Below are 72089 nucleotides of genomic sequence, written 5' to 3' on the forward strand. Positions count from 1 at the left end.
GCAGATTAATACAAATTCTGTTTTTACGGTCACCGGCTTAGATTACTTGAGGCCGATGCATGATTTTACATTTGCATATCATCTCAATCTGACTGCAGATGATCCTATTTATCATATTTTCAGCCTTAAGTAAAGCCTTGTTCTTTCACAAAACATTTATCACTTCCACTGTACTGAAATGCAGATATTAAGTAGATTTCTTGGTTGGTAACTACAGTAAAGAAACATGACACGTGCTTATGACACCTTGGAGGTGAGACGTCATCATGAGTTTGATGAATGTATTCCTGAAGTTTGACTGACCCCCTCTGGGCCTTTGACCTTTAATGGCGCTCAAGGATTTCTAGTTGGATGGATGGAGTACTGTATAGACATTAGGCAAGAGGAAAGGTCATTGGCTTAATACAACCATTCATCTAGCTACAATCATGTAATAATGTCACATGTGTACTTGAATTATGTGGCTCATCATAGGCCTGACAGTATTTGACAATGTTTGGTTATATTTTCAATATGTTTCTCAATAGTTTGTTTAGTTGTAATTAGTGATCATTCTGTCTATTGCTTTATTATTATTATTATTATTATTATTATTGTTATCACACAAAATATAGAAAACTGTTTTTGTTTACTCATGTTGTAAATGCATAGAAACCTATCATGTTTACTTTTCAGGCGCTGTTTTTTATAACAAAATGTCTTAGAATCAATGTGTTTAAAAAAAATCTTAAATGTGATGAATCATTCAAAATTGTGGCGACAGCTTTTCAACAAAAAGCATTGTGTCCTCATTTAGAGATGTGCTGAGCAGATCTTAAATATGACTATTGAGTAGGATGTGCTTTACTTGCCTGGCTCATGCTCAATTTGTCTTGAGCATTTAGAGATGCCAGTGGGCAGAGAAATGACCCTGTCCAATTCAGATTGACACATTGGTTTTCATGCAGCTCTGAGTCAAGTCCAAACTGAGAACTCAACTCTCAAACATACAGCACATCCCTTCTTTCAGATGGTAACATTACATGAGGAAGCAGCTTCATACAGCTTCACCCAGCATATTGCTTCAGTTCTACAGTATGTGTGCGTGTGCATGTGTTTGTCCGTGTCTATATCTTAACCACTATACAAACCAGATGAGTGTGTGTGTGTGTGTGTATGTGTGTGTGTGTGTGTCAGTTTGTTAGGTCACGGTTGGCGAGCTCAGAACATTCAAATGTCGCTGTTCATTCATCACCCTTTCTGCTTTGATTATGTTCTATGATAAAATCAGAGAACAACTTTTAATCTTCATCTATTCAATTGTTTCTTTGCTTGTGCAGCCGCACACAATACTTGTGCTAACCCATCAGTCAGGATCAGGATGGTTTCTTTGGGCAAACGAAAAACCATGTCCTCACTGCCGTATATTTCCAACAGTTTACTGTGCTCTCTGTAAACTCTTTCCTCTCTCATTGCTTGCTCCACAACATGTCAGCAAACACAACTTATGAGCCATGTTTTGCTCTTTTGTCATTTGGTTCCACTGATCAGCAGGTGTCCCTGATTGTTACCATGGAAACATGGGTCTTAGTTCTGAGTTAGGCTGGGAGGTAGGGCCGCCTTTGCCTCATTTACTTAGATGTGGTGCTTTTAGTCACAATGACCCCTGCTCCCCTCAGTTAACTGATTGGTCAAACTTCCACCTACCGGTTCAGTGTTTTTCAGACTTAAATCTAACCTGTTGAGATTTAAACAGGCTGTGTGAGACTAACTCAGTGTAAAAAGCTCTGATAACATGGAATAAAAAATGCCTTGTTTTTTAAACAAAAACACTAAATATTGTACACAGCGGCCATATGCTCGGCTAGAAAATAGAGCAATAAGATTGCCTCGAAAGGAGTTTGTTGGTGCTGAATAGCTGCAGGGCAAGACAATGTTAGTGTATCCCTGTTTGTTTCCCAATGGAGATGGTGCAACTCTGGGGGGTTGTGCTTTAGTAAAGACTGTAAAGTGCTGCTAGTTTAGACTGGCCAAGGGCTGTCTAATGACACACACACACACACACACACACACACACACACACACACACACACACACACACACACACACAGTGATGTGGTATGATGGGCTTTAGGGTGATTTAACTTCTTTAAAAGCCTTTATGATCTCCCGGTTTGTGTGTCGGTGCAAGTGAATGCGTTTACATCTGTGCTTGTGCTTTTGTGTGTGGACACATGGCTGCATGTTGTCTGTATGTGTGTGGGTTTCATCAGACAACTTAATGCCAACTTTCACAATTCCCCAGGACCTTGCTGAGTCTTAGAGCAGTCCTAGTTATCTAATCTTGCAGGAGCTAACTGTGTGCAGGTACCATACTGTACAGCGCTGCAGCCAGCTGGCTCGTGGATAAATCCCAAATTGTCTGAGAGACTGAACCACTTATTTGGGTCATGTTGGTTTGGGTAGAATGGAGCTGTTCAAATGCTGAACTTCCAATGATGTACTGTGCTCATTCTAGCCTTTTGTGTGCTAAAAAAATACTTGTTTTTTGCCACGATTTGACATTCGGTTTGCATTCCTTCTGCATGTGGAGTGTTTGTTACAGTAACTGTGCCACACAACTCCTCTGCGAATGGTTTACTCTCCAAAACCAGGTTGCTGTGCACTGAATAATTCAATGTTCAAGAAGGAAATGTTAAGAAACATTTTTCATGATAATATGAAATTGCAAACAGTTGCATCATGCCACAACACTTTTTTTTACTCCTTTTATCCTTACAATACAACATGATCTATATCTGAGAAATGTGTGTCCTTGCAACTGTCTTTTCAGCAGTTCTTACAGAAGCTAACTCATTTCAACAATGTCTTAAAAGGAGTCATGGATTTATAAATATATAAAAATAAGCAATTAGTGTGTGGTTTAATTAGTTAAAAGGTGCCTGCCTTGGTTAAAAACATTTAGTGAGGACTGGTGGAATACAAGATAAACTAAAAAGCACAAAAATTCTGTCACAAAGCATTTTTCACCACAAGTTTTTAGGTCAGCCATGTGTATGCTTGCTTGGCTTGTGAGAATTAATGCTTGAGAAAACTGCCAAGGGGACAAATGTAATTGTGATGTAGGTGAAAAAAGCAAGTAAACATAGATGCATTTAAGCACTTTCTAAAGCCACCAAATGTGTGTGTTATTATCTTTGAACTGCCTATTTTGTGTAAGTAATGACATACAATGATTGCATGTCATGCTTGGAATTTCATCATTAATCTTAGAAAAATTCAGCAGCTAATGAAAATGAAATTGAAATGAGAAAACGTTCCCTGTAGGACTTCTGCTTAGCAGGTTTGTGTCATTACAGAACAAAGAGCTTGTGCAACAAAGGGCAGAAGAAGTGCCGCAAAAAGCTCACAGTAGATTTGGTGGAGCGACAATGATGAGCAGTGTCTTCCCTGTATAAGGAGAATACAAGGATTGCATACTGTTTGCAGGCATAAGGAGAAAATGCAATGGGTGCTTTTTGAGAAAGGCGGATTCTCGCTTAATAATTTATGTTCCAATTTTTTGTTCTACAAAAACCTTGGTCTCTAGCGTGTTTATCATCCAGAGCAAGTGAGAGACACAGGACCCTAGAACCGAATGGAAAATGCACTTACTGTTAATAACAATGCCTGGAGGTTCTGCTGCCTCAGGCCAGGACAAGCATTACTGTAATGCATTCTTAACATACACTGGCCTTTTTTGTATATGCTGAGCACTTTAGACAATGGTACACTGTACATCTGTTTGGGAGATTAGTCTGAATGCTCCAGCTGTGATAAAGAATGAGGCAGATAAACACATAAAGAACACCCAATGTTGTTTTTTGCATCTAACATAGAGTAGGCCTACAACATACTTTTCACATTGTACACCAGTGACTGAAGGAAAGTACACCCAAATCATTATTTCGTAAAATTTGCAGACGATACAGCAATTCTGAGCCTTCTCCAGAAGTACATAAACCCTTCTGTGTACCACGATGAGATCGACACCTTTATCAAGTATGTGTGACACCAACCGTCTTATCTTAAATGTCACAAAAACACAGGAGATGGTCCTTGAATCAAGGCAAGTGATTGACCATAAGCGTCATCGTCATCAAAAATCAGGAAATCACCCAGGTATTGTCTTACAAAAACTTAGGTGTCCATATAGACAATCTTCTCTGCTGGAAAACACACATTGACCACCTGCGTAATAGACTACAGCAGAGATTATACTTTCTAAGGCGACTGAGACTGTATGGAGTAAGCAGCCAGATCAAGCTTGTGTTCTACCGGGCAATTCTGGAGAGCATTATTAGAACAGAATAGAATGCCTTTTATTGTCACTATACACATGTACAACAAGATTAAAAGCAACTCCTTTTTCCAGTGCCAACATGTATGTAACCGGGGGGGGGGGAAGGTAAGGTGCACAGTTCAAAGACGCTATATACTATGGTTTTATATACAGTGTGATATGCAGTGTGGAGTAATGATATTGCACGGTATACAGATATTGTACATTAATGAAATTGCACAGTATTATCAATATTATCGAAAGTATTAAATATTACATATTGCACAGTAGGTGGATAGAAGAAAGTCCGGGGGTTGGGGGGTTAGACTGTGAAGTCAGTGCATGTGTGAGTTCAAAGTGGTTATGGCTTTCGGAAAGAAACTGTTCTTGACTATGTTAATCCTTGTTCTGATGCACCTGTAGCGCCTCCCTGAGGGCAACAGGTTAAACAGATCAAAGCCAGGGTGGGAGCTGTCCTTGGTGATGTTTTCTGCTCTGCTGAGGCAGCGGGAGGTGTAAAAGTCCATCAGGGAGGGGAGAGGACAGCCAATGATCTTCTGTGCTGCTTTTACTACTCTCTGAAGCCTCTCCCTGTGTGCCACGGTGCAGCTGCCGTACCATACTGTGATACAGTATGTCAGCGGGCTTTCGATGGACGAGCAGTAGAAGGTCAGCATTAGCTTAGAGTCCAGGTTGTGCTTCCTGAGGACCCTCAAGCCGCTGTTTAGCCTTCTTGATGACCGCTGTGATGTTGTCTGTCCAGGAGATGTCAGCGGAGATAAGGACGCCGAGAAATCGGAAGGTGTGGACCCTCTCCACACACTCACCGTTGATGAACAGGGGGGCTAGGTTGGTGCTGTTTTTCCTGAAGTTGACAATGATCTCTTTAGTTTTCTTCGTGTTCAGAGCCAGGTTGTTCTCTGAACACCAGGCTGCCAAATTCAGGACCTCCTCTCTGTAGGCTGCCTCGTCTCCCTTTGAGATGAGTCCAACCACTGTGGTGTCGTCAGCAAACTTGACGACGAGGTTGTTGTTGTGGGCCAGACTGCAGTTGTGGGTGTAGAGACAGTACAGGAGGGGGCTCAGCACACAGCCCTGTGGGGAGCCAGTGCTCAGCGTGCGAGTGGAGGAGAGGTGGAGGCCGAGTCTCACCGACTGGGGCCTTTTGGTGAGAAGTTCCTTTATCCAGGAACATGCGAGAGGTGGGAGGCCGAGAGTGACCAGTTTGGTGAGGAGAATGTCCAGAATGATTGTATTGAAAGTAGGGCTGTCAGCGTTAACGCGTTAAACGCGATGCGATTAGGGGCCAACGTGATGCGATTCATTTTTTTTTAATCGCATTAATCAAATGCCGGCATTTTTTAATTTATTTTACACTTCACTTGGCTTTGCGTCGTGCCTAACATGCTACTATTTTGACCCTTTGCAGCACCGTTACTTATCATCAAGCTGCCACTTCCTCGTAACACATCCTGCTGCTGCAGGCTGCAGGCATGATGGAGAAAGACAGCAGCAATGAAATCCTGAATGGCGCTTTTTATTTTCCAAAACTCCCGGACGGCTCGTAGACAAGTCGAAAGCCATATGCACATTGTGTAAAGCCGAATTAAAATATCACCGAAGCACGTCAAGATTTAGCTACCACCTACGGAGCTAAGCATAGTAGTACAGTTAATGTGGAGCTAAGCATAGTAGTACAGTTAACGTGATGCTAGACCACCGGCCCTCGGGGGGCGGGGGAGAGATGAATGTTCGGAAATAAGAGGTTGCTGTGGTCCGCCGTACAGGTTAGTTTGACCAGCGGGCAGCAGTGGTGGCCAGAGCGGGCAGCAGCGGTGGCCGGAGCGAGCAGCAGCAGCTGCAGCGGCCGTAGCGGGCAGTGGCCGGAGCGGGCGATCACGGGGGTACATCCTCAGCGGTGAAACGCAAACGGGGGCTGGAGTATAACCTAGCTAGCTGGAAAGCTAACGCTAACCGGCCACCTGTTCCATCAATCCTGCTTGCAAGTGTCCGCTCATTAGACAAAAACTGGACTACATCCAACTTCAACGAAACTCTCAACGCGAGTTCAGAGACTGCTGTGTTTTTGTTGTTGTGGAAACAACAGCGTACCGGACTATCCAGCCTGTTTCTCTGTCGCTGTGTAAGAGTGGAGATGGGCTGTGTTAACACAGACTGAGCTGCTCATTAACCGGTGATCACTGGACATCAGTGAGTAATCAACATTATTTAGGAGTTACTAAATCTCTCTTACTCTGGTAAGGATAGGGATTTTTAGTTTTTAGTTAGGTACTTGGAGGAATTGTGCAACAATGACAGATTAACACATTTTTCTTTTGTTTACAGTAAATAAATAATTACAAATCTTAAAATCAAGTTCATAAAGTAACTTTCTTTGCATTCATTTGATTACCAATCAAGATACACTGGTAAGAATTGCTTTCAATTGTTAATATGTACTTAGAAACTGTTCTGAAATGCAAAATAATAGAATTTTAATCATGTGATAAAATATGCAATTAATCGCAATTAACTATAGAAATTCAGCGATTAATCACGATTAGAAAAAATGTATCGTTTGACAGCCCTAATTGAAAGCTGAGCTGTAATCTAATATTAGATATGGAATCACAGCATGGTTTGGCAACTTAACAGTGCAGCTAAAATGCAGGCTGGTCAGAACACACAAGACAGCCATGAGGATAATAGGGAGGAAAGAGTACAAGCCCATACAGAGTCTGTATGAGCAAGCTGTTAGAAAACAAGCCGAAAGTATCACTGCAGACTCTCTATACCCTCTCTTTTCTGAACATGAACTTCTGCCATCAGGAAGAAGATTCCGTGTGCCGAGATGTAAAACAAACAGACTAAAGTTATTGTTTATCCCAACGTCCATCAAGCTGCTGAACTCAAATAGTAAATCTTAGCACAGCAGAGCAGGTGTGCAATAAATACACCAGCACTTTTTGTACTTCACACTTTAATTATTACAGTTAATTCTTAGGATGTTGTGTTGTCTGTGCTGTCATGTGTGTCCTCCTTTTGTGTCCTAGGACACTTTGTTGATGTTATGTTTATGTTGATTTTATTTTATGTTGATTTTAGAATGTTTTTTTCTGTTACATGTTTATGTCGTGAAACAACAGGTTGTAGCACTATGTCCAAGACAAATTTCCCCTCGGGAACAATAAAGTGTATTCTATAACATCTGAGTTTTTCCAACAATATGTAAATGGTGCTGTATTACCTTTACCGCTGAATCAATCCCAGAACCATATGAGCCGTGTGCTTACAATTGTATAGAAAGTCTTAAATCACATGGATTATGATCTTAAACATTGTCAGGAGACAACCTATACCCTATAATTAAACAATGCCATATTTTATCTAATTCATTGTTTGGTCAATAATACATTAAAAAAATAGTGAAAAAGGCCATCACAATTTCATAGCCTGAGGTGATGTCATCAGTCTTTTTTTTTGTGCGACCAACAGTTGAAAATCTAAATATATTCCATTTACAGTATAATGTTATGACAAGGTAAAACAGTGAAAAGTATCAAAGTAGTTTCCCGTTAATTTTCTGTTGATCAACTGATCAATTAATCACCTATTCATTACAGCTTTAAATTCCAGTAAATTCGATTTTATTAAACTGTATTATATAATTTATAATAATATAATCATTTTTACATGTATTGGATTGTTTTACAATTTCATGATCACACATTATATTTAGGCCTGTATTCATTCGTATGATTATTTATTTCACAATGTCTCATTGATTGAATTACATTTGAACATTTTGGGTCTCCATATACAACACTTTGTAGATTTTAGATTACAGAATCTGAACACCTTACTCATCTTATAACATGAAGTGGAAAACTTGCACATTTAACATGCAGTAATCATTTTGAATACATGTTACTTATCTGTGTAATCTTTATCCAGAGTTGGCCAGAACAGAGAGAACAGAGGATTTATATTTTAAATGTGTCTGGTGGCCTTATAGCTTCTTTGAGCTTTCTCTCATCCTCTCTCTGTTAATGTCATACCCACACACACAAGTTTATCTTCCATCCCTCCTTTATATTTTAGTGTCCTCCTCTTTCTCCACCCCATCTTCTGTCCCTCTCTCTCACAGACAATTTCTCCCTGCCTCTTTTTATATTAACTTCCTCCTCTTCTTGACCCCATCTCCAACCTCCCTTCTTTTCTCCCTCTTCCTCCATTCATCTCTCTCTCTCTCTCTCTCTCTCTCTCTCTCTCTCTCCCTCTGTCGTTTTGACTGGCTCTCTCTGGAGGCGGATGTGTCTCTGTGGCTCTCTGCAGATCTGGAAAGGACATCCTCTCAGTTTAATTCAAGTCAACCCCGGTCTCCTGGTGCTCCAAGGCGCAGCATGTGTGACAGCTCTACAGAGACAGCCAGAAGGAACAGACAAGGCTCATCTGCATATACGTGTGAGTGTTAGTGTGTGTGTGTGTGTGTGTGTGTGTGTGTGTGTTTGTGTGTGAGAGGGACACTGTGTTTCAGCCAGGCATCTTTCAACATTCCCCTGCAGACTGAAACCGTTACTTTCACCCTGGCAGCAATCAGAGCCGTCTATAAATCTATGATGAGAGGCTGCTATGTTGATTAGTCAGTGCTAATTCAGCTCACACCAATTAAGAGGGTTGGATGTGCTATCTAAATTATTACATAACATATGATATGTGCTCTAAGCCTGTTGGAGAGACTGTAAATAAAACTATGATCATAAAACTGTTATGGAATTGTGCCTTTTTTCACATGTGGGCGAACAGTTTGCCTAGCAGCCGCATATCGTGTGGCCGCCAGCAGGAATATTGCATACAAGAACATTTTATTGCCATCCAATACATACTGTAATAAAGCCCAATAAAACAACACAAACTATATCCTCAAATATGACCACGCATTTGAATCAATACCTACCTGCCAGTCTCAACAAAAACAAACACAAATGTAGGATTTATTACAGGGCTGTTCTATTGGATTGCATTAACCTGTGAGGTATTGCTTATATTTTGTCAATACTGTATACTCACAATGACAAAGCAAAAATGCTGATGTTCATGTTAACATTTTTAGTTAGTTTTTCAAATATTCAGTCATAACTCAAAGACAAATAAAAATTGACCTGATGATGGCACTAGATGAAAAGTCATCAGGATACATCCGCTTTGAACCATCAATGTCTGTACAAACTTTTGTGCCAATCCATCACGTAGATGTTGAGATATTTCACGGGTTAAGTGATGTTGAACTACTGCTTGCACCAGAGGAAAAGTCATTAGGATTCATCCTCTGTGGATCATAAATATCTGTACTAAAACCAATGGCAATTTACTCTCTTGTTGTCAAGACGTTCCACTAGAAGCCAAAATTGTCAACCTCATGGTGGCGTTAGAGGAAAAGTCAGGAGGATTCATCTTCTGGTGATCCATGAATGTCTGTACAAAGTGCTGCATGATTATGGTTTGTCAAAGCATATCCAAGAACTATATACTGTATATGCTCTTCCTTTTACGCAAGGCAAGGTAGCTTTATATATAGCACATTTCAGCAACAAGGCAATTCAAAGTAATTTATTATAACAAAAGCATCATTTAAATTGTGCTGTTATGCTTTTTTTTATCATTGTCTGAGAGCAGTTGGTGTAACATAGCCTACAAAAGTTTAATATTTGGTGCAGTGTGAAACATTGGTATCGACCAATGGTGTGATCCCAGGGCATTTGTGGTTTATGTAAGTCATATAGATCTGTGTGCTAACCTGTCCTATTTTAGCCAAGTTTGTTGGCAATATGAGAGTATGAGGTTTCAATTCATCTTACCTTAGGCTTGCCAATAAGGAATCATGAAATTTTCTCTGGTGGTGAGAAGACAACAGAGCCTACAAGCGATGTAACAGCCAAGCCTCTCTCACTCCTTCTCTCTCCCTCACCTCACTATCTCATCATTTGCTGCCTTTTGCCACCTTAAGATTATTTCCTCGGATTTGTCATCAGCAGCATCAGCTCTTGAGCTCTTTTACACCTCCCCCCTTCCTGTCTTCCTCACCTCCCAACCTTCTCCCCCATGCCCCCATGCACTATGCCCACATATATATATCAACCTCTAATAATATCAGCGGCCAGGGGGATTGTATGATTATTTTGCCCCTGTCCTCCACCTAATTCCCCTACTGGACTTACCAGGGGAAAACTGAACATGAATTGGACAGGAAGCGAGACAGAAAGTAGGAAGACAGCCATGATAAAGTGAGACAGAGAGTGAGAGAGATAGTGGGTGGTGGTAGGCTATTATCACCTGCATCCCTCTATACCTTTAACCACGTCCTTTGATGCTCAGAGAGATTTTATTTTAGCTGCCGTGTAGAATAAAATAAATAAATAAGGAAGTGACAGTAAAAAAAACTGTATTTGAAAAACATATCTGGTTAGAAATGCCCTGCACCTAACAAAAGGGATCAATCTCTTGCAATGATTCTTAGATGGAATACTGGTTATGAACTTGTCTATACTGTACTGGAACAAAAACATCAAATGCATGGGAATGTGTAGCACAGTCCTGGTCAGTTGTATGAACATTTGTTCCCCCATAACAATGAGAACAATAGGATACTCACAAGCAGTCCTCTGCCCGTCTGCAGCAAGCACAGGCCCCTCCTCCAGTGTATTCCTCTCCTCCTTGTGTCGTAGGATACTGCCACAACTCTTTGTCTCAAGCCTGCCTTTGGTGCTGTCTGGAGAGCAGATATGTCTGCAGTTGCAGGTGGTGAAACGCAGTGGAAAGCTGTGTCACCGGTGCTATCCAAACTCTCCCAACAGTTTCACGTCCTCAGGGCTGGCCTCTGGAAAAACAAGAGCACGAGAGAGACGTGAATAAGAATGAGCCCCCTCTTTCCAATACAATGATGGGCATTGAAGAAAGGGAATGAGCAGGATGGCAGCTGGCAGGAGACGCTGCCATACTATAACAGCCACTGGGTCATTCTCAGTGTCTCGGTGGCCGGGATTTCTGTTTGCATCTGGACAGCTGTCAGGAGAGTTAATCTTTATGTGTGTGTATTCTTCTTAAGACTCTGATGAGGTACAGTTACAAGCTGCTTGACATACAGGAAATTGATGAGTTTTTTGTTTTTGCCTTCATGGGGTGTGCCTTTTAGGACTACACCCATGTAGCTGACTTCATTTCTGCATATGGGTATTTCACATTTTTATCATACAGTATGAAAACCAGTTGTATGGCCTTATATTTCTATTTTTTCCCATGGAATAAATGAGTTTCTTTGTCCTACGCCCTTGGGAAATGATAACAGAACAGCAAAGAAATAAATTGCTGAAATATGGCCAGATGCGTATCAAAACACAAATTTCACAATTTATTTAGCCCATCAGCTATTAATAGCCTCCCTCCTCTAAGGCATGGCCTCTGGGGAGCATCATTTCAAAATGTCCATTTGGAAGAAATAAAACAACACACCAGCTGCACTTCTCACTCACTCCACCACAATTCCTCTCCCCCAGCTACCGCTCTGCATTATTGATGATACTTCCTCTGTCGGCCTCATCTGCAACAGTGTTGGTTGTCCTCGCCTGTGGGCAGCCGCTGTGGTTACAGAGGGGGACCAGCTGATGCCACGCAAGGAGAAATGAGACACATTACTCGCCTATTGACAAGATGCGATGCAGAGGGCAAGCAGTGTCGCAGGTTTGTTATTGGCCTAATCTACATTCAATAGGGTTGTCATAAGGGAAGAAAGTAATTATCTCAAAACCATGGGGAATACCCCTTCTGTAGATCCAGCTGACTCGACGATTCTCGACCTGAGCCACATGATTTAAAACATACTCTGTGGAGCCACATTACTGGGGATGGAGGAATGAAGCTTTCTGAAGCACTAAATCACTATGAAGCAATTGTGTTGAAGATGATTCACTGTTTCGAAGCATTTGATACAGTCAAAAATGGCAACATCTGCTGGCCAAACCCTTGGTATTGCATTGGTGGGGGTGGATGAAATCTGAGACCACAATGAAACAGTTGGTCAGAATACTAGTGACAGAGTCTACTGCTCAGTGCTCAAATACTAGGCAGATCACCTTACATCCTATATTCACAACATAACGAGGCATCGTTTGGGGTGTTTCGTGAGTTCTGGTTTGGTGAAGCGAGGCATTAAAACATCTATCAAAGCTCGATACTGTGTTGAGTAATCACTACAAAGTACAACAAAAAAAGCACCAAGGTAGAAACATGGATGCAGAGCTAAGTGACAAAAAACAAGCTACAGTCGGCTACCAGGGTTATAGCTTCCCATACAAACAACATCTTCAGGCTAGTATGTCATTGTGATTTGTGATCATGCATTTCACTGCAACTGCTGCTGGAAGTCTAAAAACCTACGGTCAGAATTCTCTGTAAAGAAAACATGTTCATAATAAGAGGGAGTATGAAAAAGAAAGCATCACTGGTATGTGAAGTCCTCTACATGTAAAATGTATTAAATGTACTTAAAGAAAAAGAAAACTCTTACAACATACACTACATTTATATATACAGTAATATATTATTTTGGAACGTTGTCCACATTAAATTGAAAAAACAAGGGTTGTGCGCAGAAAGATCCGCATTGGTCGGCATGATAGTGACCACCATTACTTCCGGGGATGCTGTACCAAATGGCACCACCTTAGCTACAATGATAATGTTAATAGCAGTTGAACGCTACGTTTCCGAGACTCAAACTGATTTTTTGTAACAAACCGCGTAGCTACATCGGCATGCTGATATTTTGCTGAGCGAAGTTCTTTTTTTTCTTCAGAAACAAGTAATTTGTTCTTTGTCCCATCAGTGCAAAAAATGATTAAAAGCTCACCCTTTTGGGCCCTCTTTTGACCCAGGGCCTGGTGTCAAGTCCACATTGTTTTTTCGGCCCCTACACCATCACATACAGAGACATACGCTCTGCCTCCAAAACACCATATATTCTGTTTTGACATGATGGAGATTGAAAGACCTGTTCAAATATACACCTCCTGCATGGCAGGGAACAATACATCACTGCACTACCCCTAGAGGCTCAAAGCCCATAACTGTAGCAATGTCAGGTTTAATGAAAAGAAAATCATCATATCATGTGTAATATCAATAACAATGTGAATGAAAATCAATGTAAAAGAAATCAGAAACAAAAGTGAGCATGACATTATTTAAACAACACACAACAACACAGACTATAATTTAAACAGACCAGATTATAAGTCAAAGAAACTCTCAGCAGTTGCTTAGCAGGTCATTTCAGCGCCAAGGGACTCTGATGGAAAAAGCTCAAACAGCAATAATTGTCATCTTAGCCTGTGGAGTGGCCAAAGGGGGCCAAGGATCTGAAGTTCAGGCTTTTGTGCCATGCGTAGCTATGGTTACAACACTGAATATAAATTGGCTGCTGTCTGATAGGAGGTGTAATATAGTGAAAGCAAAAGATAGTGATAGTTTCAAGATAAGCTGATGTGATTTTAAAATGAGGATGGCTATTCAGTCATTTAAATGTTACTCCAAAACCTCCACACCTGCCTATCTGCCTAGGGCTGTTTGGGGCTTATTTATATAATAACATCATTATTCATGACCTACAACTGGGGTTGACCCCCTCTGTTTACAAAGACAATGGCTGCTTAAAACAGAAATCTCTATAGACGATAGACCCTAAAAGGAACACAAAAAAAACATGTGTGACCTAAGATACTTGCAACACATTTTTTTTTCATGTTCCGATACAGTATTATAAATATAGGTAGTCCCTGTGTTTCACTTCTCTCCAGGTTATTGGGGTATGTTAGAGATTTTTACCCAGCAAAAGGGTTCTGCATTTCATGTGATATTAACATCTGTACTCAGAAACTCCTTCAGGACTTGATGGACTCACAGCACAAACCCCGGACTGAAGAGTGTGTGGACTGCAGCAGGCGGCTCATGTTCTGCTCTATGACCAGACACCAAAAACACACACACACACACACACACACACACACACACACACACACACACACACACACACACACACACACACAGTGTATGTGCGTGGGAGCCCGCAGACATTCACACTCTTTCAGACAAGCTCATACTGTGCAGAAAGCTGTGGCTCTAACGTGGGCTGACCAATACGACCACGGTCAGTCTGTGCATCTGACAGTGACGGATGGAGGACAAAACATTAAGACGGAGGATTGGATTGGATTAATGTAACCCATCAGAAGAGAGATGGACCGGTGTACTGTGTATACACACAAATGTATCATGAATCAATGCTTCCTTTTGCAAAGGTTGTCTTGCAGGAAGAAATCCAACTCACTAAGTGTATTAATATGACACTTCTCTTCCTTTATGCAGTTTCAATTGTGATTTATGTTTCTATATGTACTGACTCCAGCATGACTTTTAATATATTTTCTAATCTAACACAGAGTCTGTAGGAGCAGCTGTGAGAGCCCTGCAGGGACAATCCTTTCTAATTCTGCTTCCACCACTCACCGGGAGCCATGTGCAGGACATCAGAATAAAACGTACACACACACACACACACACACACACACACACACACACACAGGTTTGTGGCCCTATCTTTGTGGGGACCCGTCATTGACATAATGCATTCCCTAGCCCCTTACCATAACCTTAACCATCACAACTAAATGCCTAACCTTAACCCTTACCCTCACCCTAACCATAACCTAATTCTAACCCTAATCCTAAAACCAAGTCTTAACCCTCAAACAGCTCTTTAAACTTGGGGGTTCCAGCATTTTGGCCCTACAAAGCTGTCGGTACCCCACAAATATACTGGATTCCCGGTTTTTGGACCCCACGATTATAGATAAACAAGCCTACACACACACACACACACACACACACACACACACACACACACACACACACACACACACACACACACACACACACACACACACACACACACACACACACACACTTGCCCATAGCAAGAAAAGCAACCACTGCACTATGGCAAGGGAGAAGCACATGCTTACTTCGGCAGAATTCACTATACTTTTATATGTATCTTTGCATCCTTGGAGAGTCAGACCTTTGCTACATTCCACTGCAGAAATTCCCCTGACATACAATAATACCACCAAGGTATGTGTGATCACCATTGAATAATGTTATTGTCGAGTGGAAAATACCCCGCTTTGAAAAAAAAACAAAGCCTGTCCTCTGCTGAATCTTTGATGGTGCGTCAGATAATGCCAGAGATAATGACAGACCTTGTGGCCTTTTTCATTCTGAACACATCTGTCATTTAAATGAAAATTGCCAGGTTTGTCATGAAAGAGAATTCATAATGCCTTTGAGTATGGCTCTATGATTAATTCAGGCATGTCAGTTGGTAAGTAAATGCTTCTTTATTCTCGTGTAAGTGGTCAATATTAATAATGCACATGCGGGTCTAAGTTCAGCATCCGTCTTGGCAAAGTTCAATATGGGAGGTTTCACCAGCCGCACATGCTTGTCACCACATTCTTACTCTTTCTTTCTCTCTCTGCCTCTCTCTTTTCCAATGCAAGTGCACCACTCCATCCTTTCTCTCTCTTTCTGTCCCTGGCCATGAAAGGCGCCGTATACCTCTGACGCCTATTCTGATAGAAAGATGTGGCCCATCAGCAGTAATTGGAGGAGCTGTGGTGGTTGGGTTTCTCTAGGAGGCAGCAGAGTGATCGATTCCATGGATCGTGGAGGTGGGCAGGCTGGCTGACAGCACTGCATCCCCCACAGCTCCTGACAGCTCAATGAAGGCCAAGCCGCAGAGCACAGGATGTCCTTATACAAGAACAATCATCAAGCCTGCAGGTCATCTTCGAGCCCCCAGAACTCACAGACATCCAGTTAAATCATAATTATCCATTTAGTCAATTATCAGCTGGGTAAAAGCACGTTGCACCTGTCATTGCACTCACATTAAAGAATAAAGGAAATGTCAGAGGCCTAATAGCGATGATGTGATGTAATTATCTCCAAGGTGATTTATTTGAAAGATTTTACAGCGATAATCTCTCGACGCCTTCATACATTCTCTGAGGTATACAAATTTAATTGCAGAGTGTGTGCGATGACACAATGAAATAGCACAAGATGTGGATGATGGATGCGACAGAGACTTCACACAGGCAAGCTAATTTGCATAAAAAAATTGTCAATACAGCGCGGCATTTTCTAATCACAGCTTTGTAGAGCAGTCTTTGTTTGTCCTCCTGTTTATGGTTTTGCTCAAGACCAAAACTGTGCTGTGCTGAGCTCAGCCTGATCATTGGTTGCCATGGCGACACATGGTAGCTGGGACTGATGGCGTAGTACAAAAGCGTATCACAGGTTACCTCAAAAGCACTATTTATTTACCTTATCCTTACACTGTTAGACAACATGTTACCTTTTGTGTCAAGAGAAACCTGGTGACTCTGCTTTGAACCTGCCGGCAACTACAACAACATTGTACGAAAATATGAAAAGCCTGTGGCTTTCAAAGATCATTTTATTGATTCTGTTGAATAAATGAGGAAATGCCCTACAGAAGATTGGCCAGTATACTGTGACCTACATATTTCTTGTGGTAAGGCCTCAAATCCTACTCTCAACAAAGTCCAGTGAATTCCAACACACTCCACATCCACCAGTCAACGCAGAGGTTGTTCCACTGATAACACACAATATGTCAATTAATTGCTCCAGTAGCTGCCATATCTTTGATAATATTAGGCCTTGTTGCAGGGTTTCAACCCTGTGACCAGTAATATTATAGCGGCAATGATTCATGTGGCTCTGACCACGCCAAAAAAACTCCATGTCCTGGCTTAGAGCCAGAGCTAGTAAACCTTGCCAGCTATGGCCACGTGCCGACTGCTACATTAGAACCACACAGAATGTGTATGTGTTAATGTAATAATATAGTCTTCAAAATGTTTTTGTTAGTAAGTTGTCATATTCTATGTACTTAGTTTAATGGTTTGATTATTATTTTGATTTAGTTCTATAATGGTCTAAATGCAGTTTTATAGCCTTTTCTACAACAGGAATAAGATTGTTGTGCACAAATACTGATATTTTATTCATTAATTGTTGATTGAACTTCAATTGGCATTGTAGGTAATTCTTTTTTCTAAATATTGAGAAATCAGCCTATAATAAACCCATCATATGTTCATTTAAAATGTAAGGATGTAATACCCATTGATTACAACCACCAAGTGTATACAAATATACATAATACAAAGGATATAATCTCCTATATAATCTATAGTGTCCTCACTAATAGCTACAACCCTGAAATTTGGCCATGCCAACAAATGACAGCTAAAATGAACTAGCATTTTTTTTTAACCCCACTGACAGTTTCATTTTGATACTATTTAAGAATTAGATTACTTGTTCAAATTTCCTTTTTTGCATTGCAGCAGGAGTTAAGAGCAACCCTTATCCTCTAGGAATACTTTTTAACAGCCTCCTCTTAATGCTACCTGCTGATCCCCTTCAGGAAGAACTTTTGACAGAGACAGAGGACAGGAGAAGGTTGTGGCTTTACAGGCAACCCCCCTATAATATTACCTCTCTTCCCTCTGCCACACACACTCATACACAGGCAAACACACACACACACACACACACACACACACACACACACACACACACACACACACACACACACACACACACACACACACACATACACCACCGCTCCCACCATTTCTGGAGTATACTGATCACTGTGAAGAATTCCCAGCCTCAGCCAGAGCTGCAGAGCTATACAGGAATAACATCAGCAGCCTGAAGGTGCTGCTGGGTGAAACAGCCAGAATCTCAGTTGGTCTCTGGGGTATAACTAGATAATTGCTCAATGTTGTGTCCTATTGGAATGGAACACTACTCTGAAATATTGTTTCCAGGACTAACAAGAGCTACTCTTTTTATATATATATATATATATATATATATATATATATATATATATATATATATATATATATATATATTTATATATATATTAGTGCTGTCAGTTAAACGCGTTATTAACAGCATTAACGCAAACCCATTTTAACGGCGTCAATCATTTTATCGCGAGATTAAAGTTCTTTTTGGCCAAGCAACGTTTTTTTCACATGCTGTTGCAACAACTAGTAACGTTAGAAAAACTACAACACCACACCGGATCTAGCTAGACCAAAAACAAAATAACACTTGTTTGGGCTTGCGAGCCGGCCAAAGAGTAGTAGGCTAACGTTACATTTTTAGTGGATGGCGAGCGCGAGACGCAGAAATGGATGCCAATAAGATTCTGAATGGAAAGTTTACTTTTAAAAAGTTGTCAAGGGGGACAGTAGTTTCACACATACACAGCCTGTCTGACACAGAGAAAGCAGCCCAACTGGAACTGCTGCAAAGTGCTGCAAACGCTGTCATTAACCGGTGATCACTGGACGTCAGTGAGTATTCAAAATTATTTAGGAGTTACTGCACACTATATTGTCTATGTATATCAGCATAGGGTTTTAGGACTGTGTTGTTTGTATTGTTTTTTTGACTGTTTTTGTCATTTGGGACATTGTCCACCCCCTTTTCTGTCCAGGAGAATTGTTACATTCCTTATTAGAAAAACGTAAAGGTTACAAATGTCCTGCTGTGGCATCTGGCTTTTGGACCATTTTGTTTGTATAAGCAAAGTGTTAGTGTTACATCTCAGTTAGGTTAGGTACTTGGAGGAATTGTGCAATAATGACAGATTCACACATTTCTTTTGTTTACAGTGAATAAATAATAAACAAATACAAATCTTAAAGTCAAGTTCTTTACACACACACACACACACACACACACACACACACACACACACACACACGCGCACAAGTACTTTCTTTGCATTAATTTGATTCCCAATTAAGATACACTGGTAAGAATTTCTTTCCATTGTTAATATTTACTTAAAAACAGTTCTGAAATGCAAAATAATACAATTCTATTCATGTGATAAAACATGCGATTAATCGTGATTAACTATAGGAATTTGGCGATTAATCGCGATTAAAAAAATTATCGTTTGACAGCCCTAATACATATATATATATATATTTATTTACTTTAAAAAAAGAAGAAGAAATATGTATTACTTTTAATCACAAGAAAACATTTAAACCACCTTCCTGAATGTTTGTGAATCAATACTGTTGGTTCATGGCTGCTGGGTACTTCACTGCATCCCTATAGTACCGTTACCCTTGGAGTGGCCAATTTGACAGGCTGGTGTTGATGTTTCGAGGACCATCACTTAAGGATCATCCTTAAGTGAAGAAGCAACCGCACCCTTTCAGTAGATGCCTTTCATCTTCACAGCTGTCGCTCAACCAGCCAAGGTCATTTTCAACTTCTGCAGAAATTCAATTGACCCCAGGAAGATAGTCGAGGGGCTGAGAGAGTAGGTAACTGCTGTTGCTTCCACTTGGCTGCTTTACCTCTCATGTTTGGTTCGAGGCGTTACACCTGCAGAGTGGTAGGAGTGGCCACCAGACACTATGGGAAACTTTGGAGGCGATGACATGCTCCAGGCTTGAAGTTTAGTCGCCATTCCTGTAATGAATGTTTATGAGCTGCTATTATCACAACTGTGGTGGTCGCTGTAGAAAGACAAGAAGCCTGTGCTGCTTGAAATATTTATCACTTTATCTCACCTGGTTTTCAAAACATCATAATCTATTTATGTGATTATTGTTCACAACACCTCTGCTGACCTCAGCGCTTTAGTGAGCATCATAAGGATTGTAACTGTATGACTGTGGGTCACTTAAAGATCTATGTTGTTGATGATGCATATAAAAAGAAGGCAGCCATTATGACTGAATCACTCCTTATTCACACTCTTGACTATAACACTTGAGTTTACACTTGAGTAGGATATTGTGGATATGTCATATTTCATTTTCAAATAAGTTGTCCTATTTGCTGAAACAAGAAGAGTCTACAGCCATGGTAGCAGCTCTGTGAGACTGTACTTACTGTAGGCACAGTGGTGCTTTGAGCTTTATGCTTACATCAGCATGCTAACATGCTCACAGTGACAATTAGGGATGTCTCGCGTGAAGTGTCTCTAGCCCGGTCAAAGACCTTTAATAACGGGTTTCTGTTAATACAGAGTCCGATTTGATAATAATTATCTAAATGATACAGCTGCCAAGTGCACACTTAAGCTACAACCTGAAAATGAGACAAGAGAGAATTTCTCCCAAAATATTTTGTTTTCATTTGCCGAAGACGCTCAGTATACATAAAAACTTGCTTAAAATAAAAAATTGGTCAGTGCCGGCTAAAAATGAAAATCTGCTACCTGAATGTTTTGCACACTGCTCATTGCTAATTAGGAAAACCAATAAGGCTTAGATAATCTGTGTATCTTGCCAGCCTGTAGTTCAGAACTCACACCAGAGTCACTTAACACTCAAATTTGTACTTGCATTTCTAGTGAAATGCACACTGTAGTGCCTGGCTGCCGTAAAATAGAGCTTTGCAATTTACCAAAAGGCTGAGTTAGACAAAACACAGTACAGTATAGAAAGGATCGCTAGTGACAATGCTAACATACCAATGTTTAGTCCATCCCATAGTTATTCCGACATATTTCAGTCTGGAACACAATGGTTGACCCAACAGTCATTGCCAACCATACAGCCATGCCACTAGTAAGGCATTTCGATGTAATGACTGTAAGACTAATAACCTTTCACATGCAATCTTTACCACAGATTTCTGTAAAGTGCAGCTTAAATTCTGCCTAAATATATTGGCTACTGTTGGGGCAGTTACTGTAATAGTGTTTTACTGCACTGCAATGATTGCCTCTGCATTAGAGCTGACCTCTAATCATATATCATATTACCTACATGTTTGACTCCACAGCTGCACACTGGCAGTCTGAACAGTGCATTCAAGCAAACAATAAGAAATCCCTCTAACATGCTTTAACAATTGAATCCTGTGCTGGCTGCAATTATAAGTTTCTCCCCGAGGTACTCTCCTTGACACCTTAAAAAGGTAATATACCTTCTGCCGTAGAACACAATCATATGGTTCATACTCCTAGTCTGCATAATAACAGGGGCTTGGGGTAATTGAAGGGCTCTGCTACCCATAAAACCGGGGGCTCAAGTAATCTTAGTTAGAGGGGAAAACATGGATGTCCTTGTTGGATCACTGCTACTGCATAGCTTGGACAACCTGCCTCGTTTGGATAAAGACGTGGTTAACAGTTCCCTCACGGCATCTTCTGACAAGCAGAGGTGTGAACAGCATGCTGACTCCTTCCTCAGGTCTATCTCTGTATCTATCTCTGTATCTATCTATCTATCTATCTATCTATCTATCTATCTATCTATCTATCTATCTATCTATCTATCTATCTATCTATCTATCTATCTATCTATCTATCTACCTACCTATCTAGCTATCATTATTAAGTCAAAGTTTTGAGACAGAAGGAGTACTTGTGACAGAAACTGCATGAGCGGACAAACGTATTGCTCACGAGATGAATCTCTACTGACAGCTCCGATCAGAAGAGAGACAAATGACGAGGCATCTGCCCTGATCTGCCGTCAGCAGGCCTGAAGAGCACTGTCTTGTTCACTCAGGGCTTCGTCAGGCACTACTTCACATTTGATCAGGGGATTTTGACCTCTGCATTTTCTATTACATGATGCTTCCTCCATAGTCACAACATCACAGTGCCATTGCTGGTGACTGGTGTAAAAGTTGCAGAGGCATTTCATCTTGATTTGATACAGTAGTGTGGTCACTTGGCAAAGCACACATTTGCTATCCCTTGACTGAGTAGCAGGAAAAACATACTGTGCAGAAAGGACGTGGTTGAATCCATACTGATAGATTTTGAAGGCACAGTACGAGATAATTTTTCTGATATCTGATTTGACAGGTCTGGGAGAGGCTACAGTGCCTATTTCACCCCAAAACCTTTATAAATGTGGAGTCCAGCACATTTTATGTTCCTCCCAGGCTCCAATTGCTGAAAGTCTTATATTATATGTCTTCTGCCAATCTCTCAAATACATTTTATCATTTTATAATGAGGCTTGTACTCAATATAATCTTGAAACAAATCATAAAAAAAAATACTTTGTGATGACTGTTGAAAGATCTCTAAATTGATTTGATACACTTTGGTGGCTGCCAGTCCAGACCTCTGCTCTTGGCTAAAACATAAAGGATTTTGTCAGATGGGAGATCTCTGGAGCCATTACAGCCAGACAGAGCGATGAAACCCAGGCGACACACCAGTATTTGGGCCTAAAGATGCCTTTACTTTGCCAGTTTCCCGAGGAGCCTGCATGGGAAAATGTATTGGTTTCTTTTTTCCTTCCACTTAATTGCTGCAGACCTGCAATATGTCATCTCGGTCCACGGGAAGAAACAGCCTCTGTCTCACTTGCAGGATAAGTTTTCCTGCCATTAAGAAGAACCTCATTCTAATTGCAAGTATTTTGTGAGACAGCCGCTCTAATGAAAGTAGGGATATGCCGACATAGCAGATCACATTACAAACATAGGAGGTAGAAGTGTGGTCTAATTGCTGACTGGGTCAAAAAAATAAAAGAAACGGAGCTCGTTGGATGCATTTCAGACGTATAAAATCTATTTGCAAACTGTCGATGTAAGATAAGATAAATTCTCTGATCTGCATATTTCACTGAATAGATTACTGTAATGGCAGGTGAGATTCTAATTTTGATGATCTTGCTGATTTCAATTACCTATCCACTGTGCAATTCACACGTTTTCAAACATTTACCTTCATCTGAGTGGCTATTTCTGGCACTTGGCATACAGAACGTGTGCATACAGTACATGTACACGCAGTATATATTCTTAAGTCTGCTGTGTTAACATAGGTAAATACAGATATGTCTTTAGTGGTTAAGTGTTGTAGGAGTAACCTCTATATGGGAACTGACCTGTCACACAAAGACTGCATATTCACTGAGGCTCCCTGTGGACACTCAACCATGCGTAACACTCGCTCAAGGCAGAAAAACTAAAAAAAGTGGCTTTATGAAGTGACTGATAGGACGTGCTGTAGCAACGGGTAGGAGACCTAGAATTCTCCACAGTGTTACCACAGAAAAACTGGCCTCAGTGTGAGTGACTGACATTAAATTGAAGGGCATGAAGGTCTAAAGCTTACTCTTTTATCTGATCTCAAAGGGGCAACTGTGGTGTATGGCCTGCATTTCCAACATTTGTGTGCCTGCAGCACACAGTGTAGAGTACTGCCTCTCTTATTACACACACAGTTAAGCTAGGGAAGCACATGTACTTTAAATGTCTTGCAACAAAAGTACTCTTCTATCCAATTCACGCTTCAAGGGTCAAGATTTTTTTTTACTTTGAATACATTGCTGACTGACAGGCTGCAGATGCAGGAGAGTGGAGTGTGATAGAAAATTGCATATCTAACTACTAACTTGTTTTTAAGTTTTTGGCTGCTTGAATCTTTCACAGTTTCTACCTTTAGTACAAAGGTTCCAAATGTCATGATGCGCTGACTCTCACATTCCATGTTTATATTCTTAGAGTTTCCACCACAGGAGTTGATTTCAAAACTGTCTCTGCAAAGTGTGATCAGACTGAATGTAGTATAGTACATATTAGAGGCAACAAGAAAGCACACAAAGTGTTTGTAAGGATGTGAGACAACAAGAGTAAAAATGAGAGGGTCTGCAAGTAAATAAGCAAAACTACTAGAGTTTTAGGCAAGTTTAAAATCCCTCTGTATCTGAACTGTAGCACACACGTACACAGGCATGCTCCACAGTCCAAATTGTCTATAGCTAATTTACAGTCTCATCCATTGGCTGTTTGTGGCTTTTATCAAAACATGGTTACAATGAAGTTACACAGACAGTGTATTTTTGCAACTTGAAAATGTGTACGGTCACTAATAACAAAACTGCAATGTTTCCAAAACAGAGTCTTTAAAATATTATGTATTGTAGACTACAGGGGCTTAGGTTGCAGTTTACTGAGAATCTAAAGTGCACCATTGTGGTCAGAGAGGTTGTATAATGTAAATGAAGTGCAATGCATTGTTAATGATATTGCAGTTTCTTAAAAAATCTTTTTCAAATAATGCAAATTAAACTGAACATATTTCTCAAATCTCAATATGAAGCTGCGCTGCTTTGAGCACTAAGCGCAAAGTGCAATTAAACAGCCCCTCCTTGGTAAACAAAGCTAAACTTGCATCGAAGGCAATATATCCACTGTGATTACCACCCTGAGCACTCAGCAAAAAATCAATAACATGTGCAAACATCAAACCAAATCAGTATTCATAAAACAAATGCAGAGGGTAAAAAAAAAAAACAATCCTCTAAACTACACAGAGCCACTGGTGATAATAATTATCCTGGGAAGTTTAAGACATTTATGGATTCCTTTGCATTTGGGACATGGATGGTTTAAGCTCCAAAGTGATAGTCAAAGTCAGTTCATAATTAAGCCAACACAAAGTGTGTATGCTAGCGTACATCCTTGTATGTGTGTGAGACATAGAGAGTCTGTGTTCCTCTCTCTCTTGATGTGTAAATGGAGAAACTGTCAAGTTTTACCCCTCACATTTAAATTTAAACCTGCATTAATGAATACAATCTATCTATAAATTGCAGGAATGTCTGTCTGTGTGTTATGCGCATATCTCTCGAACCGTTAGTCCGGAGTAAGTGCAGTGCCAAGTTTGACGTTGTTTGGATTAGAAATGCTAACGATATCGTCGGTAAAAGAAGCACACATTGGCTTTTGCTCTAGCCGCTGGCTACTCCCCCTCTCACACTGCACACTGACTGAGCTCAGCACAGGACCAGAGACAGAGACAGAAGAAAGCAGCGGAGCTTTGGCAGCTAAAATGTGAAATACACCAGAGACCCACAAAAATGTGCAAAGTAGCATTACTTTGGACTGTCTTTGACTTTGAATAAACAAACGACAATTCCCGAATTTAAGGACGATTCAGAATCCCAAACATGCAAAGCACAACCACAGACAACAAGTGGCAGACAGAGCGTGATGCCACTTATAGGCAGGCTATCTATCTAATAAAGCGAGACGTATCTGTATGTATGTATGTCTGTGTTTGGGGGGAAGGTAACCTGCACATCACATGCAGACACCACATTCAGAACGCTTTACAACAGCGGAGGGTGGGGGGTGTTACAGCCTTTGACTCTTTTCCTGCATTTATCATGCATTTATATCTATTAAGTTGCTGTGAGCTGGCAGAACATAACGTAATCTCGGAGATTATTCTTTCACAGCGTTGTGCAATGCGAGAACATCTCAGAGTTGAACCGGGCAGACACAGCAGTTTTCATCAGACTCACCCTGGGTTGGGTTAATTAAGTCTACTGCTAATTTACAACACTAATAACATTACCATCGCCAAAATACCCTAGCGAATCAAATCCCCTACTTCACTGTTAACCGTCAAGCCACTAAACCTGTATGGAAATGAGTACCTCTGCTGAAGTATTAAATTTGTTAACGATCATACGACACGAGACAACACCGTCTCTCTCTCTCTCTCTCTCGCACACACACACACACACACACACACACACACACACACACACACACACACACAAACGGCCCGGTTCTGGTGGTTGATGAACGCAGATATGTGCTGATTAGCTCTGATAATGGGCCAGTTGGGTAGCGCACTGCCATGAGTCCATGATGCTAATGTCTGATTACTCCACTTTTTCATTGTGATATTTTGTGATTACATTCTGAATCTGCCCCATTCTCTGTCAGGTAAATACAGTAGTAGGTAGGTCTACAATATCTTCCTCTGATGTAGATGTAGCCTACACTGTAAGTCAGTAGTAGGCTATAGGCTACAGTGGAGTAAGTGGTTTGGGGTCCTTCTGTAAGTAATGTTGGGATACAATTTGGTTTTGATGAATTCTACAAGCAGCAATACCACAGGCCAAGTAATCGCCCATTCCAAACAGGCACATTTTCAACGGGCTCTGAAAGGGTCGCTCATTGTGCCAAAATAACTAAGAATTATAAGTAAGGTGACCAGATTTCTGAGACAAAATCCGGGGACATTTTCAGCTCAGAAGCGTAAATACCTCCAAAACAGGTAATGTTTTTATCTTTGTAAACTTAAGGGGCCTTAAAAGACCTAGAGCTGCACTGGGGCACAAGCCATGGGCATGCTCCCCTGTAAGAAAATGTTGTTTCTGGCTCAGCTCTCTTTTCGTCACAACGGTGCGATAAATTGAATGTAATACCGCACCTGCTGTGCCGATTCTCCGACCAATCTCCCGCTCCATTGTCCCCTCACTCGCGAACAAGACCCCAAGGTACTTGAACTCCTTCACTTGGGGTAAGGACTCATTCCCTACCTGGAGAAGGCACTCCATCGGTTTCCTGCTGAGAACCATGGCCTCCGATTTAGAGGTGCTGATCCTCATCCCAGCCGCTTCACACTCGGCTGCGAACCGATCCAGTGAGTGCTGAAGGTCACAGGCCGATGATGCCATCAGGACCACATCATCTGCAAAAAGCAGCGACGAGATCCCCAGCCCACCGAACTGCAACCCCTCTCCACCCCGACTACGCCTCGATATCCTGTCCATAAATACTACAAACAGGATTGGTGACAAAGCGCAGCGTAGTTTGCGCTTATGGCAAAAAGTATTCCCCAAAATTAGCATATGCCTATTTCTGAAAAGTAAGTGATGTAGTACAACCAGCAGACCACTACTTATATGTGAGGTAAGTTTAGAGACACACCTCTATTTAATTATTAAAATATGAAATGTTTTTGGCAAAAGATATTCTCCAAAGTTATGAATATGCTTATTTTTTTTTAAGTGCTGTAGTACAACTAGCAGGAGACAAGTTATAATTGAGGTAAGTTTGGAGACAGTACCATATTTAATCATTAAATTAATAAATATTTTTGTTGTAGGCCTATCTCTTTTCGGTGTTAGACGGTCACTTGTAAGCACTCGTCTTACTGCCGTCTCACTGCCGGCTGCTTGTAGAGACCAATGTTATTTTTCCAGGTTGGAGGACGGCTCGTTTTGATGAAAATGAGTTTGTAGCTCGTTGTTTACCTTACTGCGGTAGGTAAGATGCGTCGTTTGTGATTTAATAACATTTCGCTGTAGAGTAATTGATCGCGGAAGTTCGAATCTGTGAATATCTTTCTAACTTTACCGAAGTTAAGCTCTGAGCAGCGCTTGCTCTGGCTGTCTTGAGCCTGCGCGTGTAGGGTGCGCGACTATACGTTTGGTCAATGTTTTCTTTCTTTCAGTCCAATTTTGGGTCTGTCAGTCACAGTGAAAACTGGGGACATTTCCGGGGACAGCTCCAGCCGGGGACAGGTCACCAAAACCGGGGACTGTCCCCGGAAACCGGGTCACCGGTTAGGTCACCCTAATTATAAGCCAGCAGCTCCTTGGAGATTATTAGTCTCTTTTATCACATTATTTAGGTTTTAACTGTTTGTGTGGCTCAGTTCTCATAACACCTGTTGAAAACCAGAAAATAATTCCAGAAAAATATTTCAGATAAACCTACTGTACAGTAATTGCCTGCCCAGTGACAATGTGACAAGTTGCTAACAATGTTTCTTTGACTATCTACGTCAGACAGACAAGGTTAGCAACTAGCGTTAGCTGGTGATCATAGTTGAGTATCTAACAAGCTAAATACTGAGACAGCTAAAAATAAAGTGAATGATGGACTTACATTTCTCAGATAATCAGGGGGGAAAACAAAACAAATGATGTGTCTACTGAATACGAAAGAAGGCATGTTTTCTAAAGCAGTAGCTGTAACACATTCTAAGCTAACAATATGTGGTGGTTGTGTACCTGTTAGCTTGTTTTGATGTTTTCCTACCCGCTAGTAGCCAAATGATGCCACACATTGATTAATGCAGCTTTAAGATAACTACCGATATGAAAGCCACTAAATATATGAACAGATAAAATAAAATAGTCAGATAAGCAATTAACTGTCAAGAAGCATCATGGAGATGCTATTACAAGATACTGCTCTGGGGAAGCCTGCCAAGCAACAAGACAGCACGTTAAGTATTGTATAAACCATAAACCTTCAGTTTAAATGTTTTAATGTACAAGGATGAATATACACACATATACAAAATGTGACTGAAACATGACTGATGAGAAGAATCCTTACAGTAGCTGTAATGATAATGGTGAGGAAGACAAATAAACGGACTCTGCTCCCTCATCAATCACAGCCAAGGTGCCCTTGAATAAGATATGTAACCCAATGTGATAATGAATTGTGTAACCTTATTGCTGCTCTGTTCTGTTCTTCCAGTGTAAGCCAAATACTGACGATCCCACATGATTTAAACTACGTAGCTTTCGGTGAACATGAGATACTCTCTCTGACAGCAACAAGGAGCCTGTCTCTCTCTCTCTAAGCTTGTCCCCACATAAAGGACAACTGAATGAACATCATACAATCAAGTCTTCATGGTCTCATTCTCCCTGTGTAGACCTGTAATGTGCTGGAAAGAACTCTTCAGATTAAAGCACTAAGGCAGTGTCGTGGTTACGCAGAGCATAACACCATGACTGCTCTGCTACTGTTTCACAATATACACTCTGGCAGTAAAGAAAGCCATAAAGTCCCTTGAATGATCACCTTTTTACCAAAATGCATTTATGGGCTTTGTGACGCTGGTAAATGTTAAGATTAGACTTTTTTTTACTAATCTTAGCAGCTGATTCAATAGAGTAAGCTGTCTTTTGAGGATATAAAAATATAGTATATTTTTTTTTTGAGTGAAAGTTTTAAAGTGGCTTCTACTACAGTTCAAATCTGGTGCTCAGTATTTGCACATATAATGGGTGAATTAGGATGTTTAGAAAAGCAGTCATTTTTTAGAGGACTTAAAAGCAACGTGCATTATCCTTGCTTCTTGGTCGAGACGTTCAAGTTAATGCGTCTTTTCTCCCCCTCCGACCAGCGAACTCTCCTCCCATTTCATCAGACTTCTAACAATATGCATTGAAGCCTCCAGTTGATTTGGGGCTTCAAATAGAATCACTTCTCTCTACTGCCTGCCTCCTCGCGGTTCCAAATGCAAAATGTGATTTACATCTCCACAGACTCCTTCAGCCACATCTGTTTCATTCTCACTGCACAATTTTAAGTAGCAATTTGGGGCCTTATTGAACCCAGTTTAAAGTGCAAAGAGCGATCATGCAATTCATTGCTCGAGACAAAAAAGTTCAGAGGCATTTTCTGAAATCTGGGCATAAACGGCCAGGGAAGCACATATGGATCAATTATAAGTGGTCTCTGTCCTTTTTGACCAAGCTGGGACTTCCTCCACAGCTCCTACTCTTTTCATCCCCCAGCAGGGTTTTCGGTCCTCATTTGTCACCTGTGCCACCAGGCCCGAAGAGGGTTGTCAGGTTTTGATGAATGGAGCATGGGCTTCTGTCCTTACTCTGCCATCCATCAACTTCTGTGGATGTACAGCATTAAAGACAAACATCTCTTGCTGGGCATGTAGTCCGAGATTGGTGAGACATCATTTTTCAAAAAGATTCAGGTTGGGATCTGGCTAGAGTAGGGCTTGAATTTTTGGTTGATTAAACTTCCGGCTATGTATTGTATTGTTGACATACTACATACATAGATATAGACATAGATCTACATACATTGCATAGTGTTTTCACAAGCTGCTTTTCCATTGCTACCTCTTATGTACTTCCACAAAGACCACATCTAGCCCCCAAGTGATGCATTTATCAGTGCTCACCTGTTTCAATTTCCATGTGTTACAACAGCAAACATACAGGTTGTGCTTCCCTATTTCACTGATGACTCATCCTCTGGTGATGTGTATGGGACAGGTACTTGTTAGAAAAGCTGCAGAATCTGTGCAGTAAATCATGACAGCTACACAGGAACAATCATGTTGGTCAGTATTTAAATTATTTCTGATACTTCATTTTTGCAGGAAGGCATAGCATTTTTCACAGACAGTATAGCAGGTTTTGAGAGCATGTCACTTGTATACATTCTGTGGAAGTATTGTTTGTCTTTGCTTCAACTGTAGCAGCTCTAAAAGTATGTTCGGTGTTGAGCGGAATTGATTTTCTCGGGGAAATGTCGCTCAAAATAACTACGAAGGCAACACAAGCTTGTTTCTCTTAAAACATTTACCGAATCTGTCAAGACTTGTATCCTTGGAAGGGAACTTTGTGACAGCTCAGGCTTATGTATTTCAAGTCTGTGCAAACTTCTAGTCTCTTGTTTTTTGGACACACTGGTCCTGCTCATTCAATCTCTCTTCAAGTGTCAAGGAGAAGTCAACCCTGCATTATGTAGGTAAACCAATTTGACCGAGCACTTTCAATAAAACATGAAGCCCAGATGTGTGTTTGAGGCTGCAGCAGTTGCAGAAATCCTAACACATCAAAAGTCTATTCTCTCAGGAAGAAAAGGAGCACAGATGAGGCTCTCATCTCCTCTCACTCTTTCTTGCTTGTGTCTCACACCTTTGGGAAATCAATGCCCAACTGTAAATGTAATTTGGATTAATGCATCATAATCTATAGACATCTTAGAAAAAGCTGTGGAAAAATATATATGAATTTTTGTAAACTTGTTATTCTGAAACTTTTGAAACAGAGGATTACCATGGATGGCACTTCATTTTCAAGTTGAAATGCATACGCTTTCTTTTTCATGCATCTGCAATTAGCTATAAATCATCCCAGGTGGGGAGAGATACCATCTTGGCTCTATCTCCCAAATGAGACAGTAGAATGGACCCTGTACATCACCCTGGCATGACATTGAATTAACCTCTTACATACTTGCAAAGGTTCATCTTGAGATAAGGTTACTATTAAGGCAGGTTCTCTACATCGCTCCCTCTGCCCCTATCTCCATCTATCTCCCCCTCTTTCCTCTCTGTAGTCCCCATCCTTCTTTCTTTCTCCACTTGAATAAGCAGTAATAGAGTCTGGGTGTGCAGCCTCTTGTCCGTTCATCCTGACAGACCATCCCCTGCTTCAGCTCTGTCTCCCAAACACCAGGCTATGTTGCAATTACATTACGGTCCAGTGGTATCAGGGGTGCCTGTGTCAAGGTGATACCATGTGAAAGAACACTTGCGTGTTCACAATGACCTTCAACTGGTAAAGGTACGAGCAGGGCTCTACAGCTGACACTGAATCCACCTCAGTGCCTTCATGCAGAACTGAGGCCAATACTGACGGGTTCAGGCTGCTGCTTTCATTGGAAGGCTGGATGGAGATGTAGGTTGGTGCCCTTAAGGAGCAGGTCTCCTTTCACAGAATGAAGACATCAGGCTTGGCTTTTCTTAACCTTGAGATATTACCTTGGGTAAATAGATTTCAGTTAACATTTCCTGTCATAAGTCGGCTGTAAAAAAAAAAAATCTCAGTGTTCATATCTCCGCAGGCTACGTGCCGTGTGTGCTAATCTGAGCCTGAGGAAAAGTTTCAGTCTTTTCTTCTTCCTTCGCACCATCAGGGATTTTTTTTTTTATATAAAGGACTATCTTCTCCTGCCATGCTCGCACAATATGTGTGGATTCAGTCGCTGCTGGCAGAATAAATACCACTTTTCAGGGTATGTTAGTTTTTTATTGTCTTGATTAGGATTTAAGCACACATTTCACAGCCTAGTTTAATTGTATTGTTAGTTAATTTTTGATCACTTTTATGTAAGTGTTAGTAACTCATGACTGCGCAATTACGAAATAAAGTGTACACAAACTTGATCACACCAAATAGAAACGACTGTAGGCTCAGGATGGGACACATTCAAACTACTAGTCAGTGATTTGAATTTCTAATTTTTAGGATTTTAGTAACACAAAGGCCTCACACATAACTACACAAGAAAATAAATCCCTGTTTGTCATGGGCGTTCAACAAAGTGTTTACATCATATTTTATGAAATTAGATATGACATTTTGGAGACACTCTTAACCTTTTCTTTGTGACCTCAGCTACAATTTTGTGGAAAAAATGTTGTTGTTGGGTGGTTCCCAGTGACATCTCAACAATACTAATTTATCTCTGCCTGTTGCCAATAAGGAACAGTGTGAATGAGATTGTATTGATTGGGTTTTTAGCAAGGCTGCTGTTGCATGTCTCCAGTGATGACAGGTTGTCTTTAAAATGGGTTCTATAATATTGTACTGACTTGAATTCAATACTGTAGCCTATTTGAATTTAAATTCAGTTCTAGCTTGAGAAAATCATAGGAGCATTTTACATCATGCCTGCCTGCTGCTTGAGATCAGTTTATGCGAAGCTACTTTGGGCACAGTGCACTTATCAGATTGGTGTGAAGCTTAACACCAGCCACACTTTAAAGGATAGCCTTTCCTCTTTATTTAAATGGCTTAAGCCTTCTTAGATTTAGCCCTTTTTTCTGACGTAATGCACCACTATCGCTGGGTGCAGCCTCACTAACCTCTCATTACACAGCATTCAGGACCAACCAAAGCACAATAATTATTAGTTATTACATTGCTCTTCTATTGTTTTTTGTTTCATTGACCAGCTGTTCTAATAGGATTGTCTGCCGAATAACTAAAACATTAAAATAATGCACAGACAACTGAAACTAGTGAATCTGCAAGTAGCCTATTTGTACTTACTTTAAATACAATACACAAAGTGCATACTAGTTTGAACTAAGTCAAAACAGAAATGGATGAAGTGATGGATTGTGAAAGTGTACCTTCCAGAAAGTGACATCTCATTTTCAACATGCACGCCATCCTGAGTCTATTAACTGTAACCACAGTGGAGACAAAGCCCAGTATCAATCCTTCCATGAAGTTCACATTTCTAGAGAGCCTTACAAAGGGAAGAGAAATGTACTGGTACTGAAGTGAAAGTTGATGAGATTTTGAAAGTGGAACTTTCACAGCCAAGGCTTACATTTCAGAAGAACTAAGGGAGACGTGGTGTGAAAAAAGTACTTTACACTTCTCCTAAACATCAAGGTTTAGAATTTCTCTCTGAAAACAAAAGTAAAGGGGAATTTGACTTTTGAATCAGCTGTCGGACAGTGTTTCAACATATATGGTTTGGTGCAACAAAACTGATGCCACATTTTTATCTCTCGCCACTGAGGTGAGAATTTAGAGCGCAAGTGATGGAACAACAGGCCATATTCAACCAGGTGCAGTGGCAGCACTGTGTAATGTAATGTTCTGAATAAAGTTGAAAAGGAAGGGAACAGGTTATAAATCACTGTTTAACTTACTTCCTGTGTGAGGAAATGTAAACTATAATAACATTTATTTAAATACATTTATTATAAACAGTTATTGTGCATATTTTGAAATTACTTAAATTATAAGGATTAAAGAATTGCTTAATATATTTGTGGAAAGTGTCTAAACTTCAGGTCTCTGGGTGAGCATTTCCCATGGCAGTCGCTGATCTGATTTTAGTGTTGCTAGGAGACGCGCTGTCAACTTCCGTGGTGTGCTACTGACAGGAGCCTGTCGCAACCCTGTATAACCTACAGATGTTGAAACAAGACATTATTTCCCATGTCACAACAAGTTCAGCTTTGACTGTTTGTATGTACCTACAACATTTAGGAAGACCCATCCTCCTGTTATGTTTGTATTCCGCTCAGAATTGTAGAAACTATAGCTTGCTAATGTTTGCCCTAATTTCTAAACTAGATGTCACTTTTTGATATCAACATTGCCCCTTCAAACTTCATTACCGTACAGTATGTGTCAACTCATCATGACATGATGCAATGGAAAAAAGTGTGCACTCACAGCAGCAACGGCAACAGCCATCTTTCAGCTACATAAATAAGAGCAGGTGTGGCCTATAATTATAGGCAGCCAGGTTCCACGAATAACTCGTCAAGTATGTATTTAAGTATGTATATAAGTATGTATTGTGGCTGTCTAATATCTGTCTAATATGTGTCAGTCTCACTATGAGGTAAAAAAGATGATGCACCGTAAATATGTAAGGCTGACTTACAAATATAGAAACATTATTACAAACTTATTAAATGAATTAATACCATTAGCATTCAACCAATAACAACATTGAGTATTGAGATTATACAAAGATCTACTTTATAATAAAATAAAAATGAAAAATTGTCATACTACCTGCGCTCTTTGTACTACTATCTGACCGGATTCACCGTCATTGTACGATAGGTGGGATGACAACCACAGGCTATTACCTTAGTAACGGCATACTGGACAGCCAGAAATACCACACAAAATATATCAGGGATAAGACAGTGTGACCCTGACAATGTGCACACACACACACACACACACACACACACACACACACACACACACACACACACACACACTGCTGTGAAAGGCTTAACCACACAAAGGCACACCAGGAAGCTTGATGCAGAGCAGTGTGTCTGTTTACAAACAATGTGAGACATCTCAAGGCTGCTATCCCGCTTCTCGCAGCATGGTGAATATTGTAATTTTGCTCATTCTCTCCTTATTTCTCGATGCATTTTTCCTCACAGTGTTTGGCTTTCTCAATAAGTCTCTCACCCACAATTTAAACACAAGTCTAAAGTTCATCTATTTTTACCTGAGCCTCTGACAGCTACAAATTATACAAGTAGCACTCTCAGTACAGAGCTCTCTCAGTGGTCGTATACTGTAAACTTGAGGTAACCACATTTACAGTATTGTATATGTAGAACATTTCATTTAAAAAAGTATAATCTAAACCATACGTGATTGAAGACCCTGTAATACAAGTCACAATATGTAGAAATAGACTCCCTGTCCCGTGTACTCATCAATCAATGTTTGCAGCACTATATATAAAGATTTCTCCACTGCATGGGAATAAAACATGAGCCAAACACCCAGAAATCCATATCCATTATCGTGGCATGCATGCTTTTCATTTGCAGTATGGTGTGAAGCCATATTGATTTTCATCTCTTTACCCCTCTTTATACATGTTGTAACAGCATGTTCTCCCCATCTGTATTTGAATTCAGCAAGTTAGAACCACACTTGAACAGAACCTATCAATCATAGGTGATTATCACAGATGTTGTCGGTGCAGTTAACTCGGTGTACAGCCGATGATCTGTATGATCACAGATCTGTATCTGTGATTTGACAGCCAAGGCTTTTGATAATTGTCTTGTTAGGATTGTTGTTTTTACAGTAACTCACAACTGAAAACATGCTAGTTTGTTTTGGCTGAAAAATGAGCAAAGAGAATATTATTGCAATATTATTATCATTATTATTATTATTATTGACAAAAATGGGTTTCTTATTTATACTGTAGATTAAAAAATGTTCCTTAATTCCTTATAAAATCCCTCATTCAAATTTGAATAATGAGAGCAAAGGATTATGTTATTAATAGGGCAAAATAACGCGTTCATTTCGATTAATTAATCTGAGAAAAATAACGCAGATTAATCCATTCCATATTGACGTTTGACCCGGAGCCATTCTAGCCACCACTGGACTGTAAAATGAAGGAGGGAGACGAGAATGTGCTGCCTGGATCATTCATTGGAACATTTACTTGTAAAAATCTTCTTCTTGCCAACCCTGGCTACCGAAATCTGGTTCCACTGATATGTCTGCGCTTCTCTCTGATGCTCTGAAACACAAACACCGCTGCATGTGACGTTAGTTAACACTATACTCGACAGCAGCTAACGTTAGCCTACCGCTAGCTAGTAGCTGGATTAAACACGGTTAAAATGCTGACAGCTAACGCTAAACGGTGTAAAGTTTGACTGTGTTTTACTGTAGAGGATTCAACACCGGGATGTAACAATCTGCAGCTGCCGTAGGAGAAACAACACAGACGGTGCGTTCAATGAAACTGGTAAACTACAGCCTCGTGGTGCATTTGAAGTTATTGTAAATGTCCTTTTCCTATCTGGTTGTTGTTTTTGTCGTTCAATAGCAATTTACTAGTGAAATAAGTTATTGTTATTGTTATACATTATTATTAAATCATTTCATTTTGACCATATGGCCTTAGCAATAAACAAGCCGTTCTTTAATGTCACCAATTGTTGTTTAGTACCCTTTTTTTTTCTTTTCTTTTTTTACTTTCTTAAAAAGTATCGGCTCAGGCACCGTTAATTATGTATGCGATTAATTTCGATTAATTAATCACAGAGTATGTAATTAATTAGATTACATTTTTTTATCGATTGACAGCCCTAGTTATTAACTATCACTATCACTAAATTATGAACTTAATATTTAGGTTTTTTTCATTAGTAAATGAATAAACCTGAGAAGTGCTGTGGAACTGATTATACTCTACTCAACCTGACTTCATGTGTGCATATGTTTTAAGTTAATTTTACAAATGGTGTAAAATGCAAACACTGTATACAAATATTAAGACTAATGGGCACATACGGCACATGCAGTTATGCACACACACGCACGCACACACACACACACACACACACACACACACACACACACACACACACATATACTAAATCCTTTGTAGCAAAAGAAAATGTCACCCTCATGGGGCAAATCTGGAATCACATAAAAAGGAGGCCAGCTTCTTTCTTTGTAATGCTCGTCTGTGGAGGAACTACGACGACCCCACTGGTCCCTTGTTGCCTTCCTGCTCAAAGACTTATGATCCAACACAACAAATACATTTTTATGCAATTGGACACTTTTTTTGTTTCCCTCTAATTCTTTAGTAGCACATACAGAACACAGACTCTTGTCCCTTTGTCCTCTGTGTACAAACAGTCTCCTTTCCCTTTCCTCCCCCTCCCATGACTGAAGACATGCCCCCTTGTGTCTTTTGGTGTGCAAACAAGATTTGAGTGAAAAAATCATAAAACTATTAATTAATAAAAACCTCCTCTGAGTGTCCTTCCAGGAGCCTGGTCATATTCCCCTGCTGTCATGCTTATCAGAGAGGCTTAACATTCACTGCGCTAAGTCCTGCTTTGAAAAATGTCTGTACTTGCAAAAATGAAGCCAAAACATGATATAAAAAAAACACATAATCCAACTTGTTTATACTTAGTTGTGTTTTGTATTTTGTTGAAGTGTAAGTCTAACACAAATCCCGAAACAAGAATTTTAGTTGCTTTTGAAAGTGTAAGTGGTTACAGACTTTACAGCAAGATGAAGCACATACAAAATACAAACACACATATTATGAAGAACCTCAACACAAAATGATTGTGTAATGAACACAATTGCATGTTATATTGCAATAAAGTAGTAAAACAGTAATCTTAACAGTTAGGTGATGGGAAGAAGACCAGGTATTCACTTCTCTAGAGCCCTGTGCTTTCTCTTCCCTCCATTTATTCTGAGTCATCGTGTGCAACTCAGACATGCTCAACATCACACATGGTGTTCAGCCCTTCTTGGTGAAGCATGAAGGTTTTATTTGGTTAACCACCGCACTTAGAATATCAGTGAGTCCGTCATTAGCCAATGAGCGAAAGACTGCAGCAGTTTTACCAGTTAGTCCCTAAATTGGGCTGATGGTCATCCATGCTCATACTGTAATTTGCTTTGTCACTAACTACAGCTAAAGGTGCTTTCCTATGCCCATCAGTTAATGCAAGAATGCCTGCTACCCAGCCCATGTCTTGTTTGTCTTTTCTTAGCAGTGATTGTTAAGCGGTAAGTACTGTACCCAACTTGTTAGATCCCATTGCTAGCATTTGATTTGAGTAACATTGAACCTGATTGCAGTGGTGGGCGAAGCAGCTCCATGCAGCGGAAGATGACACAGCTCTGTTCTCAGCCAAAAGCGCAGAGGTTTGGTCTTTTTCACTGGCTCTTTGAATATGAGCGTGTCAATACAGCCATTGCACAAGGCTGCATATGCCCCTCTGGCATGATTCCTCCCAGACTGAATCGATTCAAGCTCTGTTTATCTCATTAGCTTGTAGCATGTAATCAATCACACAAGGGCATTTGTTTCAGGCCTCCAACCCACCGTGTATTATTATATAACTCAACTCCTATCCTCAGTGTGAACATTGTTCTGTCTTCGGTTATCTTTAGAGATGACACTACACTGAGCTGCATGTAACTGAGCATAGCTTCTTGGCATTCATTCAAATTATCCTGTTTCAATAATGCTAAGTGATGTGGTGTCCACGAAGGCAACAGATAAAAGACACATATGCATGAAACAAATGCACGCATACATACCTGCACTCATAATCACAAAGTATTTTAAAATCCACTCACGACTCTTAGAAGAGTAATTACTGTAAGATAACAAGGTGCTCATTGTGTCTGTGTTTGCGCGACTACAATCATGTGCTTCTATGTCTTCGTTTATTCTTTTCATTATATTGCAAGAGTTCACATCCATTTCCCCACATTTTATGAGGCAATATCATCAAATTTGAACACTAAATTTAAACTGAAAGCAAAAGGAGGTACAATATGAGGTAAAAACATGTAACTTAATCACTGCAGTTTAGGCTAAAGTTGAGTTTACTTGTTACAGACTTGACTGAAGTTGTTCTGTACATATCAGTCATATCAGGATGACAGATGTAAAAGCACTGGACAACATTTAACTGTGGCGGGCTACAGCAGGACCACCTCAGGTCAAGCAGCAAATGCTGCCTTTGCCTATTTCACTGACCCACGTTGATCACAGTACAGTTCCTTCGACATACCATCTCATTACATACATGCGTCACCAGGCAGCACAAACAATTATTATGCTGTCATTTACTGGAACTACCACTTTATCTACTTAGCAGCAGTTCGCAGTAGTAATTTGCGACAAATCTCTCCGGCAACATACTTTTGCTCTGTTCCCTCTGTACTTAATAAAAATGAGGCTGACATAAACAAAACATTCACTCTAATGGGAACAAAATTCCTACAATAGGGTGACCGGACATCCCAGTTTGACCGGGACAGTCCCGATTCTGAGTTGCGTGTCCCGAGTCCTGACAAAAGCCTGTTGGGACGCTAAAATGTCCCGGTTTACACCAACCACTATGAAATTGTCCCGGTTGTCAGCAATTACATAGCCGACGTGGTCTTATTATAGACCGATCATTAACTAAACCCATGCAGAAAGACTAATACAGCGTCCAGCGTATGATTTTAACAATGTGTGTGTGTGTGTATCAGTCAATCGTAGCGGTCTGCGTCTGCATAATCTGTGTAGCCAGAGTTACGATGTATATTAGTAAACATTGTCGCAATGCCTCTTGTTATCTGTCTCGTTTTAACCAGTCCCTCCAGGTCCGCTGGAAAGTCAACGGACGAGCGCTGGGTGGAAATGTTCGCGCATTTCAAAAGCAGGGAGATTCCGTTCAAAAATGTAGGTCTCCTTTGTCAGTTCGCCATGTGTCTACCGGACACAAATGGTCCCGTTGAGCTGATCTTTTCGCTCATGAACAACACATGGACTGACGAGAGGAACCGTATGACCATTCCCACCTTAAAGGCGCTACTCGTCACAATTTTGCTGACACCTGTGCGCAATTTCACAGTAGGCTTTCAATTGATTCTTGAGCAAATTCACTCCTCTAACAAATACTGTATACGGAATGAATGTTTCCAATATGGAAGCTATCTGCTCTATCAAATGAGATTACATTTGTGTGTGTGTGTATTTGGTTAGAATAACACCGGTAACACTTTACGGTGCTTAAGGGTACATGAATTATCATGAATTAATGCATGAATTAATTGATGTAGGCTATGTATTATTATGCATTATGTAATTAATGATTAATGATGTTACTCCATTCCTTAATATCCCATGAATCATCAGGAATTGACGTGTTCATAGTCTGTCTTTCGTGACCTCATACATGAATAACACAACTAAAGCATTAGGTATGTGGGCACATCATTATGAATTATGATTTATTAAGCATGATCATGATTATTTATTTTTCTGCAAAAAAATGTGGTCATCACTGCGCAAATTCTGATTTGAACACAACTTGTGCATAATGATGTACCCACCTTACCTAATGCTTTAGTTGATGTGTTGTTCATGCATGAGGTCATGAATGAGAGGCTATGAACTCATGTCAATTCCTGATGATTCATAGGATATAAAGGAATGAAGTAATGCACAAATCATGAATTAATTCATGCATGAATTCATAATTCATGTACCCTTACCGTAAAATCTTACCATAACTTAAGATCAAGCCTGTGGGAGCAGTTCCAAATAATTTGTTTAGTGCCATGCAATGAAAAATACCTTTTCACAAAGTTTTTCACAAGTTCAGTGGGTGCATTTTCCAAAAGAATGCTTTAATTCTGAAAAATAAAGTTGGTCCCACACGAAACTCACTCAATGTCTTTTAATATTATTTCTTAGATATGTAGGCTACATACCAAGAAAATTCATGAATATTAACTGAGATACTCCATTATGTTGTGAGCAGTAGGCCTACGTGTGCTGTTGGCAAAATTGTGTCTAATCTGTCTGTGTCTATGTCTGACATGGGCTGGCACATGTTCACGTTAAAAAGTGTGTGCGTGCACGAGCACTACGGTCACGCACAAAGTGTCCCGGTTTTAGTTCCGGGAAATCTGGTCACCCTATCCTACAATAATTCATTTTCATTGAAATCCTCTTAAACTGTACTAGGGTTTTGAGAGGAGAAAAAATAACTGGTCCCTCTGTGCAAAGTTCTGTTGATCTGTTCACTGAAATCACTGAAACACTCAGCTCAGTGACAAGTGATTGTGTTTAGAATGTAATTTAATGTTCATCCAGAAGCAGTATGACAATGCTTCAACAAGGAATCCGATACTCCAACTTCTTATTGTATATTTAAATGATTTCCATCCCACTTCAGACACGTTTGAACATTTAATGTAAAAAAAAAAATACTGTTATGGTTTGACAAATTCTGGATTTGGCCTTGCTCCGCCCTCCGTGCTCAAAATCGCGCAATGTTGAGACTTGTTCGGTGACTACATCCTAGCATCTACCTTAGGTTGACCAGTAAAAGAGTAGGCTATAAAAGATGGCTATAAACATTGGAGAGATTCAGCCATAGGCCTACATGTTCGAGCCGCCGGGTTCAAACCGGAGGCGGTGGGGGAGCCCCCAGGTGGACGGCTGTCTCACGGAGCCCGGGCAGCCTGTTTGCGAAGCTCCACAGGCTCGCAATCTGCAACTATAGTTTTGCCTTCCTGAACCCGGCGTCAATCAGACCCAGACTCTGATGTGGCGTCTGTTTTGCACTAAAATAGGCGATGTATATAGTGGATGTATCAGAATGGTAAATGAAGTTACCCGCTTTTTGGGGTTTATGTTGCTTGTTAGCTTGTAACTGGCAGTGGCTACGGCTACGATGACAGTGTGTTTTCGTTCTGTGGTGACAGTCCGAAAAACACATTTTTGAGTGGAGAAGGACCTCAATATTAAAAGGAGATATTGTGAGGGGGCACTAACCCCAGTTGATACAGCATACAATCTACATACATACAATCTACAGCTTGCATACTACGACTGGCTATATACAAATCATTGCTCAACTTCTGCTCTAATAATTCCCACATATTCTCCAAATGATAACATTCAGAGCCATCATACCTTTAGTCAGATGGTACGGACGGCTCAGTAGATGTTGCCTGAGGGGCATCATGCTCAGCCCTCAGGACTGAATATGTAAACCGCTTATCAAACGTGCTAGTTAGCATGACGCATAGAGGACTGAGGGTGTGCATCTGTCAGTGTTTGAAATAAAAATGTATATATCAATAAACTTAAAATCACTTTCGTTAAAAGTCCACCTTATTCATAACTTGCCAATCTTCTTTGGTACACAGAGACATCACTTATGAAATGATTATGAAAGTGATAATGAGCATGAACAGTTTAAGCTCTTTATTTTGTATCTGTATTTTACACACTGTAAGTTCCACAAATTAATACTGGTGCAAGGCAGGTCAGACTTGCTGCTCATTGCTCTTTAAGTCCAAAGCAGAAGGACAATACATGGGCACGGTAGATGCTCTGACATTTAAACGTTTTTAAAGAACTAGGTGACCACCTAGTTCTTTAAAAACTTTAAAAATGAAATCAATTTTTTGAAATTAGTTGGATTTCTGACAGCCACACACAACAGGCCACATCTAAGAGGATTCCCCCCTCAGGTGCTAAAGGGATCAAGAGGAAATATTTTGAGTAATAGAAGTCCAGGAAAATCAGAATACACTGGACTGGTTTAATTTACATTTTAATGGTATACGACAACTTCTTAGCATTCATGAGGGACACTGGCACACTTTGCCTTCATTACCCGTGTGCCAGCATGATTCTGAAATGCAACACTGTGAGCGAGAAGTAATTGGCGCCTACTGCACATGAAATGCCATGTGAGGAACAACAAGAACAATGAAAACATGCTAGCTAAGACCTGTCATCTCTTGCTCCTCAGCGTGATGCATTACACTGTTTGGCAGCAGTGAGCAACAGAAAAGCTGACTTCTTCTACCTCTCACACAACTTGAAAGTGTTTAAACTTCCACACAGATAATTTCACTAATTTTGGTACTTGACAGAAGTTGGATGTTTGGAAATCCTAAACCTAACATAACAGTGAAGTGGAATAAAAATAAAAGATCCTCTCCCTGCACCGACACGATTCCGTCTGTATTTACTTATACTTCAGCTTTTCTGCTGCGTTGGTATTGTTGGTCTGGAAATGTAAATATACCACAAGGAAAAACAATCATCAATATTTAATCTAGAGTAATTCCCTGCTGCAAATGAGTGTTTATCCATCTCACTCAGTCAAAACAGTCACAACTGCTGCCTACATTACCTCTAGTAACTCAGAATGGCAAAACCAGACAGCCCTCTCCATACCAATCCTATTTCATACTGTGTAACAAGGATGATTGCACCATGGCAGAAAATGAGTTCAGCACATTCAGCATCGATGAATGAAAAAAAACTGTCATGGTTTTAATAGTGTTTTCATGGGGTAGATTAGTAAATCAGATTGGTCTCAGATCTAGAAAATAATTTAGAAAATGGAAGCCATAATGCACTCACCCTGGTTTTCTTCTTATTTTGCACTCAAAAGCTGTTTGCAGAGGTCCAGAGCAGCAGTTTACACAACACTGCTGGACTGAGCTACAGGGGCAGGTGGTGTGCAGTTGTATTTGGATCTGTCACGCTACTGTAAACTACTTTAAATCTCAAGAACACCCTCAGCCAGGCACTCAATCAATTAATTCGATCTTAAATATCATGACAGAAAACGCACCACTTCGATGAAATTGGAGGCCTTCATGTAATGCAATGACAAAATCCCTCTCCACAACTTCCTCCCACATTGTGGACCCCATTTCAAAATCTCCCTGAACTTCATAGCCATATAGGATCTCTGCCATGAGTATCTACCAACGCAAGCCAACACAGCTTTAACACAGTATGTAGTCCTCCTACAGTAGATGAGGACAAAAGACCAAAGACCACAAATGACCTGGGGAAAGATTGGCTGGTTGGCTGACATGTTTTCTTTTTTTTTCTGAACACACTGTAGCAGAGAGAGAAAAGTACAGCAATTGTCACCCTGATGCTATATAGGGTATAATCAATCACAGGTGATCGGTTTCTTTTCTTTATTTTAAAAGGGTTCAAAAAACAGTTTACAGTCTAACCACAGTTTGACTACAGGCTAATCATTCTTGTCCCCTTGTCCCTCTGCTGTCCAATTTACTCCTATTACTTCTTTTACTAATCCATTTTGTCAATCAGTATGTGGTTTATAAGGTGCTAGAGAGATTTTAATCTATAAATGCCACTCACTTTGTGTTTATTGTTTGTGTGTATTACCTTCTTTAACAGGACAACCTCTTTAGGATGTGATTTTTTTATTCAGAGGTAGGGTTTCTGCTGTAATTTAGTGATGTTCTTGCCATTGCATGCAGGGTTTTGGTTAGTCATTAATTCATTTATCAGATTTCACATTAAATACACTGACTATAACATGCTGTTGCAACTAGGTGATGCTTATAGACCTGGAAATTGAACAGCACCAGAGGCCTGTACTATAAATCAAGATCAACATGCCCTGGATTTCTTTCAGTTACCCGGCTTCACTAACCCTAACAACCGCGGTCCCTGCATAAGCTGAGTCACGATGGTGGTTAACAACTAGTTCAATCAACCCAGGGTTTCCCAATCCAGCGGCACGCGCATTCACATAAAAGAGGCGGTGTTTGCACAGCACGACCAATCGCAAACATCTACCAGAGCCGTATATTTTACATAAGTAGAGCAAACTATAATACTACATAAATATGAAGAACACAGAAACGGTTTTGCAGGCAAAACGCAATACAGTCGCTGCTTCCTAAAACAGGAAGGAAAGCTGGCAAAAGAAATAGCCGACGCTGTAAATGTGTAAATCACAACGCTTATCACTTCTCCATCAGTCAAGACCAAGATCTGACCATAATTACACTTTCCATAAACTGCCGTTGCTTTAGCCTATTATTTCTGTTGCAACCCTGGCAGTGGTAAGCGATCGTGAGAGCAAATAAAATATATAGAAAAACAAAAGTCAAACCACTGTGCGCATTGGCAACACACGGCTCAAGAAGCCAACAAATAGCCTTTATGTAATTCCCTCCCATTAAAATCTATATGTTTCATAAAAATACCCATCAGGGAATGTTAACAGGGTTGTCGGTCTCTAAATGTTTTAACTTTCATGAGCGCATCCCTCTCTCTCCCTCTCTCTCTCCCTTTCTCTCCCTCTCATCTCTCTCTCTCTCTCTCTCTCTCTCTCTCTCTCTCTCTCTCTCTCTCTCTCTCTCTGCGCACCGAGCTCCACCTGATCTTCTAAGAACGGTGATGCCGTTATCAATCGAGTATTGATTGGTCAGTAGGCGGTGCTTTTACACCAGTTGATCGCTAATCTCCAACTTAACCTGCTCCCGACCAGGTTACCACGGCGATTGAACCAGGTAACAAGTGATCCACCATCGTGGTACAGAAAACCCTGGGTTGAACCTGAGGTTACCTTGTTAACGCCAAATCTTGCTTCGTAGTACAGGCCTCGGGGTAATGGTGATCACTGACCAGTGTTGTCTTTTTTTGGGCATTATAGGCCTTTATTTGCATTGAACAGCTGAAGACATGAAAGGGGAGAGAGAGGGGGAACGACATGCAGCAAAAGACCGCAGGTCAGAGTCCAACCTGCGTCCGCTGCGTCGAGGAGTAAACCTCTATATATGGGCGACTGCCTTACCAGGTGAGCTAACCAGGAGCCTGACCGGTGCTGTCTTTGAGAGGTTACTGAAATAAGCGTGTTCATAAGGTGATCCTTTCGCCCTACAGAGGTGGACGGACACTTAGTTCTTGTTAAAGCTGAGGGATTTACAACAAAGCCTTGAGGATTTTCTCAAGACGGTAATTGAGAGAGCTTGTTTGTGCCTTAAAACCAGGACTTTTTGTTGTGCTGTGTGTTTGCCATTGCCATTGCCTAATCTGTGAGTAATTACAGCAGATATCCCTGGAAAGAACTGGATGTTTATCAAACAGACAAAAAAATAACATAAAATGGAGTCACTCTGTTAAAATCATTCATATTTGATTGCATTAGCTGTGAATAGACTCTACTTTGGTTAAATATAATACATTAATAAAAGACTTCAGGTTGGAATTCTGGTAACTTTTGTACACATTTTTCTCACATCTGATTCCAGCATGAACAAATGACTACATTTAATATTAGGAGTTATTTTGTGATATTGCTTGATTTTTGAGGTCAGCATAGATTAATCACATCATGTACAGTATGTATTTAGTATAGACTACCAGAGCACCCCCACAGTGTTCACCGCCACTGTCAGGTCACATCATCATTGCATGGGTGACGAGAAGGGAAACCTCTGTCATTATGTGAAATGATCATCTCAGCCTCCTGACCTCAGACACCTCCTTTTAGCCATAACATTTACTATAACTCCTCCTCCCCCTGAGCTGCGCACTCAGCTGTAGGTACAAGCTCTGCCATCTTCACCATGCTGATTATAGGTTAAGTTCATTTTTTCCATGAAGGATAGAGTGGGACTCTTCCTGTTCGCTCTCTTATGTTATGTAATTGCAACACTCAAAGTAAATATCTTAAGATAGGAGAAAAGAAAAGAAGTGTTCCTCTCTATTCTTGGTCACTGTGTGTGGCAGAATATGGAGACAGTGGGGGAGGTAGAGCTTGAGGGCTGGGTCAGGGGCTTTGCTTAGTGTTTGTGCGTATTAGTGTAGACTATGTGTGTCGTTGTGTGTGTGTGTGTGTGTGTGTGTGTGTGTGTACAGTACACTTTGTGACTGCACATACTATACGCCCCCAGTAGCATCTCTGCTTCGTCTTCTAATCTCCAGCAGGCCTGATGATTGTGAACGCAACTGATACCACACTGCCAGCTGTCTCTAATACCTTCTTTTTTCTTACACCCCCAGGGACAAAGACACATAATGAGATTATACCCCCAAAAAATTAATTAAGAGAAGGGGGAAACTTATTTGAATCGTGCAGCATTACTTATTGAACCAGTAAACAGCATTACAAGCCTTAGCAGCAAATCCCTGTGAAAGAGAAACCATGCTGTTCATTTGATTGACACTAAAAAAAACTTGTACAGCAGATGTTATAGGTTTTTGTTTGCAATAAAATACCTCCCCAAGATCTGAAATAAGAAAGACGAAAACATGTTCTTAGTGTAGCTGTAACTGCCAGCACAGTGGTTGCTTTGTTGCTTTGAAAAAATATATGAGCTTTTGTTTGAAAGTGATAAGTGTAATAGGGGTCTGCTGACTGAGTTGAACTGAAACAGCATCAACAAAAGAACAAACAAACCCAAGGGTCTCCACTATTGGCATGAGCAATAATGAACTATTTTAGAAGACACTGTTTTTTTCATGGAATGAAGGTTGATCTCCAATGTATACGTTTTAATGAGTATACCTCCTACAGTTTGACTGGGAATACAAAAGGTCTACTGGTCAATGTCACAATGCAAGCAATCAAAGTAGACACCTCTGGGAGACAGCGACAAACACTTCAACAAACAGCCTCTTACATAGGGCTGGGCGATATGGAGAAAATCAAATATCAAGATATTTTTGACCAAATACCTCAATATCGATATTGTAGTGTTGACCATTGGTGCTTTCACAAAATATTTACACAATGAGATTTTTGATAAATAATCATCAGTAATGTGGATATAATGACTAAGTGGGTAAAGGCAAATCATAGAACAGTCTGTACGTTCAGAAAATGACATCACTTCATGTAATGCAGCTTTTAAAACCAGGAAAAGACAACAGTTATGCCATATTACGATATTACGATATCCAAAATCTAAGACGATATCTAGTCTCATATCACGATATCGATACAATATCGATATATTGCCCAGCTCTACTTTTACATGATCAAATTCAAACATATCTCGCAGCAAAAAAGAGAAATAACCAAAACAGCAAAACATTCAGTAATTTCTGAAACAGCACAATGTAAGAAACAATAGCAAACAAAAAAGGTATTAACATCCAGCTTTTTATTACACTTAAAGCACTCGATTCCTTTGATTTTAATGCACATGTTTGCGACTCATATTGCTTCATTACTTCCAGAATAGTGTCCCATCCTCTTATAATCCTCGGTTTTCAAACCCAATTTCCCATTTAAGTGTGTGGTGATGTCCTACATAGTGATTATCTTTGGCAACCTTTGCTGAAATTGCTAAAACAAGTCAGGATAAGTTCAGATAGTTACAGCAGTTTGGAGGAATTGAACATCTAATTATTCTGTGCTGCTGGTCACTCCAAGCTGCTCTGATGTACCGCAAGCAAACAACTGCTGTCCCTGGAAGGAGGAAAGCTGCTGGAGAGAAAGACGAGTGCCTCTGCCATCACAAGTCTGTGGAGCACAGTTTATACTAATTCCTCTGCAGGACATTAATGAGCCAGGATAGTGGCTGTCTTAATGGGCAGCCAGACAGATTTTAAGTGCCCCGTGGAGGGTAATCCACAGAGGTACGACAGCACTACTGCAAGGCCCAACAGATTGATTTTAGTTTCATTTTGGTACAACTTTGCTTCTAAGCTGTTCATTAAAAAGGGCATGTATTGTAAGCCCCCTGCCTTTGGGACCACCATGGGCCAAAGTGAAACGATGCCATCCCTTATTTTCATACAATTCAGACTTCAGTGGTTGACACTGTGTGAACCAGGCTGACTTACGTTGTCGAGCGAACACCATTGTTACAAGCAACCTTTACTTATTAATGAAGATCTTGCTTCCCTCTAATTTGGATTCTTATCATCGGAACAAAATAGGAACCAGTAAAAAGGATCATATTTTATCATGAACAACCAGCAAAGACATGTGCAGGCAGTGGTGGAGGATAACTATTAACTTCACATGGGCTAATTATTTTTGCTTTTATTTAAAAAACAAAACAAAGCTTATCTAAACTTTCTATCACTCAAAACATTTTTTTGTTACAAGAGGACCTTTTACTATGAATTGCATATTGATGCTGTTGAAATAGAAACAACTTTTGCATGCAGGTGGGCATAAAATCTGGGTGGAAATCATTTGATCTATTTACTCTTTTTAGTATTAACTTGGATTAAGCACACATCTCCACGTGACCATGCATAAATAATAGTCCTTGCTTGCTGATGAATATTACTTTAAAATGCTGGTATTTTTCACAGTTCACACATGCAAAAAACAGGTAGTTTGTGTTTGTTTGCAGTAGGAAGCAGTGTTGTAGTTGAGACCACCTAAACCAAGACCACGTCATCACCAAGAGCAGAGTGTATCGTGTGCGTGTAAAGGGGACAGGGAGAGGGGGTTTACGGTAACAAATTTAAAATTGGATATAAGTCAAGTTATTGGTTGCATTTGCAAGTTTTAACACAGGCATAAATCAGACAATGCACGGGCAATTTAGCAAAGTCCCTGCAGTTGTGGTCTTGACCGGTCTTGAAATAAAGTCCAGAGTCCTCTTTATCTGAGACTGTGACAAGATGGGTAAAAATGCGATTGATTCCGAGATCTTGAGACCAAGACAGATCTTGAGTACTGTGTGCTGTCAATTTGCAACCCTTAGATTCAGAATTATTGATGTAGCCTCAAGATCAGGCTACTGTCGTGTCACTCTGGTAAACAGTCAGTGGTTAATATTCATGATCATAAAGATTTAGATTCCCCCCAGTAATCACTGCACTTGTTTGAGTGTGCTCTTCTGATGCCTATCTTTACAAAAGCAAGATGTGAGAGACCATCTAGCTTAGCTGTCTGTGTGAGTGTATGAATTACTCAAGTTCTATGTACCATATGTACCTAACCACATACAGTACTGTGGGTTGTTCAGCTATATAAAGTATTTGTTTTATGTGATGAAGGCAATGTTTTATTCTCATGACGGCTGCTTCGCCCCTCTGTAGCCTAAGGCTGGACAGCTGTATGACTGAATCTGCAGAGAAGATTCAGTCATGAATTTTGCCCAGTTGAGTGGGGTTCAAAAACCTATATCTGTGGGCTTACCAGTGTAGGCAGACATGCTTTGCATGCACCCACACGCTGCCCTCTGTTTCTAAACCTCCACAGCCTTGTTCAAAACATTTGTGCAAAGTCTAACCCCTTTGTCTTGTTGGGCTTCAGGTATGTTATTACACTGTGCAATGATGTGTGAAATGCTTCTGAGCTATCAGCGATGAACACATGTCCTCCACATATGGACATGCAACACCTGCATTTCTACAAGATGATGTATCATATTGTATAATATAATATTGATGACATTTGTTGTACAGTGTTCCCTATTTTTTTTTATTCTAGATGAGGAAAAAGGTAAAGTTTGGTGCCACTTTACAATAAAGCATTAGTCAATTTGTATTAAGACTTAAAGTGCTCATATTATGCTCATTTTCAGGTTCATAATTGTATTTAGAGGTTGTACCAGAATAGGTTTACATGGTTTAATTTTCAAAAAACATAATATTTTGGTTGTACTGCACATTGCTGCAGCTCCTCTTTTCACCCTGTGTGTTGAGCTCTCTGTTTTAGCTACAGAGTGAGGCATCTCACTTCTGTTCCATCTTTGTTGGGAGTCGCACATGCGCAGTAGCTAGGTAAGGACTACCAGCCAGTCAGAAGCAGAGTATTGAGCCATGCTAGCAGCTAGGCGAGCATTATAACGTGTGTTACAAAGTGACGCACGTTCGTCACGTAAGTAAAGGCTGGACTACAATAGACCTGTTTGGAGCAGTTTGTGAACAGTGTTTTCTGTTGGAGATGGTAAGTCCCTTTGGGGTGGACTTTGGGCTTTTTCACTTTTTAAACATATAACATGCACAAAAAGATATATAACACAATAAAGGAAAGGGAAAAAGCCAAAAAGCATAATATGAGCACTTTAATAATATTCTGTTATAATGCATTTTAGTGTGGAAATGGCAATGTGTGGCCATGCAGCTTGCTTTGTCTTTGTTCTTCTAAATGCCTAACATTTTTTATTTTAGAGTGACAAGCTTTAATAATGAAGAGTTGTAGGTTCTTCACCGTGCAATAAGCATTCAGCTCTCTAGTTTATATTTTGACCCTCCGGATAGGGCTTTTCCTAAAGAGATAAAATGCTCTAAAAGCTCTATTGATGCAAGTATAGCATATAAACTAACCACAATCATGGACAACCTGGCCAACCAAAAGTTATTTCCATTTATGAATTATAATGGTTATGACGCGTAGATAAAGCATTAATAAGAGATTTGTTACCATAAAAATTTAAATAAATTACAATATATAAATATGATATAGTATGCCTATGTTATTCTATTCTATTATATTTCATACTGCAAATCATGAATTATGGGGGCAGAACTGCAGCCACATTGTGTGTGTGTAATTCTGGCACTTTGTGTATTGTATGGCAAAGGCGAAGGGGGCAAACATGAACACAGAATGAAATGACAAGCTGTCCCTTTCCATAAATGAGATCTGGATGCCATTTGCTGACATTGCCAGACTGAGCAGAAACTAAATATATACACGGTCAGAGAGTGCAGCGCAATAGAAGCATGGTAACACCGGTGTAAGGGGCAGCTGGGAACACACAAAGCTTCGTTGCATGTGAACATACTGTACAGGCTGAGAAACAGTATATAGTCTGTGGAGTCAGTTAAGAAAGGTAGGAGCACAAATAGTTAATTCAGTCTATGGCGTAATCTATGCCATTGTGTGTTTTATTGTATTTGTGGATGAATAGATACACAGCAGCCCTGCAATGACCAGAGGTTTGGGTTCATTTCCCCATATAATATCAAAAATACACATAATCACAGCACTATAAGGCTCATTGGATACAAGCATCTATCAAATAGCTATTAAATGGTATTCTAATATTAACAATTTCACAAAGAGCGATTGCAACAATATTGCCTATGTTCTTCTGTCTTTTTGAATTCCACTTTCCTCAGAGAGTGGCTTGATTGTAGAACAAAAAAAACTTAAGAGACAGCATATTTTGTCAAATATGCCTGATGTCATGATGGGTGTCAGCGTGCTATGACTGGACCAGTCAGAACTTCCAGGGAGAGTCAGGTTGATGTTTCCTGACACACGAGTAAGGACTTAGGACAGGAGCCCAGACCTTTGGCGCTGTAACCACACTGTGCAAGATTTTCCACTGAGACTACTGAGAGTCCCTGTTAACTACAAACATGCATATTATTAAGCACTGAACCCTGCAGTATTGATGTTGCCAATGTACATTTTCTAGTTCATGATCATGCCAAAATGTGTCATCATTGTGTCATTAGCAGACATAAGTGGAACACAGGTTGAAACGTTGCATAATTGTTTCTTCTCTCCAGGATCAGAGAGTTGCTCATGCACCTGTGCTGGTCAAGAGAACATCCACTACACTGCATCTTTTCACAAACAGCCAGGGTTTCCTAGGAAGGTGTCAGAAATGAGAACGTACAGCCCACTTAACTCCGACTCAAGCTTTCCTTTTCTCAAGCCAATGCCCCTGTTTTGTACGCTTCTGTGGACAAGTTGTTATTTTCTGTCTGGAAGATAGTGTATGGCTCCCCAGGGTCACCAGTAAAAGTGCTCTGTCAGACTCTGCTTTAGAAGACCCCCCCCCCCTTTTTTTTTTGTCTTCATATGTTTTATTTATTTCACATGAGTTTTAATGTGTACCACAGGGGATGACATTCACATGTTATTAATTTGCATTTATCAGCGTAACTGACTGAATCTAAACTTTAATTGGACCTTGCGCGGCAGCTCAGCTCAGTTAAAAGAAAATCTCTCAATCCTCCTCTGCTATCTCAGCACCCAAATGCTCATCATGAGGATTATCAGCAATTCTTTTCATCAGGCCGACAGCGACTGTTCTCACTGCCTCTCTGCAGCATGCAACATGCATAGATTTTCCCTCTCACTTCCACCGTGCTGCTGCACACAGCGACCCAGGGACAAAGATGGCAATCTCCCCACTGCTGTTACAAACCTGATCAGCATGGCAATTGGTTCATCTCTATTAAGCATGCTTTCAAGTGCCTCTCAGATGTATATCTGACCCTGCCTACCAATCAGGCACAGAGGGGAAAAAAAGGAAGATAAAGTGGTATCATTATTTTTACCTCATTCAGAGACTTCAGTGTGAGACTCCTATTCCCAGCGCATGCGGCAGAAGGACTCCTATTCATTCTAGAAATCCTGTTTTTGTCCCTGCTGTGTTCTGTCCCCCCCTTCCTCCTCCTTGTCCCTTGTCGAAAGAGAGGCAGCAGTCAAAGCATCCCTTTCTTTTATTCTGCCGTGCCAGCTGACACCCGCCTTCATGCCTTGAAAGATGGAGATGAAAAAAAAGGAGGGAATATAAAGCAAAGAGAGGACACAAGCTCCCAGGATTTATTTTCCTCCCTTCCCCTCTCTCTCTTCTTCTTGCGCTCACACAAGACGAAATAGGCGCATGAGGGGGAGACGTCAGAGTGGCAGCGATGTATTTGTTTTTGCTCCGTGGCTCTTCGCCTCTTCTTTCTCTTGCTCTGCCTCCCTCACTTAGCCACTCTACCTGTCTTTGTATCTCTCTGCACCTCTCTGTTTATGTCTGTCCGCGGCTCGTTGGTTCACACAGAAGCGGGCTGCTCTGTCGTAACGGGTGACACGGCTTTACACGTGCAGAGACATCTGTGAATGTGCTTATGTTGGGGGACTAAAGTAGCCTCTTAGCAGAGATTGAGACCACCCTCCCCTCCTCCCTTCCAGAGATAGGCTTTCCAATGGCATGTACCATTAATGCTCGGGGCAGGGTGGGCTGCAGCACAGAAAGGAGAGAGGGGGAGAGATAGAAAAGGGGAGGGGGAGTTGCGCTGAGAGAGAGAGAAGCAGATAGAGAGAGAGGAGGGAGATTGAGAAGAAGTGAAGAAGAAGATGTGGTGCTGGTATTCCTGTTTTTGGTTGGACCGTGGTTCGGTTGGACCGTGCCCTTTCAAATTGTAGTGGCGCTTCGCTTTTACCTCCGCTATCGCCCATCAATCAGCTGATTAACTTTGTCATTAGGCTACTGGGTGGATGTTGTTGTTGTGTGTCTGCCTGGCTGCTCCTCCTCTCTCACAAATGAAATGTGAGAATATGGAACAAGTATGCCTATGTTATTAAGGGGAAAAAAATCACAAACAGCAGTGACAGAAAATCGGTGGAAATGAAACTCCAGGAAAACAGCAAGGAAAGGGGAAAGGAAATCAAAAGGTTTAGCAAGGGAAGCATATTTGATCATTTATCAGAATCAGATAATGTATATCATACATAATCGTTTATAATAGATTATCAATGTTTTTTTCTTGCAAGATTTGCACGCACTTGGCAGAAAAATAGATGGTCGGATCACTGCAACAGCACAATTGCTTAACATGAACACCTAAAGGAAATGGGCATCGCTTCAATGGCCTGGTGAAAGATAAAATAATCAAATAACAAAAAGGAGTAGGCCTAAACATTATGAATTATAAATCATCTTTTAAAATAGAACCATCTGAAAGCAGTGCAAGGAAACAATGCCAATGGGACTTAAGTTCAATTTCAGTTTCTGGTGGAAATTAAATATTGTTTGTAGTGCCGCAACAGTAATGTTTAAAACTGCAAAGTCACTATATAAACTCAAGTTTAGAAAGAATGAAGATTCAAGAGATTTATTTGTCACAGATATCATTCAGTCATTCATCCTGTCCTTTTCCTGATGATGTCATTGACATGCATATTAATTAGCCATATGGTTGTATCGCTATAGTCTTAGCCAGCAGCTAAGTTTACAAGAATTTCCAAATTTTAGGATACGTGGCAAACTCAGATAAATAGTTAGACGTCATACAGACAGCTTTTGTTATAGCTTGTCACAATTCGCTATTAGCTGAGTCAGCACACTGTGCTCGTGGGAAACATAACGGCAGTGGATGAGAGACTGCAGCAGAGCAGATTACAATATTGCTATTAGGGCTGTCAGCGTTAACGCGTTAATCGCGATGCGATTAAGGGCCGACGCGATGCGATTAATTTTTTTAAATCGCATTAAACGCATGCCGGCATTTATTAATTTATTTTACACTTCACTCAGCTTTGCGTCGTGCCTAACATGCTACTATTTTGACCCTTTGCAGCACCGTTACTTATCATCAAGCTGCCACTTCCTCCTAACACATCTTGCTGCTGCAGGCTGCAGGCTTGATGGAGAAACACAGCAGCAACACAATCTGAATGGAGCTTTTTATTTTCCAAAACTCCCGGACGGCTCGTAGACAGGTCGAAAGCCATTTGCACGTTGTGTAAAGCCGAATTAAAATATCACCGAAGCACGTCAAGCTTGAGCTACCACCTACGGAGCTAAGCATAGTAGTACAGTTAACGTGATGCTACCCGCTAGCATGCTGGAGAGTGCTACTTGCCGACCTGTGGATGAAACCAAATCCCAAAAAATGACTACAGCTCTTGCGAAACGGGTGGCAACTAACTGCAGACCTGTCAGCATCGTAGAGGACTCAGGTCTTAAAGACGTACTACGGTTGACATGTTCTGACCCGTATCATTGCCGTCGAGGGGGACAGCAGCCCCACACACAGCCTGTATGACACGGAGAAAGCAGCCACACTGGAACAGCTGCAAGGTGCTGCAAACACTGTCTCATTAACCGGTGATCACTGGACGTCAGTGAGTAATCAAAATTATTTAGGAGTTACTAAACACTATATTGACTCTGGTAAGGATAGGGATTTTTTGTTTTTTAGTTAGGTACTTGGAGGAATTGTGCAATAATGACAGATTCACACATTTTTCTTTTGTTTACAGTAAATAAATATTTACAAATCTTAAAATCAAGTTCATAAAGTAACTTTCTTTGCATTCATTTGATTCCCAATCAAGATACACTGGTAAAAATTGCTTTTGATTGTTAATATGTACTTAAAAACTGTTCTGAAATGCAAAATAATAGAATTTTAATCATGTCATAAAATATGCGATTAATCGCGATTAAAAATGTTTAATCGTTTGACAGCCCTAATTGCTATACATGTCTGCATGTTTATACTTGTTGAACAGGGGTATTGATAAAATATTGGCTTTTTAAGGTTTAGGTTTTAATGCACTTATGTAGGCTACAGTAGTAAGTAGTTGTCTCCACCGCGGCCTCTCTGATCTGCTGTTTACTGACTTTGCTCCGTGTGTGCATGTTTGTGTGTATGTGGAGGAGCTTAGCCCTGACACAGAGCAGGGGAGAGGTTGCAGCATAATGATAAATGCTACAGCTTTAGACCCGGGGCCTGTTTAATACCGGGTTACGGCTCCCATCCCTAAATTAAATGATTTTTCTTATTCATCGCATTTTAGGCAGAAATTTACAATGTGTTCATTACACATTAATGTGTTAACATCGCATTTACAATGTTAATACTGTTAGTCAATACTACTACTATCTAAATTCACATTCATTCACATTATAGACATCACCACTGACTATCCATGTACAATTTGGCCACAATTAAGCATATTGACCTACATGGTCCAGCTGTATACTAGGTTTTGGCCTAGTCTTGTTTATTGTGTAATAATAACTAACTATGCATAAGAAAGTGACAAACTAGTTCAATTTTCTTTGAAGTTTGCAGACCTCACTTTTAATTATTAATCTCTGTTAAAGACGTTTAAAGACAACAGCTTGGAAATATGCACTGTATAACCAGTGTTGGGGAGTAACGGAATACATGTACCGGCGTTACGTATTCAGAATACAAATTATGAGTAACTATTATTAATAGTTAGTATATAATATGAAAACACAAAAATTAGCTATTTGCGTGATCACTGATAGAGGTAAAGATTTTTGTAGTATGCAGTTCGGGACAACAAATACAAAAATCTATCTGCTTGTTTAGGTACACATTCAGCCAGTTGGAACAGAAGAACACACCAGAATAGGCCTGTTTAGTAAGCTGTATGTGATGGCCGCATTCCTACTTATAAAATGCAATTCAATGTGAAAGTAATCCAAGTATTAAGAATACATTACTCAGATTGAGTAACGTAACAGAATACGTTACAAATTACATTTTTGGGCATGTATTCTGTACTCTGTAACGGAATATGTTTTGAAAGTATCCTTCCCAACACTGTGTGTAAGAAAAGAGCATATGTTGGCTTTGGCAGTGGTAAATTAATTCTGGAAGAGCTGCAATTGTTTCACAGATAAAGCATTCCCTCATGCATGACTGGCTGCACAATAGCATACATGCAGAAACATATTGGGGAAATTGGGTGGAATGTACCAAATTCTGCATGCACATACAAAAGTAATTTTGTTCTGGATGAAAGAAAGTTCTCAGCGTAAATATCTTCAGATGCTAGTTTCAGTGATTGGCAGGGGCTAATGCAAATTCCACCACAACATTTCCATCCCCCCCAAAGTGTAGGCCTACCATCTAATTTTAGGCGTCACTGAATAACGAGCCTGTCTGCTGTGGAGGTGAGACAGCGTCTGGTGTGGGGATCAAAAACCATCACCTCGGCCAGCTCACCTCCTCTGAACCCAAAGACCAGACCTGGCTCTCAGAGGAGCTTGGCCAGGTCGGAGAGACGAGAGGAGGGCCGGAACACCGAGGTGGCCCTGCGGTGGACATTACACAGTGACAAAACATAAGGACCTCGGGGAGAGGGACAGACAGAGAAAGAAATGCCCTTGTGTATCCCTGTGTATCTTATGCATGGAAATGACAAACTCACACACAGACATCTCTACACATTTGTGTTGTTAATTACGTGTGATATATGAAACCTCACAGCCAATTTTTTATTTTGCCCTTTCAGTAGAACGAAAAAAAATAGACAACAGCCGAGATGGAATTGAAGTCACTAAATTGCTGTTAAAAGTGCAGCCACTAATGGGATGGTGTGAGCCTGTAAGCCTGGATAACCTGAAGAAAAGCCGTCAGATGATCTTGCGACTGCATGCTACATTTCTCTGCAAAGCGTTATACGGTATTTTGAGCTTCAGTACAGCAGTCGGCTCGGACTCTCATGACTTGAGTTGCTGAATCAAAAATCATGAGAGTGTGACAAGGGCGTTTCAGCAGAACAATTTACTGGAAAGGATGAGTGTTCCGGGGTGGCTTCATTATGTGGAGAGAAATAGAAAATAAGGGGCTTGTTTGAGGGTCCAGGGAGCGTATAGAATCACATCTGATCAGAGTGTTGTTTTAAAAGTAGACAATTGTGTATGTTTTTGTCAGCTGCTTGTGTGCTTTGAAATCAGTAAAAAAAAATGGAAGAGCGTTCCCTTATTGTTATTATGAAAAAGTATCTAAAGAGGATTTAGAGTTCAGAGTTCAGAGTTCAGATTTTTATGGCAAAGGATTCCGTGCATTTCACTCTTTTTATATTTGGCTTCAGCGCATCAAAGTGACACTGTGTTCTTATTTCTTCAGTAAACCCAGTTTTCTGGTCTTATGAAACAATGTAAATGTGAAAAAGCCTCAACAAAAGAGTGCCACCACCCATCCAAACAGCTTGTGAGCTTTAGAGGTCCTGTTAAATTGATTTCTTTCTTTTTTTACTTTAGGACAGAGCCAGGCTAGCTGTTTCGTAGCTGTTACCGTACAGACAGATATGAGAGTCGTATTAATTATCTCATTTAATTCACTGTACCAGAAAGCGATTGAGCATATTTCCCAAAAATGTCAAACTTTTTTTGCCACCTAAAAAAGATTTGTGAATTTAATGTCAGCCTCACTCAGTTCTCATGCTCTCAAAAGCAGGTCAGGTGGAGATTCCAATGAGCCATCAGTTTGAATGTGAGCGTGAGTGTGTTTGATATATGAATCATTTGAAACATGCTTGTGAAAAGGACTATAAATAAACTTGACTTGACTATTCAGTTTGCGAACAGAACACGATTACACACACAGTGCCTGTTCTGACATACCATGCTGTCACAGAGTCAAGGCCATATGTGTTGGGTCAATATATCAAGAATCCATCTTGATCGTCTGATTTATCTGCTGCCGTCAATCCTTTCCTGGGACATAATGCTGTTTGTACGGACAACTCAAGCATGAACCAATGAGGTATGTGTGTGTGTGTGTGTGTGTGTGTGTGTGTGTGTGTGTGTGTGTGTGTGTGTGTGTGTGTGTGTGTGTGTGTTTAAAGTATGCCATGCATGTCTTAAATGTTTCAGAGCTTCACCATGGCTGTGGGTGGTGCCTCGTTCCCTTTTGGAGGAGAATGATTTTTTCTCCCACAAGCCATCTGGTCTTTTCAGGCCTAATAAGAGTGAAAAAGAGAGGCAATGGAGTTTAGCTGATGATAAAGATGGGCCATCACGCACTCCAGAGAATGTAATTTTTCTTTGCCTGGCAAACTAAACTCACTTTGGGAATTGTTACACAAATGCATTTCTTTGGTGGATGATAAGTTAAGTTATCATCTATTCCAAACCACTAAAAATCAATTTTGAGTCAGTACCACTGAAATAGAATATGCTTCATTCAAAAAGGGTTATCAGTGTGCTAGAAGCAGGCTGATGTTACCTACCATTTTAGCTACAACAATTAATTTAAAGAATGTCCTCTGAATGATTTATTTAAAGTCAGATGTAACGTCTGCTACTGCACAATTATCTCTTCACACAGTCTTCCTTTAGTCAATTTATTTTTGTATTTTGTCTTTTCCAACCAATCTCCTATTAAAGTTGTTTTTTGTCACTGTTTTCAAAATGTCTGACTCATATGTGTCTCTGAATCAGACATCTCTACTATAAACTCTCCCTGGTGTGGATGAATGACACTAGCTTGAATGTGATGGTTATAAAGAACATTAAACTGATACATGGGCAGGTGGCCTGCCCAATAACAGCCTGTGTTATAGCTTTCCTGCATCTTTGGCCTTGGGCTGTATCATTACTTGGAGGTGAGTGTGTTGCCAGGTGACCCCCCCCCTCAGACAGTCCCAAAGACAGATAGATAGTAAAGTGCACTGGCCCTGTTTCCTGATAACAAACGTGTGGCCTTCTTGGAGCCAAAATTAGAGAGCAGCTGTGGAAAGAAGAGTAAACCTTATCATTTAACTAAAATATTAAAAGAAACAGCTGGTCTGACCTCTATGTTGTGAAAAAGGTTAATTAGTCACAGAGAATGAAAGCAGATTGTTAAAAGTTGCATTTGTAGTGTTCTACTTCTGCCCTGGGTGTGGAATCGTCGAGTCTTCCTCACAGTGTCCAGACGAGTGTAATGCATCTGTGGACAGCTGGATGGTTGTCGTAATTTTTACTTCACCGTTATGTAGGAAATTATGTCAAATGGGTGTGTGGTTATGAGACTATCCCTTGGCAGCATTAGCTTGGGTGCACACATGATACGTTGTGTGTTGTCACAAATTCCCCAAACATATTATGTCATTAAAACATCAGAACAACAGGTTTTTAGGGCAGACTATATAAGATTATAGCAATTCTATCATGCTTTGTCGACATTTAAATTCAGTTTGAAATCAATGTAACCAATGTTACAATTTTATTTGTTTTAACATAAATACATTTTGCACTTCACCGGTAAACATTTATGTCAGGCTTGTCACATGCTCCAGTCCAGATGAATGACTTACAAGACAAGACAAGATAATAATTACCTGCATTGCTAAAAAGCAACAAATACAGCATCAGCTGTAGTTACAGTTGAATAATCAGACTACAGGGCAAGGAAATAAGACAAATAAAAGTGAGACATATTTTTGATATTCATATTGATTATGTTATCCATTAAGACAGAAATTAATTATACATCCCACATGGTATATCTATTCAGTATTGAATATCTCTTTGAATGCTGTGTTTTCCTTTTTTACCCTAAAAAATACAACAGCAAAAGTGTAATGAATGAGGGTCTTTGTCTGCTCCAATGTAAGCTGCAAACGTTACCCTGTCCGGCTAACTATCTTACTGCCCAACCCAGCAAAGCCAGGAACATGGAGGCCAGCAGCCTTTCATACTACGCTATTTTTGTGGGCTTACAACCTGATAGTGACAGTTGTCATTGCAGCCAACAAATGTATGGCCCCCAGATAAAAAATTTATTAAAAAAATATTATTTTTTGGCCATCATTATAACAGTAATTGTGTCAAATTCGATGGAGAAACAACTGAACCCCAAAAGAAACTAAACACATCCTCCAGCACAAATATTTACGAGTTTTCTTTCGACACCTAACAGTTCATATTGCACTTCATATAATATGACATGAGCAGATTTATTAGCAGTCTATTTTTTTGATCAGTTATGCAATGGAAGTTGGATGTGCTAAACTGGAGGTTTATGAAGCTTGAAAACAAGCCCTAACATTTTGACCACAATCAACTGAATAGTGAAAATTTGCAAATAGGACTAAAAATAACCTGAATCATCCTTTAATGGTTTCATTCATGGGTGAAATGTAGTTTACAGGGTTTTCAAAAGCTCAGAGGAGAGTGGCGGGAGGCCAAGTCTGCCCGATGAACAGCTGTCTTTGGCAACAGCAGAGAGGCTGAGGAGGGACTGTATTTACATTGAATTAGGCCGTCAGTTGTACAGGGTCCTCAGCATGCTAGCGGCTCAGACAGATCAACAAACAGCTGGCTGACGCCTGTGATTCAAGGGCAAATCCTTAGACACCTACAAATCACAGATTGACACTCCTGCATCTGTAAGAGGGCTGAGCTCCTGACACACAGATAAGAATGCTGTGTGTCTTCTATTCTTACTCTTACAGTAGACCAGATATGCCCTTACTCACCTGCCAGAAGACTATTTCAAGCATTCAGTAGTCAAGGAAGCTGGACAATATCAGCTTTTGATGGCTTATGACTAATAAACTGTGGCCAAGTTTTCTTGACCAACAACTTTGTTCATGCAGAGTCTCTAGGGCAGTAGTATTAAATAATAGAAAATATGGAATGTAGAATTTACAGCAGATTTTGTAACACAATCTTTTAACTTATCCTATTTATCTTACAGGTTTCCAAGCAGGTTTCCAAGCAGGTGCTGTGATTGGTGATTAACTTTGAGAAATCAGACCTGATGAATCATTTAGAGTAGGTGATGCTCTTATTGAAGAAAGTGAACGAATCTATTTCAGCTAATTTTAACTCAGTAATGAGGATGTTCCTTTTATTGTAAATGCAAAACTAGGTAGATAGATAGAACCTTTATTGTCATTTTACAAGTATAATATGCGTAATGAAACTTTGTCTGGCTTTCTTCCCGGAGGGGAACTAACAAAAAACAAAAACAAATACAAAATACATACATATCTAAACAAAATAAAGTACACACGTAAAAGTTCATACAGTGCATTTGATTACTATTAATATCCATGCAAACAAATTAAGGTTTTAGCATATGATCACTTGTGTCTTTGTAAATTATAATCAAGCATATCAGGGGGAAAAAGTATACTTATGACTTACATTTCAGATTTTCTTTATGTCAAAGTTCAGACCTTTGAATAATTCAAAGTCACCTCTTTGTGGGTGCTTTGTTGCATCATTAGGGCTATCTCCTGCACTTGATGTTAAAGGGTGCTCTGCACTCTGATTTGGGGATGAAAGCTTTTTAACATAAAATGTTTTTTAACATAAGTTTAATTGTTACTGTAGTAATTGCATCTCAATGTTAGCATTTACTATTTAGCTATAAAAGCTGCTTAACAGGTTTTAAGACATGCACATTTGTTTAAGTACACATAGTATCCAGTACGATAACATACAGACGGTCACGAACACACAAGCACATACAATAACTAATAACTCTGGGTTGCTGCAGGTATATGACCCAACAAAATTGAATAGATATTGCTAGGAATAGCTGGTAAATGCAAGGTTTTCAATTCATAGTATTTAATCCATTAGCAGATAAGGGTAGACTGTAGTCACAGAGGTTAAACTAGTGCTGGGCAGTATGATGAGTAATTTGTATCACAGTATTTTTGTTTTTTGCATGACTAGGCCTTATCATAGGTTTATAGTGGCTTAATGTACTGTCAGAGTACATACAATAAAAAACTTGTCGGCATTTTGTAAATGTAAACTTATTAGTGTCACAAATAGTTGTGTTCCATGGTGTTTCGCCCTGTTAAAGAGAGTTAGTTGTGGGCTGTTAATTATTTTAAACATTTAAAGATCTGAGATAGCTCATCTACTGTATGAAACAGTATTTTCTGTGGAAGTTTGTTTTGTGCCCATGACATGAAAATAAATCAAATCAATAAAAAGCCAAATTTGCTGTTTATTATAACTGCAATCTTAAAATGTACCATTAAATTGAAACATCTCTATGCATTTCTGTATATGGATATGATTAGATTAGACAAAATGCTTCCTCACCTAACTCCCTAATCTTCTATTTTAATTTTACCCTGACTCTGATATAATATAACTGCGTGCACAGTCTATTTTTTTAACACATTGACTGAAACAGGTGTATGAGATTCAAACACTGCACTTCCTGGAATTATGCATCACTACACAAATAGGTGTTTACTTGCAACTGTGCTCAAGTGCTGTGTTTTGATGCTGCAGTCCAGTCCAGTCCATTTTTCTAAGAAAATACTGCTTTATGTGTGAGAGCTCAGAAGTTGTGACACCGATATGTATAGGAAACCATCACATTGTTTCTTTCCACTGAACAGTACGTAGCTGCTGTGTCATCAGTATGCATTGGCAGATGGTTAGATTTCAAGAAACATATAATTATCTATAGCTGGCAGTTTGGAAGTGGCAGGCAAAATGACTCAAAACTGAACTCAACAACAGCTGCATACATTACATGATCTATTCAGTGACCCCAGCTCTGCTTTCCATATCTGGAAATTCCAGCACACATCACTCTGTTTTGAGAAAGCAATATCTCAATCTGGCATAACAACCTCCCTCCCTAATAGATTAAATCCAAAGGCAGCACTTTTCCATCTGAGTTTGTCAGCAAAGCCTTTTTTTTGTTTTTATACATAAGTGTGATATGGCCATCTCCTTTGTGGTTTTGTAGGTGTTGAGAAAACAGAATTAAACAAATTATGAAAGTTACAGCATGTGAACAGTTGTGTCCTTATGCCATTACTTGTGATCATATAAAATATAATTTGAGCCTAATTTTAATCATTTTTAATAATTAATTTAAAGAGTGTCAATGTTTTCTTTTTGTGCCATTATACATTTATACAGAGCAGTATATAATTTAAGGTATATAATTTAAGACGGTTATTCTTATTTTAAGTGTTTGATGATGTGAACATTTATGTTTTTATCATATGCTTGAGAAACAAGTATAATCTTCAATTTTAGACATTTCATTTAAGTAACATAACTGAGCTTCTTTATTTTATTTATATATATGCCTCTTTATCATATTCATTACTGCTAAGAGCAACAGCAGCATAAAAACAACATTCAGTCTGCATTTGAATGGAGTTAGCAGTTTTGCCTCTCACGCTTACAATTTGCTTGCAAGGCAGGATTTTTTCAAATGTATGGATGAGGTTACTGAAGTGCACTCAGAGACTTGAAAAACAAATCACTGTGGGAAAATGCAGGAAAAGGAAAATCCTCAGCTACCTTGAAACCGGTGAGGTAATCAATGAAGCACTGGCTACAAAAAACAAAGGCATTCTTTTTAGCCCTCTCTCTTTCCACCAGCCTTTCATATACACACACAAATATATGCACAAACAAAAATTGAAATATTGAATTCGGCCAGCTTTTTTTTTGTTTCATCAAGAGAACAAAGCTCAAATTACTTTAGATCTTTAATAAATGCAGTGGACTGAAATGCACTCTGGACCAGTGAGTGAATTATGTGCGTCACCAGTGTCTGATTAAATGACTCTTTCTGACATATGGTAAATATTCTATTCTACTAATCCCCCACTGTGCCTGAATAGTTTGGTTGAATAGTGCAGTAATGTTCCATAATGACATCGGAAGAAAGACCTATTTTCAAAATAGCTTGTTAGGGTTTTCAATATAAACAGAAGCAGGCAGTGGCCACAAACAAATAAAGAATCCACTCTACTTATTAGGTTGCTGGGTTGCATGCCTGGACTAACTGGGTATATTATTGTGAGGAACACTTCCTCAGCATGCATTGTCAAACACAGAAGCATTTAACCCCCACCATCTGCTGAGTGACAGCACTGTAAGATTGTGGTCGAATGAATGCAGCTCCCAGACATCAAGATGTAAATGTGGGTTAACTGCCAATGCCTTTCAGTGTGTTGCTGAGCTTCTTTTTCTGTAGGTTTACAGATGGCAAGGTTAACAAGGTAATTCAATCCACTTTATTGATGTGAAGATCAATATTGTTCAGAGGGAGATATTCATGTTTCAGCACTTATATAAATGATGCGTCTGACTGTACATTAAATATGATACATTGACATCAAGCCAAGTTTCAAATTAAAGGTGCAGTAAGTGATGCTGTGCAAAGATTGTTGATATTTGAACTCAACTGCAAAAAAATACAAACCCCCTCCCTTCAGAATCTCCATCCCCCAGATTCATGGACACGCATGTGAAGCGCATTGCCATGGTGACCAGTGACACTTCTGCTAGTATCTCTGCTGACTTAATTAAATATGGCAGAATTGATGTTAACTAGCTTGTGGATTAGCAAACTGTCGCTACTGCTGTAAAGCCAACCAGTTGGGAGCAGCCATCACAAAACGGACAAGGTTAAAGCAACGCCGTAGATTTCCACGGAGAGCAGTGAAGTCTATAATATATATATATATATATATATATAATATAAATATATATACACTTCTCCGGTGAGGGCTGAGCGTTACTGCGCAGTGTGATGTGAGAAACCTGTGAGCAACCTGTCTGCAAGTTGTAAGTCTTCTGGTAACTGAGCCAAGAGAAATCTCAATCATTCCATATCTTGCAGAGACGGAGAGCGTAGGTGTATGTAAGGAGATAACATAGCCACAGGCTAATTATTGCTAACTAAAATGCTAGTTAACATTAGTAATAAAACCTAATGTAAGTAGAAACTGCCTGCGAGCTTCTTCTGACTCTACGGTAATTTGTCTGCTATGCGACAGAAAGTCGGTAACGGAGCCTTTTATACATTGTTGTGTTTCTTTAGAAATAAACAATGGACAAATAGAGTCTTAAACGCTTCAGATGTAAAGTTATTCACTGTTAAAGTGATGCCAAAATGAATGGAATGCTAACGGCAGGTGATGGCTTGTTAGCATCAAAATGGCGCTATAGGAGGTACGCTTTGTGGAGGCTCGCTTACCCCCTTGGTTAAAATCAGTAAATCACCTACTAAAAACAGCAAACAGTGTAACAGCAAAACAGCAAAAGCTAATTACTCACTTGTCTATCAAGGATCATTTGAAAATCATTTCATAACACACGCACGACATAGTCATGAATAAATGAATTATTTGTTCACCTCCTTTTTGACCTTTATACTGTACATGTCATGTGATGGTATGTGCTTTTTCCTGCAATTCCCTGCTTTATATTCTCAGCGTTACACGTATTCAAGGCAGCAACATGTCTTGGGATTGGCCAGCGCCACCACAGTCGGCCACTCAGCAGCTTCACTGGAGCGAAGGGCTGTTTCCTGTCTTGATCAAGGGCACCTAGGCAGTACATGAGGGAGGCTGTATTCTTTTCTTTTTTTTAAACTCCTGTTTTCTCAGGTGTTCCATGAATTTAAATCTGTTACCCTCTGATAACAAACCCGGTTTTACATTATGACCTCTAACTATAATGCCCGATTCTCCCTGCTTTTAGATGACTCACTTGTTATTTAAGGTTTTAGGGCACCAATCAATTGTACATTTACTCAGTTTGATGTCAATGGCGCTTTAGCTAAACATTTAAGATGCAGCATCACCCGAGGGTCCAAAATGTATACCAAACTTCTTATATTTTCTTTTAATAGAGAGTTTCCGTGGGGTCTTGAAAGTATTGAAAAAGTCTTAAATTTAACATTCCAAAAATAAGCCCTTAAAAGCATTACATTTTGTTTACAAAGGTCTTCCATTTTTTCTTGTCCTTTGGTAGGATTAAATAAATAATGTAACATCATAAATAAATATTTTACGTGATAAAAACACTCACTTAAGCAATTGGCATAATTTACATTGGCATATTATATTGCATTATATTACATTACATATCTTATCTTGCCAAAGTGGAACTAAATGTAACAACTCCTACTTCACTAGTTCAATTTTATATTATTCTTTTTATTGTGTATTTTAAGTTTCATAGCATAAGAGTTCTTTATGTGAAGAATATTTTATGTTATTAGAGTACCAACACACCTCACAAAGCTGTTGTGTTTTAAATATGAATAAGAGTATTATAAAAAAATGTTTCCATAAATTCAGGTAACGGCACTTGGTAAAAAATTATTTTCTCGGGCATTAAATCCACACTGATTTTCCATTATATGGCCGTGAAGTTGGTATTGAATTTCATCCTAAAAAGGTCTTAAAAAGTCTTACATTTAACTTGGGGAACCTGGGGATACCTTGTAATAATACAGTGTTGAACAACAAGCTGCTTACTGGTCAATTAGGTGTGTTGGAAAGTTGAAAAAAAAGAAAAAAAAGAACCAGAGATGTCATCTTTTTTTATTCTATGCATTCTTCTTCCTTGGCAAAACATGGCACCTAAATGACCAACAATGCAACTCAAGCGGCGGCAATTCAGTCTGAAATTCGGGTGTGTGGTGCTGGTAGCGGTTAATGGAGCCTTGAGCATTTCTGGACTTGTGACCTGTGACCTCTCAAAAAAGGCAGTTGGGACCTCTTGTTCAGGTCGTGTTTCAGGTGTCTATAAGATGTTAGCAGTTCCACCAAAGACACATTCCCCTCTAAACTTCTCACATGGTTTGATTTAAATAAGTATTCAAAGCCAAAAGAGGTAAAATTATCTAATATTTCACTAAAAAGCAAAGATCTGAGAAGCTCTTAAAAATGTATACACATTTGTGCATTGTCATTTTTTCTTTCCTTCCTGCCAGCATGAATCATCTCACGGCCCCTCAGATGTATCTTGTGACCCTTAGGAGGGGACCTGGCCACTAGGTTGGGAACCACTGGACTATATGAAGTAGAAAAATCTAGCTCTATACCATTACACATCGATGAATCTGTAAAAAATCAACAACATATCAGGCACAGGGGGACATTTCTCAACATTTCTTTGTTTTGCTGATAATACTCCTGTGCGTTTACCTAAGTAGGATTTTTAATGATTTTTTTCATTGATACATGAGTATGTAAGTATGAAGTAAAACACCTGAGTCCACCCCTTAATGTTAAATATTTTATTAAATTTAGAAATAAGCTGAGAACAGTGTAGGGAACAGCGCAGGGTCTGCAACATGTTATTCTTGGCAGAAACAAGACACTTACTTGTGGCTGTTTTACATCCACAAGTAAATGTGTTGGCATACACTTGTACACATGTATTTACTGTATGAATGTGTGAGTGTGTGTGTGTGTGTGTGTGTGTGTGTGTGTGTGTGCGCATGTGTGTGTGTGTGTGTGTGTGTGTGTGTGTGTGTGTGTGTGTGTGTGTGTGTGTGTGTGTTTGAGAGCATACTGTATATATCCAAAACCTCAGTGGTGCCAAGTCAGCATTGAAATGCTCTGCTGTCCAGGAAAACAAATCAACATGCAGCTGTGCCCAACGTTTTATTTATTCATACTACACAGATGTTTGCTGCATTTTTGTGTCTACATTAAAATACACAAGAGTTCAGTGACAGACGCATGATAAATGAGAAGAAAAAAGCAAACATTATGCAACAAACACAATAATGCTCCCAAAATGTGGTACAGCACATGCTTTGGTCTACAGATTAGACAAACTGACTTTTGATGAAGTGATCACCATTTCAAATTGTCAAACCAGGTAGAATATCTGAAAATGAATGAGCATTGCTCTCCTATGCCTCAAGAATACTGTTAGGCTAATAAAACTACAGTTGTACGACTGGGGCGAGCTCATCATATTCTTGATATATAAAGGCTAAAAAAAATGAGTGGGGTGGGCATTTTGTGGGGTTGAAATACAGCTGGAGAGATATAAAGCAATGAATAGTGCCTGCAAGGGCACAGCACGCAGCTTAAGGACAAACCACTGGTGTGGGGGTGAATTGCTTAAATAAATCGTGGAAAGTAAAACCATCTCAGACTAACATTGATTTGGTCAAGGAGTGAAGCAGATGTTGCATTGATTTCTCTTTGCCACTGATCAAATCCTAAGCACGGGCCTTGCCTCGAAGGTGGAAAGTGTCAAGGCTTTCACAGTCACCTGAAGTACCCGTTGTTAGGTACAAGGAAGTACACAGCCACAACACTTAATAACTCATCTATCCATCTTTCACCGCTTATCTGGGTTCAGGTCATTGTGGTAGCAGGATAAATAAGTGGACCCGACATCTTTCTTCTCAGCCACTTCCTCCAGCTCCTCGTGGACGATCCCGAGGCACTACAGGGCCAGATGGGATATATTTCCATATATATCTAGCGTGTTCTTGGTCTGCCACAGAGTCTCCCCCTTGCTGGAAGTTGTAATATAGGATGGCAATAGTTCAATTTCTGTCAGGATAGCAGGACAGGGATAGCCTAGAAATCTAGACTCAACCTAGCGGCAGCAAATTTAATTCGAGCCAGGGGGGTCCAGGCACTCTCCGTTGGCTTGTGAGCTGGAAAAACCAAACTCTGGTCAGGCCAATCACATCGTGTATAGAGTCGGTAGGCGGGCTTATGGCTGCTGCTGCTGGGAGCAGCGGTCCTCTAGAAGACTTGGAGTTAAGCTTTTCTTTGAGAAAATAACAAAGAACGGCACAGAAATTAAAAAAGGAAGATGTGTTCGGAGTTTTGCCAACCGGATACGGCAAAAGTTTAATCTATCAACTAGCTTCGCTACCTTCTTCGTTGCTCTGCCTGGTTGTAGCGCTATCCTATTGCGTGCAGAAGGAATTTGACAGACAACCGTTTATCCCGCCCGTTGGATTGAGCCCTGTCAATGGTGAGTTCCCAGACCCAACATGTTGATGTGGGTCTGGCCTGTCAGGCTATGACAGGGACTCATTTACTTACACATTTGGTAACAAATTAAAGGGATGGTCCGGAGTAATTTCACCCTAGGGTCCTCCAAAATATTTATTAATTTAATGAGTCAATAAGGTAGTGTCTCCAAATTTACCTCAATTATAAATTGTCTCCTGGTAGTTGTACTACAGCACTTACTTTTAAAAGATAAGCAAGGGAATGCAATGTTTTTCAAATACTGTCATCATAGCTGTAGCACTGGGTTACAATTTATCAAACATGCATGGACGGTACCAAGTCCAGTGTACTGTACATATCCTTTATGTTCTGTTATGTTCAGCTCTTCAGCTATTGTCTAGACTCCCACCACCTCTAAAATGATGATGTGGCAATAAGACTCCACACATGCTGTATCTTTTCAACTTTCCTTTTGTGCACCAAATTAATTCATTTACAGTAATAACTATTTAAGACCTTCTTTCAGTTAATCTTTTCTGATTGAAACACCATGTTCTAAACTGGACTTGCTTCCTTGGTATTGCTGTGCCCTGATTTTTATGGGTGGTGATTTATATTTACCACTATATACACTGTATATTTTACTAAGCTACTAAGTAAAACATTCCACTGTATTCAGGGTAAAAGTGCAATAAAGTCAAATGTACCATACATGTTGTGTTATAAAGATCACATTGTACGGGCCCACTGCAATCCGGAGAAGCTGCTGGGTGAAGGTCTTTACTGCATAAATACATACTGTGTTGGAAATGCAATTACTACTATTTATCTTGCAGGGCTTGAGGGGCATCGTTGGATTGGCAGAGTAGACAAAGGGAGTGCAAGATGTTTTAGTCAAGTGATTTTAGCATGCAGTCACATGTGTTGTCTATCTGTGGAGAGGTCACCAGGTCCCATATGTATTTTTAAAATGAATACTACTGTTGTTTATGCACTTCATTCTTCTTTACTTTACCCTTTAACTTTAAGCCCCATTCACTTTATGACTTGTTTACGGACATTTGTTCCCTGCAGCTATTACCAAATGATTGTCTTTTGTACACAGGAGAATGTGCTGGTTAGCATGCAAAGAGAAAAACAAACATATGTATGGGAGAAGTGCAAGTAATTGCTGGTGTGCTCTTTGCAGTCCACACCTAGTTCTTCTTCTAGTCTGTCTTTCAATCCAAGTGTTGTCGAAAAGTGACTGAACAGAACCTATAACAAAGATGACCACACTTTTTGATATTAGCTCGTGAAATTACTGGTAAAGTGTAGTTTTGCTGCTGAACCAGAAAATATGGGATGCTTTTGTTGACTTTCATTTCTCCTTTGGTCTCTGCTGCGTTCCTTCCCAGCAGTGTATGGCTTTTTACTGTCATTTCACTTCGTGGAAGCTATTTCCCATGCAGGCCTTTGGAAGGACAGCCAGCTAAACCTCTGAGGATCCCTTTACCTCACCTTTATTAAAGCCTCAAAGTGCCTTTGTACAGTGTGTGAGTAAACAATATAATACTCACACAATAGTATTCACTTTGCCAAGAGTTGGATTAATATTACTCTCATGTCAGTAGAGGGGTTAGCAGGGTTAATGTACCATACTATTTCTTGGCAGTAACTTCCTGCAGTCTCCACTAGTTGGTGATGACAAAACACAATTTTTGTAATCTCTAGAGAGAGCCAGGCTAGCTGTTTTCCACTGTTTCAGGTGTTTGTGCTCGATCGACTGTTGGCTGTTTTGTTTCACAGACATTAGAGTGGTCAATGTTGTCATCTAGAACTTTTGGGAAAACTATTGGTGTCACCCTCTTGCACCTCAGTTGGTCAAGCTCTCATCACATTACTTGCTACTCATCTTGATTAGCTGTAAACAGCTTCAGTCTGAACCTCAAATCTATAAAGTCCTCTCGAGGAACATAAGGAGCAGACTGAATAACATAATTGTTCATTGCAAAGAGAAGTGCAGATGTTCATCTGTGATTTTTAATGGGTTTTATCTGCTGCAGT

The sequence above is a fragment of the Sander vitreus genome, chromosome 3 (genome assembly GCF_031162955.1).
Source record: "Sander vitreus isolate 19-12246 chromosome 3, sanVit1, whole genome shotgun sequence".
Classification (NCBI taxonomy): Eukaryota; Metazoa; Chordata; class Actinopteri; order Perciformes; family Percidae; genus Sander; species Sander vitreus.